Source organism: Eschrichtius robustus, chromosome 5 (assembly GCF_028021215.1).
Source record: "Eschrichtius robustus isolate mEscRob2 chromosome 5, mEscRob2.pri, whole genome shotgun sequence".
Lineage (NCBI taxonomy): Eukaryota > Metazoa > Chordata > Mammalia > Artiodactyla > Eschrichtiidae > Eschrichtius > Eschrichtius robustus.
Window position 1 is genome coordinate 85,306,451 of NC_090828.1, and position 72,089 is coordinate 85,378,539.

Genomic DNA, 72,089 nt, shown 5'->3' on the forward strand with positions numbered 1-72,089 from the left:
TAACTGATTACTTCATGATAAAAAAACAAAGTTCCAAAAGAGTAGCATAGAATTGAACTCGTGGTGGACAACAGAAGGGCTGTGATTGTGAACACAAGTATCCTTAAGCTTATACAACTTTGGAAAAGTTAGTCAGAACAATGATCTTTTGTAATGAACAATACACCCTATTAAATTCTGGATTTGCAAGAAATGCTTTGCAATATTTTTGGTCATTCCATGCTGAATAATTAGTTCATTTTCTATTTCTCGGCACAAAATGTCAGCCTTATTTTGGACTTATTGAGGTGAATTCATACTAAGAACCCTTCAAGTGCCATAATATCATTTAGTAAATTTGTGACTGAAGAGGGGGATTTTTCTCATTTGGGCGTCATTGCAGATAGCGTCTGCCAGAATGTGCAGATGATATTTACTGAACTAAAGGTCTAACTAGTGGGAGATAGCCCTAAATATGTACTTCCTCTACCAATTATCAAATTAAACTTGATTCTTAGCCATTTGAATGAATCGTAGCTGGAAACCAAAATGGTTTAGATGCACTTCGGATTCACGTCGACTTCTTTTAATTTGGTACTTGTGAACTGTTTCTTTAATGGTTTAACTATCAGTGGAAAATGAGAGATGGAGCTGCAGTCTATTAGAATGAGCCCATAAACCATGTACTGTTCTCACTACACCAAATATTTCAAGGCTAGAATAGCTCACCCTCAGAATAGACAACAAATCTCCTCTATGCAACCATCCTAATCAGTAAGAACATCATTCTCTTGAATGGATGGGTCTAAAAGAGTAGTTATCAGTTTTCTGATGATAAAAATCATGAACTAAAAATAAAAGTAAAATTACCCTGGGTAGGAACTGTTGGTTAGCGTATTTTCAATGACAATCTCTCCTCTATTACATCCAAAGAAACTACACACAGTCTCAAGTGACCATATATTTAACTACAACTCAAGGCATACCTTATTAATTCACCTGAAATGGTGATATATTTATTTAAAACTCTGAAACATATATTTTACCGCCTTTCACGAGTTAAGGTCTCTTACCAATTACAGTCTCTGTACTCAAGAGCTTGGGTCTGATTCTCCAGTCTTCACTCAGGCAAACTTCCCATGGCCATCAGTGCTTAGCACAATCAGGTTGTCATAACACTGCTTAGGAAGCTGTCCTTGGTGAAAACGCATACAATGTGCACATTTGCAATAGTCCTTATACCAGTAGGCAAAAACAACTTCATGAAGTGAAAAATTTGATAATTTACCCAAGTTTTTCTTCCAGAGAATAATTAAAATAACCTTAGTTTTCTTCTCGTCAGATTTCTAAACAGACAAATTTGAATTAACAAGAAGATAGCAAGGCATCTTTGGCTGATAATCACATTATACAGTAATAAATGAATCACCAACCTTAGAAAAGTCATCTTACCCAGCTGCTTCATTAGCAAGCATTGCTATTTTCTCTCCAAAAGGGCCTTGGACCAGATACCAGAAAATCTGGATTCAGTTCCCTTCTCCATTACATATTTCTGAATCTTTGACATGTCATTTCACATATATTTATCTTTTAATATGTATTAATAATTGCCTTAAACACAGGATTTAGTGAAAATTAAAAGCAAAAAAGTAGAAGAATTTTATAAACTGAGATCCATATATATATAAACATATCCATATATATTATATATGTAAATAAGTTACATATGTGTGTATTATCACCATCATCACCATGATCATCTCATTGGACTTTCCATCTCAACTTGCTCCCCTTAAATGATGTTGCCATCACAGCAGCCACTCAGTTTCCCAGACCCTAACCTAATCATCTGTGGTCACAGCATGTACACAGTAATCTTACTTATAGGCTTCAGAGCCTCTCACTAAACCCCTGAAGTGCAATTCCTCTCCAACATACCAAATTTTCTCTTACTCCTGTACGGAAACAAGCTATCATATCTGGAAGAGTTTCTTCTCCAACATTCTTACTCAACTCCTTTGGAGGGGAATTTAAAATCTATATCCTTTGAGAAATCTTTCGCAATTAATAGAGATTTGTTATGCCATTTGCATCATCCCGTGCCACCTAATCAAGTCTAAGCCCTGTGTATAAACAACGACAGCAGTGCAGCTTGTGAATCCAATATTATTTTTGTTCCTTCCTACTGAATTTGTTATTTGATGCGCATTATAGTCATGCCTGCATTTTTGTTAACTCTCAAAGACTAAATAAGGAACTAAGACTAGCCATGCTCAGGGAGCATGTCATATTACAGTGGAACTGTGCCTTTCCAGTAGATGCTGGCTTTCCTTTTCCTGATAATCACTCAAACGAAAGCCACATTTACTAGAAATTTTTAGATAATTTGTATTGACCATTTACTTGGGTTAACGTCTGCAAATTTAAAAAAAATTAATGAGTTCTTGACATCAGAAAGCTATAATTTAAGCAATAACTTGTACAGGTGAAAATCTTTATAAAACTATATTCAGTAGGCTTTGAAATTTTATTTTTCAATGAACAATGAAAAGTAACATATTACAAACTGAAGGCTTAAATTTTAGCAACACAAAGTAAAACTCAGGCTATTTCAGGAAGATGAATAAAATAAAATAAGTTTAGTCATACAACACGAGCACTTACTGTACATAATGGAATACATATATTATTGTTTTATACAGAAGTAAAAGAATCATGGCCCTAAACTCGGGAAGAATATAACATTTATAATGAAGCCTGTGTTTGTCATATGGTTTTTATTAAGGATGGTGATCATTATCATCAGTGTCTATCTGAAAGTAATACTGTGCTAAGTACCTACCTTAGTGGCTTGCAACAAAATAGACATTCATATACCTGTCATTCTGTGGCTATTTCTATGCATCCAAGCATCTTACCTGTCTCCTGGACTCCCCTTGCTGTCAAAAAAAAAAAAAAAAGGATATGCACTTACAATCTGAAAAGGAAAGAAAAAATACTTTTTAGCAGTGTTGTTGTTTTGTTTTTAACTGTTTATTCCCAAATAATTGTGTCTTCATGGGTTACCATCTTATGCCTGAACTGGAAGAAGAATCTTTGCTAGATGGGTGTGTATGTATGTGTGTGTGTGTGATAAAAATTCTTTGAAGACAGGAATTGGGCCCTACTCAGTTATAAATCAACAAGGCCAAACAAAGGCAGTGTACGTAGTAGGCACATAAAAGATTTTTATTGAATAAATGAAGTAATTTAATTAATCTTAAATTTTCTTTCTATTCTATATTATGCTGACTCTGTTCCACACTAACAGCATGAGAAATCAATGGCTGATAAAACTTTTTATCAGTTCCATACTAATGGTGCTAAATGCTTCATGGTTCCTCTATATATAGGACATGCTTCCAAGATAAAAATTACAAATGAATGTCTTATGTGTGCCCATTTTTATTTCTTTAAAGAAACTTATGAATCAAAAACTCTTCAGAAAGGATTTAAAGTAAACTAGAAATCCATATACTTTACAAAATAATATGCATACCCACTTATATTTATGGATAAAGGTGTGATGGCTATGTGAAAGCCCTAATTTAATTACACATCTTTTATCATATGTCTCAGCATTATCTTTAACCAAAAAGGGCATGTTTCTCAATGGCATCTCTTTGGTTGATTGGTTTCAATAATAAGCGTGCTGAAAGAATCTTTATATGTTATGCCATCCAAAATCTTCCCAAAGTCTCCCTTGATCAAAATATAATGGTGCTTAATATGTTAGGCAACATGTACTCTACCTATTTGCATTATGTCAAATGAACTGGATCATTCCAATATGGTGTCGCATGTGCATGGAAGCCTGTAGCATTTTATAACAGGTGTTGAGGAAATGTACTTGACAGAGATATTGACAGTAAGGTCATATGTAAGCATAAACACTGAAAATATCAAGAAAAGTATATAGCCATTAGTGGCACAAGAAAGAAAAAAAACAATGTATAGGAGGAATCAGCTGTGGTCTCCCCCAAAACAAATACAACAACAACACACACACACACACACATTTTTTAAAGACGTTTATTTTGCCTCACAATAGTCGTTCTCTCTTTCTCTCTCTCTCTTATTCATTCTCAAATACAGAGAAAGAGAGGGAGGTCTGAGACAGAGGGAGGTCATTACATGGCAAAAAATAAAACCTACAAAGACAAAGGATATATATGAAGCAACACAAAATAACTGTTCTCTTAATGTTGTCAGCATGCATTTAACCTCCATCAGAATATTTAAAACATCTGATTGGTATTTTGGTTATTGATATGTAAGTCTCCCTCACTAGATAATATACGTCCTCTATTTCTGAATTCTTTGTAACACCTAAAATAATGCTATTAAACATAGTATGTGTTCAATAAATATGTTTTCCACCTGAATCTATTAATTTAAGAATTTAATACTTGAATTTTAGTTTAAGTATTAAATCTTAAATACTAAGATTTAATACTAATCTTAGTATTAAAATGTAATACTAAGTTTAGTCAGTCTACTGAGAAAAACCCTGATTGTCTAATGGTTTATTAATGATTTCGTAAGGAAAAGTTCAGAAGAAAGATCTTAAATGTGACATAATTTTTGTTGACAGTTAGCCTAGACTATCAATATGACAATTATATTAGTATAGAACTAGTCATAAATTCTAGCATTTATGTCCTAAAACTTTTGTCTTTACGTAAGGTTTTAAATATATAGTCATAAAATACAAATAAAAAGTTTGGAATTTTAAAAAAGTATCTTAGATCTATTAAGTGCAAATGAATTTTAAAATGTACTTACAAGGTATAACAACACAATGTCCCAAAATCATGATATCTATGTATACATAAAAGTCTTTTCAGTCGTTTTAAATAAACTTCAGGAATGTTTTCCAATTCTCAGCGAGGCAAGCATTCCAATTTTCTGCAGTATTAGCAGGGGTAACTAATGATGCCTAATTTTTGCCTGTAGTATTTCCTTCAATCTGCTTGTGCACTTTCAGTTTCTCTGGCAGCAGAAGCATTTGTAAATTTTCTGGTCACTAAGCACTCAAGTACAATTGTAAGTGATCAGTTTGCAATTGACCAGCAAGGAGAAAATATAGAAAAAAGAATGCTTGCACATATTTATAAATAAACGTCCATAAAAATCTTGAAAGCTCTATGTGCACGAAATGTACTACCTTATTTTATCTAAAAATGCTAGATGTTTATTGGAGAGAATATATTTCTTTAGAAAAATAAAATCACATATTTTGAAGGAGCTTTATTATATTCTATGTTTGAGAAACATCTTACTCTCAATGATTGCCCCATTTCCCATTTATCTTTATTTATTTTTGATAAAAAGTGCTATTTAAATTACAGTAAAATACAAAATGGTATCTTCTCATTACCTACCTTACAAGTCAAATACTTCAAATAATACACATCATAGATTAAAATGATCTTTCCAAACCTTGATATTTTTGTAATATATTTATCAACACAGCAGAGATGATATGAAAGTTCAGTTTTAATGAGAATGCGTCCAACATTTAGAACTTCAAGAAATTAAACGTTTACACAGAGAATATTTAGTAGAAGTAAAACTGTGCCGTATTTTAAACTCAAGAAAAGCTGATACAGATTCATTGTAAACATCATAGTCACACCAAATTAAATCATTGCCCAGAACCTTCACAGTACCTTTTGGTTAGGCTGCACAGGGAAAGGTTCAGTTCCACCGAGACAGCCTTGTCACAGGGCAACTTTAGAGACATCATTCGTAGAAACAAGCTTCCCAGAGAGTGGCTGTCATCATTCCCTGCACTGCAGACCCAGTGCAGAAAAAAAGTAGTAAAACATGCAGACTCAGGAACCTCAAAATGAAGGCTCCCCTAAGATAGTCAAAGAGCTCGTGCTGTGAATGAATGAATGAGTGAATGAGAGTTGTTGTTTCTGGATAATTCACAGATCAGCTTTTATCCAGACTCCTTAATACTTCAAAGATGACATCCCATGTGCATGCTTTGCTCATGTGTGTGTTTGTCACTTGCATTTGAATCTTGTTCAACTGATAAATCGTGAGGGTGCATTATTCAGCCGAGAGGATCTCTAAACACATAGGGCTTTGGTGAAACTGAGGTGCCAAATTAGCTTTAAAAATATCTTACATTATGGCTTAATTTGATGTTTTCGTTGAAGTCCAGTCGTGCTGGCTGCCATTCAGTAGGCTACAGAAATCTGATAGATGATGAATACAGGGATATTACAAATGAATGAAAACTTGCCAACTAAAAGGAAACACGATGGTTATTTTTACCTAAGCAGAGTACAAATGTCCTTTTTAGCTTCCTATTACTAAAAATCACACACCCTGATTCACAAACTCTTCTTTCATATTTTCAGGATATTTTAAATGATAATTTTAATGTGACAGAGACAAAACAGAGCCTCAGAGAGCATAGAATGTCCTTGGTGTTATTTAGAAAGAGGGTCTTCACTGGGCAGCAGAGAGACCCCTCTGGGAGCACAGCTAGGCCAGCAGAAGGTGCCTTTAGAAGGAAATACATGTGCCGCTTTCCTGAGTCAGGGGCTGTCCTGCTCCAAGGTCTGGCAGGTAGAGCATGGTCTAGTATGGATTTCAAACCTCTGCTCCCTCTGCCTGGAGAATTTTCTGCCACACAAAAGCTGCACAGCTGTAAAAGGTGGTCCTAAATAAAAATAATTTACATCTTTGCAACTGCTTGTGAATTTCTGCCTTCTAATAATAATCTTTGTGGTGCCTAATTCTGAGCCCTGAAAGAAAACTGGAAAGGTTAAATTGATTAACATTAGAAAGAACATCAAGGTAAATCCAGGAAAAAAAAAAAGAAAGGGAAAAAATTTATGTTGAAGGAAAGGGCCCAAAGATATAAAAAGAGTGTGAGGGAAGAGAAAGGGGAGTAAGATGGAAAAACCATTGTCTCATCAAGAAGCACGTGACATCATCAAAGTGGGATAATTTGCCAAGGACTATGTGCAGAGGTGTGGTTGGAGTGTAGGGAAACCACAAGGAATCGATACAAGAATGCAGTGCTAACAGCCTCAGGGATGCTGTTTGCCCCTGGACCTGAGGGGAAGAAGAAGAGTTCAGAGTCCAGGACCTCAGGCTGCTTGAAGAAGGGGAGAAACTTCTGTCAATGGATCAGCCTTAGTGCTTATTCAAGGTGACCTTACAGGGAGGGAGCCAGGAAAGACAAAAATAACCTCACTCCCCGCCTGCCCGCTGGTCTCCTGAGGTGCCTTCTCATTGGTCCAACCCAACAAAAGCCAGAGAACAAGGGATTCACACCCGTTAGCCTTGTAAGTTGAGAGCAGGCTGGAGTAAGGCTGAAGTGGACAAATATCTCATGGCGCTAAAGCTTGTTTGTTTGTTTATTTGTTTTTGTAAGAGGGATGAAAGGTGAAGGGAGAATGGGGGCATTGCCATCCTGTGAGACATTGTGAGGAACTAAATGTAGAGACTTTTTAGGATCTATCATTGTCAGGTGTATGATTCTTCCCTTAGTTATCTACTGCTGCCTAACAAATTACCTCAAAACACAGCAGCTTAAAACAGCAGATGTTTAACTTTTTTCTCTTTCGCTCTTTTCTTAATTGAAGTATAGTTGCTGTAAAATATTGTATGAGTTAACAGGTGTACAATATAGTGATGCACAATTTTTAAAGGTTATACTCCATTTATAGGTATTATAAAATACTGACTATATTGCATGTGTTGTACAGTATATCCTTGTAGCTTATTTTATACCTAATATTTTATACCTTTTAATCTGCTACCCCTATACTGCCCCTCCCCACTTCCCTTTCCCCACTGGTACCACAAGTTTGTTCTCAATATCTGTGAGTCGGCTTCTTTTTTGTTATATTCATTAGTTTGTTGTATTTTTTAGATTCCACGTGTAAGTGATATCATACAGTATTTTCCTTTTTCTCTCTAACTTATTTCACTTAGCATAATGCCCTCCAAGTCCATCCATGTTGCTGCAAATGGCAAAGTTTCATTCTTTTTTTATGGCTGAGTAGTATTCTGTTGTATATATATATCACATCTTCTTTATCCATGCATCTGTTGATGGACACTTAGGTTGCTTCCATATCTTGGCTATTGTAAATAATGTAACAGTAGATGCTTATTATCTTACAGTTTGTATGGTCACAAATCCTGCTTGGTTTATCTGGGTGCCTCTGCTCAGTGTGTCTCACAAGGCTTTACTGAAGCATGGGCATGTGCTTCAGTCACCCCAAGACTTGACAAGGTTGGGGGGCATCTGCTGTCTAGCTCACTCAGGTGGCTGTGGGCAGATCCATTTCTAAGGTGACTCACGTAGCCATTCATGGGACTTAGGTTCTTGCTGGCCGTTGGCTGGAGACATCAATTTTTGATGTATGGAAGTTTCTAGAGGGCTACTCACAACACAGCAGCAGCTGGTGTCCCTCAGAGCAAGGGCTAAGAGAAAGAGACAGAGGGAGACAGCAAGAAACAGAGAGATCAGGTCTTTTTGTAAGCTAATTTCATAGGTGACATTCCATTAGCTTTTTATGGATTTTTTTTTTATTGAGATAACTGTAGTCACATGCAGTTGTAAGAAATTATATAGAAAGATCCCATGGCCCCTTTGTCCAGTTTCCCCCAGTGGTAACATCTTGCAAAACTACAGTAAAATATCACATCCTGGATATTGACATTGACATAATCCATAAATCTTACTCAGATTTCTCCAGTTTCACTTGTATTTTGTTGCATATGTAGTTAATTCCAGACAATTTTATCACATGTGTACGTTTGTGTAACCACCACCATAGCAAGATACTGAACAGTTTCATCCACACAATTATTTCTCATTTTGCTCTTTTATAATCATACCCACTTCTTTCTCCCCATTCTACTCTGCCCCTAACCCCTGGCACCCACTAATCTGTTCTCCATTTCTGTAATTGTGTCATTTCAAAATTATTATATAAATGGAACATTCAGCATGCAGCCTTTTGGGACTGACTTTTTTCACTCAATAAAATTCTCTGGAGATTCGTCAAGCAGTATGTATCAATAGTTTGTTCCTGTTTCTTGCTGACTTGTATTCCAGGGAAGGTGTGTAACACTGCTTGTTTAATCATCAACATGTTGAAGGACATATAGGCTAATGTCAGTTTTTTACTATTATGAATAAAGCTGCTACAAACGTTTGTGTACATGTTTTTGTGTCATAATAAGTTCTTATTTCTCTGGGATGAATGCCTAGCGGTGCAATTGCTGGTTAATTGCATGCTTAGTCTTATAAGAAATATCCCAACATTTTTGCAGTATTCTTTTTGTTAGAAGTGAGTTGCTAGGTCTACCCACACTCAGAGGGAATTTATAACAAAAAAATGCATGCACAGCAGGAGGCAAGGATCAGTGGGGGTCATTTTAGAGGTTGCCTAATACCTATCCTTGCTACCCCTTCAAGGTGTTTGAAGTTGTGTCTCTGTTTCTCTCAGATATGAAACCTTTTTATAAAATAGCCTTAAGGTGAAACCAAGCAGACCCAGATCAATTCAGGTTTGTGAAAATGCTTTGGTGAATTCTCCAATATTTCTGAATTTGATACTTCAGCTAACTCTTCTGCTTTTTGCTTAGCAAAAGACTTAAGTTGGGTCTATTTAAATAAGGGATAGGTCTGTGCCTGGCTAAAAAGATCACACACATTAAATTGCTGTGAAAGCTTCAAGATGAGAGCTGGGCTTTGGGCAGAGACAAACTTACTTCCCTTTCTTAATCTGACTCCTCTTCCAACCTACACCAAGTCTTTCTGTCCAGGTTAGCAATTTGAATCACACCATCGCTCTGCAGCTGCCATCTGCCCCAGGCAGCATCTTCTGTCCCACCATGGTCATCCTGGAGAGGACTTGAAACAGCGATTCCACACTTGTCTCCCACACCAATTTCTCTGATGATTTGGAGAACTTAGGTGCGTAAGCACGGAGTGACAGTAAGGGCTTATTTGTGCCTAATTCTGAATAAGGAAGATTAGTAAAAATTGAGTCAAATTGTTGTCACTCATAATGTGTACCACATAAATATTAATCTAAATAATCACAATCAAAAATGTCCAAACAATATTATGCAATTGAGCCCAACATCTTAATAATATTCTTAACTTTTTTAAAGAGATACATTAAGAATACATTTAGAAACAAATATTAACCTTAAATGTGAACATTCTATTCCAAACGAAGATGTGACTGGAAATAGTTATTTCTGTCTGTTAATTTCTCTCTTGCTTAACATCACTATTGGTAAGTTCTCCTCAACCCTCATCATTCCCCACTCTGTTCCTCACAGTGAAGGTCCACTGCTAAATCTTCCACAGAATGTATCCTACAGTACATCCTATTCATTGATCTAATCCATCTTAGTTTTATCACACTCTGCTTTTTTATTTTTATTTTATATTGGAGTATAGTTGATTAACAATGTTGTGCTAGTTTCAGGTATCACACCTTGCTTTTGACTCCTGTTTCTCTGCTGATTAGCCTCAAAGTCACCTTATATTCAGACCATGGCCTCAGACATCAATGTAGTAAAAAATAGTGGAGTGGACATAACTCGAAATAAGGCAGGGCAGGTAATCACAGCAAGTCCTGGGAAGTTAGAAAAAAAGTCAGACAGGTACAATCCCATTTACAGTTCAGACATCATGAGTTTTATTTTCTCTAATCTACCATCCTTTTATGCTGCTAGGTCTTTATATACATGTTTCCTTCTGCTTAAATATTCTTCTGCCCATGTTCACTTTGCTAATTCTTTTCTGGTCACTGTTCAAACATCCTTTTGTGAGAAGCCATTCCTTGATCATCCAGACCAGGTTAGATACCTGGACATACACTTCCATAGCTCTTTGTCATGGCCGTTTGCAACATAAATCATCATTCTGAGCTCATGTCTAATGCCAGCTTCCCCACTAGCTTGTAAATCCCGGGGAGATAGGTAAAATATTGTTTTATTTACTACTGTATCTCTACATTCAGCACAGTTACTGACACATATTGAGTATTCAATAAATAAATTTTAGGTAGTTAATCATGTCTGAGTTATTCAGTGATAAAAGCCAATGAATTTCTCATAAAATAGGCAAAATTCCAAGCAAGAACCCTGTCAGGATGAGTAGATCTAAGAATGAGTAGCAGGAATCCAGTCACAAGCACTAAGATTCAAAAACATGTCTCTAAACACTAAGAAAATTGCACCAGGGAGAGAAAGATCTCTGTCACAGAGGGACCATGGCACTGGGTACCCCTGTGCAATGTACAAGGGTACATTGTGTGTGTCAAGTTCCTAAAAAATGGAATGTAAGACATGAATTAATTTCAAATAGTCTTAAGCCTAGTTACAGGAACTGCATATTCCAAACAAAAAAAAGATTTATTTGATGCTGAGACATCATATTTTTTTCCACCTATGAACCAGATTTATTCCAGAGATCAAGCCAGTTTTGTGACTGAAGTTGAGAGGTTAGTGAGACAACTCTGGGGATTGAAAGATTGTGTGCAAAGGCATCTGAGCTCACCATGATCTTTCCTATTATAATCAATCATTCTTCAAGTCCCTCTTATTGCACAAAGAGATAACTAAGGAATAGCTTCTTGGAGAATCTCAAAACTTACCCTCCCTTGGGCTTCAATGTCTACAATTCACTTTTCACTATATCTCCAAAGTTTTTCAGTTATGTGTGTATCATACATAAACTTTAACGCTTTCTTTTTCATCTGAGAGTATAAATGTTCATCAAAGTTATTTTTTTTTAGCTTGTCACTCTCTCAGATAAGTGTATACAACCACCCATATGTGAGACAGTGGTGCTAGATGTATTATGCAATTGTGTATGAAGGATAGCTTGCTGGAGATGTTAAAGATAAAGTGAAACAAATACTGTTTTCCTATCTTTTGGGAGAAGGGTGCCCATTATAACTGGCACGAAGCATCTAAGCGCTCCATGGAAACCTCACTGACATTCCCCAACTAAACTACTTTAACTTCAAAGTGTTCTTGTTGTTAGAATCAACTACATTACCTTGATAAATTTCATTTCCTTTTCCAAAGCATCTTAAGTTAAAAGAACAAAAAGAGGAAGTGGATTTCTATCTACCCGACTAGACCAATAGAGACTAGATAGAAGTTCAATAAAACCATTATAGTTTTTGTAATAAGATTAAATCAGCTCTTGATTGAAGTACACAAGGCACTTTTTGCCAAATTATATTAGGCCCTTGGCAGTTGCCACCGTTTTAAGGGAAAGGTTATTATTGAAGGCTATTTTCCCATATTACAAACGCTACACTTTGATGAACCCTAAGTGCTGCAAAATATCTCAATGGATGTCTTCGAGAAATGAGTCACTTTTCTGATGGTAGGATAGTTGGTTATCAATTTTCCTGTAAGTTTTATACATGGTTGTTAATTTTCCAAACTGCAACACTGATAAACTAACCCTATTCTAGCTACAATAATTTCCTAAATATCAGGCAGGCCCCTTTCCCTCAGAGTCCTCCATTAGCTGGGCATTACTGTTTTTTTCAAGCATTGTATCTATGTTCTATGGAATCTAGATTTTTCCCCTAAATAAGAAAAACTTAATATTTGTTACTATTTATTTAATAATAAATCTCTTATATATGGAACATATATATTTTATCTACTAGTGTCTGTTCTTATTTCTATAAATAGAATCAATGTCCTTTAAAATTGTGAACCATTACATTCACATCATCTGATATATGATAAGTAAAAAATAAAATCCAGGTTCATTGAAAATTTCATGTATATCAATAGCATTATGACTTTAATGAGTTCGTATTATATATTTTAAAAACCTTACTTTTATTTCTGGGGAAAAATAATACTAAGTTATTATTTGTATTGAATAGTTATTTCACTTTTTATTACCTGTTAATTACAATTTGCATATAGAATCAAATTTTTCAATGACAAAAATGTTGTCTAATTTTAAAAGAAAAGATTTTGAAAAATTGACTATCATAAAAATTTTATTTTTGGTCAAATGTAAATTTTCTCTATGTACCAATAGCTCAAGATATTAATTAATCAATTAATATTAATTATTGGAACTGAAAACATATGTTGGTATGAATGGCTTTTAAAGCAATACTATATTTTTAATGTTTCAGTTATTTTAATTAGTGTTCTCTGTTAGAAATTTAGGGCACCAATTTGTGAGGATAATCTTTTTTTTTTTTTAATCAGTCATCAATTTTATACACATCAGTGTATACATGTCAATCCCAATCGCCCAATTCAGCACACCACCATCCCCACCCCACCGCGGTTTTCCCCCCTTGGTGTCCATACGTTTGTTCTCTACATCTGTGTCTCAACTTCTGCCCTGCAAACTGGTTCATCTGTACCATTTTTCTAGGTTCCACATACATGCGTTAATATACGATATTTGTTTTTCTCTTTGACTTACTTCACTCTGTATGACAGTCTCTAGATCCATCCACGTCTCAACAAATGACTCAATTTCGTTCCTTTTTATGGCTGAGTAATATTCCATTGTATATATGTACCACGTCTTCTTTATCCATTCGTCTGTAGATGGGCATTTAGGTTGCTTCCATGACCTGGCTATTGTAAATAGTGCCGCAATGAACATTCGGGTGCATGTGTCTTTTTGAATTATGGTTTTCTCTGGGTATATGCCCAGTAGTGGGATTGCTGGATCATATGGTAATTCTATTTTTAGTTTTTTAAGGAACCTCCATATTGTTCTCCATAGTGGCTGTATCAATTTACATTCCCACCAACAGTGCAAGAGGGTTCCCTTTTCTCCACACCCTCTCCAGCATTTATTGTTTGTAGATTTTCTGATGATGCCCATTCTAACTGGTGTGAGGTGATACCTCATTGTAGTTTTGATTTGCATTTCTCTAATAATTAGTGATGTTGAGCATCTTTTCACATGCTTCTTGGCCATCTGTATGTCTTCTTTGGAGAAATGTTTATTTAGGTCTTCTGCCCATTTTTGGATTGGGTTGTTTGTTTCTTTAATATTGAGCTGCATGAGCTGTTTATATATTTTGGAGATTAATCCTTTGTCCGTTGATTCATTTGCAAATTTTTTCTCCCATTCTGAGGGTTGTCTTTTCGTCTTGTTTATGGTTTCCTTTGCTGTGCAAAAGCATTGAAGTTTCATTACGTCCCATTTGTTTATTTTTGTTTTTATTTCCATTACTCTAGGAGGTGGATCAAAAAAGATCTTGCTGTGATTTATGTCAAAGTGTGCTCTTCCTATGTTTTCCTCTAAGAGTTTTATAGTGTCCGGTCTTACATTTAGGTCTTGAATCCATTTTGAGTTTATTTTTGTGTATGCTGTTAGGGAGTATTCTAATTTCATTCTTTTACATGTAGCTGTCCAGTTTTCCTAGCACCACTTATTGAAGAGATGGTCTTTTCTCCATTGTATATCTTTGCCTCCTTTGTCATAGATTAGTTGACCATAGGTGCATGGGTTTATCTCTGGGCTTTCTATCTTGTTCCATTGATCTATGTTTCTGTTTTTGTGCCAGTATCATATTGTCTTGATTACTGTAGCTTTGTAGTATAGTCTGAAGTCAGGGAGTCTGATTCCTCCAGTTCCGTTTTTTTCCCTCAAGACTGCTCTGACTATTCAGGGTCTTTTGTGTCTCCATACAAATTTTAAGATGATTTGTTCTAGCTCCGTAAAAAATGCCATTGGTAATTTGATAGGGATTGCATTGAATCTGTAGATTGCTTTGGGTAGTAGAGTCATTTTCACAATATTGATTCTTCCAATCCAAGAATATGGTATATCTCTCCATCTGTTGGTATCATCTTTAATTTCTTTCATCAGTATCTTATAGTTTTCTGCATACAGGTCTTTTGTCTCCCCAGGTAGGTTTATTCCTAGGTATTTTATTCTTTTTGTTGCAATGGTAAATGGGAGTGTTTCCATAATTTCTCTTTCAGATTTTTCATCATTAGTGTATAGGAATGCAAGAGATTTCTGTGCATTAAGTTTGTATCCTGCAACTTTACCAAATTCATTGATTAGCTCTAGTAGTTTTCTGGTGGCATTTTTAGGATTCTCTATGTATAGTATCATGTCATCTGCAAACAGTGACAGTTTTACTTCTTCTTTTCCAATTTGTATTCCATTTATTTCTTTTTCTTCTCTGATTGCCGTGGCTAGGACTTCCAAAACTATGTTGAATAATAGTGGTGAGAGTGGACATCCTTGTCTCGTTCCTGATCTTAGAGGAAATGCTTTCAGTTTTTCACCGTTGAGAATGATGTTTACTGTGGGTTTGTGGTATATGGCCTTTATTATGTTGAGGTAGGTTCCCTCTATGCCCACTTTCTGGAGAGTTTTTATCATAAATGGGTGTTGAATTTTGTCAAAAGCTTTTTCTGCATCTATTGAGGTGATCATATGGTTTTTATTCTTTAATTTGTTAATATGGTGTATCACATTGATTGATTTGTGTATATTGAAGAATCCTTGCATCCCTGGGATAAATCCCACTTGATTGTGGTGTATGATCCTTTTAATGTGTTGTTGGATTCTGTTTGCTAGTATTTTGTTGAGGATTTTTGCATCTATATTCATCAGTGATATTGGTCTGTAATTTTCTTTTTTTGTAGTATCTTTGTCTGGTTTTGGTATCAGGGTGATGGTGGCCTCATAGAATGAGTTTGGAAGTGTTCCTTCCTCTGCAATTTTTTGGAAGAGTTTGAGAAGGATGGGTGTTAGCTCTTCTTTAAATATTTGATAGTATTCACTGGTGAAGCCATCTGGTCCTGGACTTTTGTTTGTTGGAAGATTTTTAATCACAGTTTCAATTTAATTACTTGTGATTGGCCTGTTCATATTTTCTGTTTCTTCCTGGTTCAGTCTTGGAAGGTTATACCTTTCTAAGAATTTGTCCATTTCTTCCAGGTTGTCCATTTTATTGGCATAGAGTTGCTTGTAGTAGTCTCTTAGGATGCTTTGTATTTCTGCGGTGTCTGTTGTAACTTCTCCTTTTTCATTTCTAATTTTATTGATTTGAGTCCTCTTCCTCTTTTTCTTGATGAGTCTGGCTAATGGTTTATCAATTTTGTTTATCTTTTTAAAGAACCAGCTTTTAGTTTTATTGATCTTTGCTATTGTTTTCTTTGTTTCTATTTCATTTATTTCCACTCTGATCTTTATGATTTCTTTCCTTCTGCTAACTTTGGGTTTTGTTTGTTCTTCTTTCTCTAGTTCCTTTAGGTGTAAGGTTAGATTGTTTACTTGAGATTTTTCTTTTTTCTTTAGGTAGGCTTGTATAGCTATAAACTTCCCTCTTAGAACTGCTTTTGCTGCATCCCATAGGTTTTGGGTCGTCGTGTTTTCATTGTCATTTGTCTCTAGGTATTTTTTGATTTCGTCTTTGATTTCTTCAGTGATCTCTTGGTTATTTAGTAACGTATTGTTTAGACTCCATGTGTTTGTGTTTTTTACATTTTTTTCCCTGTAATTCATTTCTAATCTCATAGTGTTGTGGTCAGAAAAGATGCTTGATATGATTTCAATTTTCTTAAATTTACTGAGGCTTGATTTGTGACCCAAGATGTGATCTATCCTGGAGAATGTTCCATGTGCACTTGAGAAGAAAGTGTAATCTGCTGTTTTTGGATGGAATGTCCTGTAAATATCAATTAAATCTATCTGGTCTATTGTGTCATTTAAAGCTTCTGTCTCCTTATTTATTTTCATTTTGGATGATCTGTCCATTGGTGTAAGTGAGGTGTTAAAGTCCCCCACTATTTTTGTGTTACTGTGTGAGGGTAATCTTCATTTGTACGAGAGAACACTGAACGCAGATAATCATGGAGCTGGGAACAGCTATGATTGTTGGCATACTTTGAGAGTCCAGAGCTTTCCAATGAATATTGCACTGCTCTGTAACCTGGTATTTTTTTCTCTGTGTCAAGAATCTCATCTTGGTGGCTGGGCTTATGTAGCTCCGTCTTGAAGTAGGCATCAATGCAATGTTTGGGTATTTTCATTTCAATTTTGGTGGAGGGGACAATGACAAATTTCTTTTGTGTTCAACATAGAGAAACTAAATTGAGGACCAGAGATCCAATTACAAGTAGCAAGCTGCTTCAGGAAAGTCACATTTTTGCCTCTGCAGTGACCAGTAGAGTTGATCTGTAAATGACCCTATCTCTAAGTTTTCTCACATGGTAACAAAAGGGTTTTTTTCAGTGGCTCAACAGCTTTTCAGTCACCTCTTCAGTAGGATAATAACTAGATATATTGCCAAGTTTGAACACTTGAGTGCCACCATTCTTGTTACCAGCAACTGACTTGTGACAGTAGCAAGAACCATCTCCTTTTGCCTCTCAATGTTGGATTTAACTGCCGAACTTTTCCTCTTGCACATGGCTTTCCTTGGATGGGGAATACCTGCAGATTCCACTGACTAAGACAGAATTTCAGCTGTAGTGGTTTTCCCTTTCTTGGGTATTTTTGCCCTGTGGTTATCCTTCTTAACCTTGCCACTGACATCACCCTTCTTTTGCTTTTCCCTCCTTAGTGTCTGGGTTTTCAGCTTTATTTTACCACCATCTTGCATGACAGGAGAGCACAATACAATTTTTGAGAGTCTTTTTCTTCTTACAATTCTAAATAATTAGAATTTTAAATAGTAATGATACAATGGTTTCCATCTAGTTTTATTTTTCTTAGTAAAAAATAGAAGTTAAAAATATTTCATTTGGTGAAATCTTGACTCTTAGATCCATTCACTTTATATTATGTTGCTGCGACACAATCAATCTCACATTTCCCCGTATGGCTATACCTATACATATGATGAAATCCAATGTAAGGAAAGGAAATAGTGAAAAAAAGGGGGGGGGGTGGGAGAGTCTAAAATCTAGAACCAGAGATTTTTCATCACCTTTAGTTAATGCTAATGCATTTCTTACAATTCAAATCATTAAAATTCCTAACAATGTTTTCTGGAACCAACAGTTGTGAGCGTATTGTCAGCACTGTAAGCAAGCATTCAATGTGAGTTTCTATTTTAATAGAAATCTTGATATGCTCTTTATCATATACATGCTACATAAAATAAATGGGATTTTTCTAGAGTTCCTTTTTTCTCTCTATAATAAACAGGAGTACCAATGAATGATGGAGTTGAATACCCTGCTGTTTATTTCTATGTTGCAGAAAACATAGAAAGGGCATCAAAAATAACTAGTGTTTATAGTACTTGGAAAGTTTGTGATGGAATTACACATTGTAAAATTAGCTAATTGACAAAGTTGTTATAACACTGAGTTTGCATTTTATATTTTTTAAGTGCAAACACAAAAATGAAACTACATATATGAGATAGTCATGAGACTGGTATTTGTACCTGCTATTTAATATAACTGAATGCCTTTTTTCTCCATATGTGGTATTTTTAATGCTCTTTACTAGTATATATTCATAAGGTTTCAGGTACAGAACTATATAATTAGTATTTTAGCTAACTGAGAAATATTACACAGGTACTTTATTAATCATTTTAAGCAAACCGAGGATAAGACATTTGTCATTCATTGTTGTATTGATATGTATGCTAAACCTTTGCACACATATGTGAATAAATAACTGCTTTTCAAAGAATTAAAGTAAATATTAAAAAATTCTTAACACCAAAAATATAAAAAATAAAGGTTGGTATTTATCTTGTGATTCAGAAGATTCTACTAAATTTCAACTTTAGGCAAATACATGATATCATGGGAAAGGCATTTCAAAAAATTCTTGTTATCAACTCATTTATTTGGTATTTGCTTCTTCTTGAGACTCTAGGATTCAAAAATTATTCCAGTTTTAATTTAGTTTAAGACTCATGAGGGAAAGGGCAGTCATTTTTATTTTGGATTCCCAGTTCTGTAAACTTTACCTCTAACGCAATCCAAAAAATCCTCAAAGATGTCATCTGGTTCATTTATTGATAAGGCTTGTAAGGTACAGAGGCCTATAACGCATAGATCCTGAAGAAAGACAACATGGCACAATGAGAAGAGCTGGGACCTTTAAGCATAGGTGCAAATCTTTGCCCTGACACTTATTAGGCATGTGAATTTGTGCAGGTTAGTCAACCATAAAGGTGCCAAATCAGCCTCATCCCTAACCCATTTTGTTCCAGATGGTTATACAGAATGATAGAATGTGTGCAAACGTCTCCACTTAGTGCTAAGCTCATTTTTGTCAAGCCCAAGTCTTACTCATTTTTCCATAAGCCATATTTCTTACTCAAGGGATGTGTGGATATTATAGAAAAGATGAAGTGGAATTCACCAATTGTAAAAGAAGATCACTGTAGAAAAATGACAATGAAGAAAGGTCAGTAGATAATACCTAGACTACTTCATGAAGAGCAAACAACTCAGAAGTATGGGCTAGTGGTGCTAGCTTTATAGTCTTCCTGGGCCAAATGAATCACACCCTCGTGAGATAGATTTCTCCTGGGAAACATTTTTAGTGACACATCCTGCTCCACCTTAAATTTATTCTGTTAAAAAAGAAATCTCATATCTAACACATCTAGTTTAAGGTTTGAGCTCTGCAGCATATATTTTAAACAGAGAAAGCCAAAGTCCTTACACAGTTTTCATCATTAAAAAGGCACATCTTCAGTAAAATTACAATAACGGTAGCAGTAGCCTTATCTGTTCTCTGCCAGGTAAACACCAATAATATTCTAAAAGCAATCTCTTAAAGATAGTTCTAATCCTTGCTGACTTACATGGCAAATATTTCTTTGAATGGAATTACAGCCTGGGGAATAGAGGCAGAATGAAGGAAAAAAATCCTTTCTAATATAGTTATACAGACCTGACATCTCAGAAACAGTGGCTGACTGTGGCAAAAGTTTGACTCAAGAGTATTGCTATGTGCTTTCTTTTTTCCAAATGCTGCAAATAAGGCAAACGGCTTTCTTAAATCAGAGCCAAAAATACAGAGTAAAATACAGCAGAGACCAAAAATTTATATTAAGTTCTTCATTCCATTCGTTGGGAAGTTGAAGCAGTAGTCAAATATGATGACTTGTAAAAATACATTCTAGGATTTGTTCATCTTCTTATATGTGAGCTTAGTCCAGAAGTTAAGTCTAATCACAATTAAATTGGCATGGACTTTCTATCTTGAAAATAATCTAGCAAGATGAAAGCAATAAAAATACACACTAGGTTTGCAGTTGGATTCTGCCCATGATAGAGTTATAAGACAGAGTTATATATTTAAGCCATTAATAACATGAACTATCAATAAGAAAGTCACTGTATTGAACTCAAAGCATTATCATATTTGGCAGAAATGTTTTCTTAAATCTTAGGTGCATTATTTTTCAGGTCATTTGGTCCCTTTTAGAAAACTACAATTTATCACCACCATGTTTAACAATCGAGTGAACTGTCACATTTCTAAATAATGTACATATTTTAGGCATCATGCTGTCATTTTGATAAAGTCATTTTACTTGGAAAAAGAGTTACTATTTTTCATTCATCACAGTTTGCTTCCGAGGGTCATTTCAATTTCTTTTAATTGTACTTAAGTGTTTCTGCCCCTTTCCCCTTGGTGTTTGTTAGTTGCTTTTAATGTGATTTCAGAATTGTAAATGGCTCAACATATTGGTAAGTGAATTTTTGAGGGTTTTTTGTTTTTTTTTTTTCCATCTAGATCAGTGAAGTAAACAGGGTGAAAGTAGAGAGTGGCATTTCTTCCTAACAGGTTTTCACTAAAGGAGGTAGTGAGTTAATGCAAATTTTTCCTGAGAGCATAGTTTACAGAATATGCATTTCATCAATACTATTAACTTATTTGTGCTTTAACTAATGTTTTCTTAAGATCCATGTAGGTTTTTCCAGCATGATGCTTTTACAACTATTATTTGCACTGCTATTAGGATCAGGGAAAGCTAGCTAAAGATTTCCATTACCATTTTATGGGTGGTAAACTCAAATGTTAACAGGGGCTAGGCAGGTATGTAAGGGGCAAAAATGGCTCACTGTCAAAGAATAAGAAATAATAGGGACTGAGAGAAGACGTCTCATCCAAAGGGATCAGCTGTTACTCAGTCTTGACCTATAAGAGTCACCCATCAGGTCGACCAGAATATGTCTCTGGGCCAACTTCAGCCTGCAGGCTATCAATCTGTAACCGTTGTTTTAGAGATCAATTTGTTGAGGGTTAAGTAACATAAACCAAACTAGGCTGGTGTTTGTGGGAAGGTTGAAGCTTAGGAAGATGAACTTTAGCATCAATGGCTGGCTTCATGGGTGCACAATCTGGGTCGTTCGAGGAGGCCCCACATTTAGAGGGCCCACGCTTGTTTCAGTGGTCTGCTGTGTGGTCTTGAAATTGTTATTACTTTTGAACAAGGGGCACCCCAGATTCATTTAAAACAGGGTGCAGTAGATTACATGGTTGGTTCTGATCTTGTTCAAGGAAATATTTGAAGCATTTTTCTCCTGAATGAGTGACTATACCTCTCTGCAAACTTCATTAACTACTGGGGAGTGTTAGAAATGGAGGGATTACTATGCTATTGTCAATCTGCTCAGCTTATTTCTTTTGTGGATTTGAATATACTGGTTGCCTTCTCCCCATTACTCTCTGTATTCTGTATTACTTACCTGCAAAAAGAAGGCAAGTCATCTGATTCATCACAGAAAGAGACTAAGGTAGAAAATCAGTAGTTCTAGCTTTAAAATTACTTGATTGGCGAAAAGATTTAAGGATTTCCCAAAGATAGACCAACGGCTTCCTTTCTTTCTTTGAATTAAATACAAAAAATTAAAAAGATTAAAAAAATATTTTAACCCCCAATGATATGGACAAACATGGTTTTCACCCCTCTTAGTTGTTTCTTATTTGTATGTGGAATATATTATCACTTAAATTTGTCATTAGAATTGGCCATTACTAGTGATTTACACCTAATATCTGATTTTAGAGTCAGTCATCTCTCTGAAACAGAGTCAAGTACAGCACAGACTTCTCTGGCGTTCACTAAAAAGCCATCTAACCTTTTTGTAGATCCTTAGACACCTGTAATCCACCAATTTCCAGCTCATAGAAAAAAAAGGGATGAGCATTTAACTTTGAATCTTGGGAGCAGAACTCTTAGCTGGATTAATTTATTTTTCTTACCCATCAATGTTTTAGATTTATATCCACTTTCCTGTTATATTTGATGCCAACCCACATTCCTCTGTTGTGGTGCAGGTATGACTAAGTACTGTCTCGTTCCGCTGAATCGAGCTTCATTTGTCTTGGGTTCTACAGGCTGGCTGCATACATGACAGCACACAGTGACAGTAATTTGCACTGATCTGCCCCCACTGCTAGTCCTGCTGCTACAAATAGCAATTGATTATTATGCTGTAGTGTTATTGACTGTCACTATGAACACAAGATTTATTTCATTTTTAAAGTAACTTGCTGCAGATTTGTTTAGTACAAAAGCAAAACAGGGAAATATTCATTTCTAAGAATTATTTGCAGTCACAAATGTAACTTTAAATCCTGGTCATGAAACATTTACTTTAAATCATAGTAAACAAAAACTTTATTGTGGTATTTATTTTAGTGTAATGTAAATAAATAATTTCCAAAAGCCATAAGAAAATCAGTATAAAACTGAAATATTTTTCCCATCCCCAATTTCAGAAGAGATACACACAGAAAATGACTAGATACCTTTTCATCTTTTATTTTTTTTCCTTATCGGTAAATGCTTTCTCTGTTCAAAAAAAAAGTTGGAATCCTATTTCATACACATTTATTTCTTGACCTATCTGCTATTCTGAAGGTCTCAGTTCTTCCACGACCCTATAGTATCTCACCCTTTTTACTCTTCTTTCCCCACAAATGACCAGAAAATGTTGTTGTGTTTAGAACTACAATTATGCAGATTTGTGGAGTTAATATCTATTGAGTGCATTGGTGACCGATATATCTTAATTTGTAAATGTGTGCCTTCCTAAACTGCACATTAAACTTTCTCTATTCTTTAAAGCACATTATTAGGTAGCAAAACTGATTTATTTTATTATGCTGTGCCATCATGAATCTTACGTCTTGACTACACCCACAAGTATACTATTTCTGTCTGAAACTAAAAATTTGAGTTGTATGTAACACAAAGTTTAGAAAACAAAAATAGAAAGAGAACTACAGAAAACCTCAAAGACTTAACTGTCTAGTGCCTCTCTGCTCTCTGAAGGACACTCTGGGGCAAGTACAGTTCATGATTGAATGGGCCTGTGAGAACTTCAACATTCCTGAGTGGAACAACCAATGGATGGGTTCTTATAGTTTGGGATAATAGAAGAGTTTTAGAGATCCTGTCTTGCCATTTAATTTGAATTCCTTTGGTACTTTATTCCCAAGTATTTTATTTTATTAAAAAATAAATAGAAATCTTTTTATCTGATCAGAGGTAACTGGAAAGAAATACTTAAATTCAATATCTATTTGAAAGGTAATCTATTCCCAGGTCTGAACTATACTGTTACCGGGGTGGCTCAGCTATTTGTGGTTAGAAAGTGATTTCACCTTCTATTTTGAGATTCCCCAGCATCCATAAATCTGCCAAATGCAATTGTAAAAGCATATTTGTGCTAAAATTGCTGTTATCGCTAGATAATTTAACTTTTCTCTGTACTAACAAAGGAAGAAAAATACGTAGAGGAATTACAGAACAGAAACAGGGATAGTCAGTCCTATGCTTTGTTTTAGATTTGGTTTAGATTTTAACATTTGTCCACATTAGACAGTACTCAAAACCTGTTTATGGGACTTCCCTGGTGGTGCAGTGGTTAAGAATCTGCCTGCCAATGCAGGGGACACGGGTTCGAGCCCTGGTCCGGGAAGATCCCACATGCCGCGGAGCAACTAAGCCCGTGCGCCACAACTACTGAGCCTGTGCACTGGAGCCCGCGAGCCACAGCTACTAAAGCCCTTGCGCCTAGAGCCCGTGCTCTGCAACGAGAGGAGCCACGGCAATGAGAAGCCCGCGCACCGCAACGAAGAGTAGCCCCTGCTCGCCTCAACTAGAGAAAGCCTGCGCGCAGCAACGAAGACCCAACGCAGCCAAAAATAAAATAAATAAATAATTAAACAAACAAACAAACAAAAAGAAATATCTTCTAAAAAAAAAAAACCTGTTTAGAAGTACATAGATGTAAACCATAAATGGGTAGTACAAATTGTTGTGTATTTTGGGTAAACTAAGGCTGTCAGATATTAGTAAAGGGAATTTCCACCAATATTTTAATAATTAGAACTCTCATTGGTTGAAGGAAAGTGGACAGCTTTTCCAAGGCAGCCACTGAGGCAACGGAAGTCTAGATTAGTTATCTTTCAAAAGTTATATATATATATATATATATATATATATATGTATATGTGTGTGTGTGTATATATATACATATATATATATTCACGTGTGAAAAGCAAATGACAGTTATTATTCATTTCACAGCCATGACATAATTCAAATTAATGCTAAACAGCTATGTATTTATCAATTAGCATTATTTTCCCATCCCTCTCTGACTCCCTGTATTGTTGTAATTCCATCAAATAGTCATTTGCTTTTTTATGGTAATAATCCCTTCACATTCTTTCCTTTCATCTGTACCCTTGTGTGCTATTTGTTGTTCTGCTAAATCCCTCTTATAGAGGCCTATGTATTCCAAGAGCTTGATGAATAATTGGAAATGTTTTATCCCTGAGCTTCAAAAAAGTGCTAGAAATAATTATAAGCAAACACCTTCTGTAGTGTCCTGTATCAATCCAATCCCTGCTTTATGCTGTTTGTACTTTAGATAGAGAAGGAAACAGCGAGATCTTGGTTACCAGCTCTTGCAGCATAAAGGGGACAGATGTTTCAGTTTCCATCTTTTTTTCTTCTGTCTTCTCTGTTCTTTCTGGCAGCTTGGGCTGTTCACTACAATACGTTCCACAGTTAGTCAAGCCTGTAATTTCACAAGGTACAGTTAATTATTGATCAATCAAAATGAAATTCATAATCCTTTTGGCAACTTGTGCTGTACTTGAACTTCTCTCATGCCCATAAAATAGCTTAATGGTCTACAGTATAATGAATATGAAGGATATGAACTAATGTTCAAAGAAGCAGGCAAATCCTACCTTTCTTGCTTGTGCCAATTCAGGATTATTCTTCACCACGTACTACATACTGCTAAGTTTTCTTCAACAAATCAGCTAAAGATTCAAGCCTTCCCCCGTCCCCATCCTGACCCCGGATGGAGAGCTTTCATATCTTCTCCAAGAATTTGATTCCATTTAAGATATTTACTTAATGTTTGAACGTATATTTTCTATTCTTTAGTTTTTTCTACATAAACCAATTTAGTCAGATAATAAGGTAGCTCTCACGAGCCATACAGTTGTGTTTTCAGTACCACAACGTACTGTTTTCTCTGAACAGGCAGTTTACCTGCATTAAAAATGAGGTACTTCATGTGTCAAAGAATAATGACTCCCCTCTTTCTCTTAGTGAAAACACAGATTAAAGGGGGAAAAAAAATCCCCAAACCCTGGTAGCTTACATGTGCTGTATATGCAGAAGGATATTACAGCTGATTTCTAACCAGCTATTCATTCAAAACTTATTGAGAGCCTCCTATGTGCAAAAGGTCTTGCTCTGAGGGATACACAGAGAGTAAGATGGAGACTGGCCTATGAGAGTCTGGGAACTAAGCATTGTCATAGTACCTAATGACAAAGTCTTCAGTGGAAGGATTTTGGCTCCGGGGAGTAGAAGAGCTGAGGAGAAAAGTATAATTTTTTAGTACATGGGTAACCAAGCTCATACATTTGCTATCAGAATGGTATCTTCCTCTAAGAAACACATTCACGCTACAACCCAGACAACCTTCAGTCCATCTGGGCACTGTGTGCTTAATGCCCCACCAACCACTGTGTTTGCAGTACTGGCTTGCTACCTACCAAGGTGAATGAGTCATGCTTCCTTTCTGCAGGCTTTGTATGATGTGAGGCTGGGTCGGTGAATGAAGATGACTGCTGTACCCACAGCTGATAGGTTCCTTTAACTTCCCAACTTTGTTTCCATCTGGCTAGCTCAGTTCTAAGGCTATCTCTTGTTTCCCATGAGATTTCAGTGTGCAGTTTTGCCTTGTCACAAACACTATTAAGCAAACAGAAACCCAAAAGATTTAAGAGAACCTGAGTAACATTCTAATCCTCATAGACAAGAGAGGCTAGTCCAGATATTCACTAAAGTAACCACACTTCTAGGTGAAAGTGTGTAGAGCCATAGAAAGATGTAAAGACATAATGCTTCAAATAGAAAGACCATTTGTGACTGGGGGAATCAGGGGAGGTTTTCATATTTCATGGCCAGTTGAGCTGGACCTCATAGGACAGGTCGTTTTCATCCAATGCAGATTGACTGGGGATAAGCAGTTGGTAAGCAAGATGGAAGGAACTCTTGAACAAAGGTTTGTGACAGGAAATATAGCCATGTTATTTAGTGTTTATTTGCTTTGATTGTATGTCTACCAGGCAACACCAACCTGTTCTTAAGGTTGTTGATGCACTTGATAAGTACACAAATTAAGTGAGTTTGAGACCGAGCATTTCCAAGTGGAAAAACATTTCACTTTCAGAGTGTTTCTCAGTTATTTTCTACAAGGTGCCATATCCTCTCCACTCAGAACTGGATCCTTCATGTCCTGTTCCTGCCTCTGCTTCCCATGGACCTATGAGGGTGTTGCTGCCCCAGAGACCCCCACTGGGATGTTGAGGGGGAATGCACAGCCTCTCTCTTCACCACACAACCTAAATGAAGAGCAGGCTCTCCCCTGGAATCGTCACAGAACAACAGAAGTTAATTTGCCAGTCGTCCCAACTTTTCTCCTGGTTTGAAGATAACAATAGGGAAGAACAGCAGGATATCACTGCTTCCTTTGTGGTTGCCCTCACAGCTGTACCTTACATTCATCTTTGGGGATCTTTACATGGCATGAGTTTGCCCGGATCCCAGTCTTTCTCAAGGTCACAAAACGGCCCAGCACCTCAACCAGGAGACTTCTAGTGTATCTTAACCTTGGCATCTGGACCAGCTTCCAGAGACCCGATTGCCTCTCCAACAGTCTAGGGCAAAACTTCAGTTTGATCTCAGCCTAGGATACCTGAAATGCTCCTAGAGATACTCTTTATCTGCTGGCAGAGGCATTTGCTCCCAGCGAGAAAATCAGGTTACAATGTCAATGTCCAACCTGAAACAGATTTACTATGAGCTAAGGAAACCTAAGATTTTAAGGCATCTTTCAAGACTTCCTACGTGATTTTATGCTTGTAGTTTTGTATCTTTTTTTCTTAAAGAACCCCCCCCTCACAAATGGTATAAGTTTCAGGTACCACAAAACCTAGATCTGACTCTCCTTCCAATCTAGAGTTTTAGAGTTTTTCATCTGAAGTTACATCACCCGTGAGACCTTCCCAGTCCCAGGCTAGAGCAAGCTCCCAACTCTCACCCAAACCTTCTCCATGTCCCACCTCCATCCTGTGGTGAGACTCTTTTCTCATATCCTTTCTACTGTAGAGTTGGCCCTCCATATCTGTGGATGCAGAACCTGCAGACACGGAGGTCCAACTGTACTACATCTTTTTATATAAAGGACTTGAGCATCCATGGATTTTGGTCCCCATGGAGGATCCTGGAACCAATCCCCTGCAGATACCAGGGACGACTGTACTGTTTTCAGTTTGTCATTACCTACAGGATGTGATCAACAAGAACATAGACACAGACACACAGACACACCATATACACATCTCCAGGATCTCGTTGTTGTATAGCAAACTGTTTAAATGCACAGAGAAAATATTCTTTGGAAATAAATATTTATTGTTTTGGCAAGGTTGGTGAAAAGGGAAGTAACCTGATCAGAACAAAGTTTTAGCATAATTAACCACAGCATACGTCATGTCAGGAGGGCAGATCAAGAACATATGCCCCATTTTTTTTTTTCAGCCCAGATCCCTCTGGGCCCTTAAGAACACGTTTCCATGACTTGGGGTCACTGAAACTCTTTACATGATATAGCAGCAGCACCTTCACTGATGACTTCAGCCCTAGGCTGTAGAAGGATGAGTGCTCTGAATCCGAGTTCGGATTCGGTAAAGTAAAAGCTGAACTTGGGGAACTTCTTCCCTCTCATGAATTGCAGTGGACATCTTTCCCCCAAGAGTCCACACCCTGATGAACTGAAAAGCAGAACACAGACTCTTTTCCTAATGTGTACTACTTAGATTTTCAATGGACTCATCAAAGCTCCTGGGGCTGTTCTGAAAGTGTCTGGGTCTCTCTGTTCCCAAATCCCTAGTGAAACTGGCCTCCAAGAGGTATTTGAAGTCTGCATACCATGGAGATCTGCCTTCAGTTAGAAGTACCCGGTGCTGTGGAAAGACCTTGAGCTCTAGACTTGACACATCTGCCTTTGACTGAGGGTGACTAAACTCTTGGCCTCTGTCTCCTCATCTCCAACCCTCCTCACAGCATTGTCAGGGAGATTAACTGAAACGTTATACCTAAAACACTTGATACTCAGTAAATACTCACTAAATGGTGGCTACTTCTATTAAGTTCTATAACAGTTTGGGAAAGGTCATGCCTGAGAATCTTTTCTTTAGTTCAACTGAGTTATAATTTTCTTGCTTGGGGTTCCCTGATTATAAATGTGAAAAAGTTTAGATGAGTATGTATGTGAAAATTACTGTGTTACAGACTGATTTTTACCTGATAGCATATCATAACATTTCTCTCTAAATGTAGAAAAAGTCTCTACTCTATATAATATATTGACCAGGATCTGGAAAAAGCTCTTCAGGAATAATTAATTTTAAAATCTGTATTAAATATATTTGTGCACATGCTTATAAAAATCACAATTCAAAACATTAAATATGTATATAAATATACACTTTCTCTCTCTTCAGAGGCAACCACACACTTTAACCATTTCATAAGGGTGAGGGAGTCATCACAGAAGATAGCAAAATGTACAGAACTACGTTTTCAGCATCTTAATATTTCCTGATATTGAGAACATGATACAAAAATATAAGTAGAAATGACAGTCCGATACTTGTAACTTTAGAAATGAGATACAGAAAATACAATTATTATCAGAGAACAGGATGGTATTTTGGGGAGGAATTACATTTCCCTCCAACTCGTCCCACATAAAACTTGTCATTTCACAATGAAAACTTGTTGCTCTAATACAGGGGCCTACAGACTTTTTCTGCAAAGGACCAGATAGCAAATGTTTAGGTTTTGCTGGCCAGATGGTCTCTGCTACACAACGAGCTGCCAGATTTGGCTCAGGGTCTTTAGTTTGCCAAGCACTTTTCTAAAGTAACATATGACAAAAGGAAGAACACAAAGCAAGGATAAAAGAACCTGCAGGAGGAGATGATAAAGTTACAGACAGAGAGGTATTGCAAAAAAAGAGGACAGTGGTAGTACAGAATGGAGTTCATGCTCTTTATCCATTCATTCCTATCACTCTATGGCAGAAGACTTCCATCTCAGGGTATAACGCTAGGTATATTGATGCCAGGTAACTTGCTTTATTAGGAATTTACATTTTACGGGATAGAATATATTATTTCCAAACCCCAGGGTTTTGATACTTAAAATAGTCTGAAGTTATTCAAATTGCCTCATCTACTCCTAGGAGTTTCAGTTCAACCCTGACTACCAAGATCCCAGCCACTGACCTCTGAGAAAATTCCATGTTTCAGAGGAGAGATAAATAAGCATTTTATCCCAGCCCCTTTCCCAGTCAGCATAATGACACCACCACAAACTCCATGAACCTAGCATAAAGAGACACATTTGCTGCTTAATGCTACTTAGTTTGTGTTATTTAAATCTGGAGCCTGAGCTTTGTGAATTCGTGATGGAACAACTTTGGCAAATAGAAAAATAAACTTTGCTTCAGTGGAAGATTAGTCTGGAGGCCCAGTGGACATTTCACAGCAGTAAAATCCATGCAAAATGAATTTGGGCAAGAATAGTCTGTCTAAGATATCAATTTGCCCAAATAATATATTTATAGACTATTAGTACATCTAGGGGAAAAAAGCACTAGATTGAAAGTGTAAAATTTCACTGATAAAAATGATCCATTCTCAAATGTCAACCAACATTAACAGGGAGAATTTGACACTTTTAAATAAAAAATGTTGTGTAAATTACACAAGAAATCTATGGAGACACCTTCAGTTCTTATTTTCTCCTCTATCCTGCTCTAAAACATGCAATAAATCTTTTTCAGTTGGAGAGGCTTAATCTGTGTGTATAAGGAGACTTAGAGGCAGTGCCTTTTCTTCCTGGGCGCCTGTGTGCAGGGCTTTTTTCAGATATTGATTTTGAAAGTGATATCACACCAGAAGGTACATTGATATGGTGTCGGGTAAAAGAAAACGGCCAAGAATACTTGCAGTCTAATCAAACCTCTGTCCAAGCCCCACACTCTGATGAAATCCAATCAATAGAGACGATTAAATGACACATACAGAGTCACCAATATTAAATACACTCCATTTCCTGTACAAGAGCTTGATGACACAAAGTGGACAAGATAAAACTTGACTCTGCAGGTTTATTTACAGGGTCGGTGCTATATATAAATGTGAGTCTGAAAATTTGACTCAGTCACTATTTGCCTTACAAATTAAGGTGCCAACTGGGCATCTACAAACCACCTGTGTTGGATAGACTATGAAGGGGAGCAAATCATAGAGGGTATGATTTGACAATAATCATTTGGAGGAGACCAGTATTTATTTTAACATCTGGTATTTGGTTTTATGATGGAAGACACACAGGAGACAAGGAAATAATAAGACTAACAATAAAAATAGGTATGATTTATTGAGAGTTTGCTATGAGCCAGCCAATGTGCTAATTGCTTTACAATTATTATCTCACCTACAAATATCATCTCACTGTATTTTCAGGGTTGAGGAAACTAAGATTAAGATGCGTTCAGTGGTATAGAAGTGGGAGAGATGAAAATTGAACTCAGCATTGCCTGACTCCAAAAGGCAGGCTCTCCAACAGCATGACCCAAATCCATTGCTAACTGTGACTATGATCTTGGAAAAACCTATCTATGTCCATTTCACTGTAGTCTTCTTCTTCTGTAAAGTGAGAGGCTTAAACTAACTAACCTAAAGTGTCTCTCTTGATCTAAATGTCTAAGAATTGGTGGTTGCACCATGCCTGACTGCTAGGTATTTATAAATTGTGAATAATATCACCTCATCAAAATTACTCATTTATTGTTAAGAAAGGGTATGTTTTCAAGGGTCACAAATTTTTTGCTCCTTATTTTAACAGGGATGACACACTAAGAAAATAAGAAAAAATATTTGGAGACAAGGCTTAGTTCACTGGATTCAGTAGTATTTTTGAACTTTCTGCCAGGGGAACCCTTTAGTGGCTTGGTATGGTGCAGATTATGGGAGAAGCTGGCTAGTTCCAACTACCAAGTACTTCTCCTTAGACTCAGGCAGTGGGCCTTAGCATTTTTTCTCATCAGATTATCTCACTTTTGAAAAACAAAATCATTGTGCTCTCAATTTAATCAAGCTCTGCAAAGTAAATTAAATATACACACTTCATCATTTTAAAATATTTTACAAAACACATATATGGCTTACCATGTGCCAGATACTATTTGAAATGCTTTATAAATATTAATGTATTTCTCACTCATAACAACCCATGGGATAGATACTGTTACATTATCCTCATTTTTTTTTTTTTGGCCGCATCACGGGGCTCGTAAGATCTTAGTTCCCCCACCAGGGATTAAACCCCACCAGACACTGAACCCGGGCCCTCAGCAGTGAAAGCTCAGAGTCCTAACTACTGGACCGCCAGGGAATTCCCGATGTTATCCCCATTTTGTAGATGCAGAAACTAAGACAGGGAGAAGTCAGTAGCCCATCTAAAGGCATCCAGGTGAATGGACGTACAGAACCAGGATTTGAACTGAGGCATCTGGCTCTAGAGAACTTGCCCATAGCCATTAGGCTCAGCTGTTCCTGCTGTGCTTAGGAAGAAGTTTTATGAAGAAGGTAAACATTTTTAAAGATGTTTACAAGAAGTAAAATAAAAAGCCTTTTATGCTATTGAAAGGTATGGTAGGAAGGCAGTAAACCTATAGAAAGTATTTCCCTTGAAGAAGGTCAGACTAAATTCACCCTGGAGAAAGGACAGGAACAGATATGACCACAAATTCAATTCATGCAAATCCCCAGACAGCTGGCAGGCAATTATGAGTTTTGACTACTTTTACCACTACTGACATTTTTGACACATAAGCGAGTATCAGGAAGTATTTCACCAGAATTCAAAATATCAGGCAAAACTTCTGGACAGTGGCTTCTTTAAGAAAAATGTTATTCGCTGATCATTCTCAGAGTAATATATTTTTTATTTTTTTAAGAGCAAGAGTAAGAATGAAAAATATCTGCTTGCTTAACATAGTAACCTGATTCTATCAATAGTTAATTCCTGCCCTTTGCCTAAGAGGTATCATGGCCACCAGCCTCACCTATGTCATAGTTACTTCTTTGTCTGCCCTTTTTTTGGTCTCTTTTCCCCCTGGAAGGTAATCTCACTGATTTCCTTTGTCTAGTTATGCAAAATAGCAAATGTCAAAGCTTGGAAACTGGTAATTTGGCAATTTTAGACAATCACCTTATAAGCACGTTTTAGTACACCTTTGAAGCAGGAGAAGTTCAAAGGCTTTGAAAAGACAACTCTTGCTTTGCCTGTTACTATGAGTCATTTGAAGTAATTGGTCTTGTCTGATGTATGTTTTGAACTGAGGAAGTAGAGCTTTATTACCACAATCAGATACAGGTTTTTAGCTGAGGAAGTGGAGTTTTCCTCACAGATGTAGATGCATGCTTGATAAGGCAGAAAACAGACAGATGTGCCTCTATGCACAAGGGAAGAGGTGTGGAGAAGGAACCAAATGAAACAGTTGAGAAAATTCCATGAAGCTACGGTAAAGTGCTTTTGGAAGCCGTCCCAGTTAGGAAATTTCTCACAAGCAAGCAACTCATAATTTAGACGCAGACTTTAGACTTTAATTTTGATACCTACCCAAATCTACCTATTATCCTCATTATGTTAAAAGTGGGTCAGTGATTTGCACATAAGTAAACTGGGTAAAGGAAAATCATCTTCTTAAAAGAATATTAACTAATCTTTTTACTTCTCTTTTACAAATATGGCTCCTAAAGTCAGCTTTGCTTCATTAGGTTTTTTTACAGTGAAGACTGATGTTTCAGAAGCTATCTCATGAAAAATAAATGGCAAAAATGTTCAACTCCAGAGAATATACCCATCTATGTTAACTTCTTTTGGCACCTTCCTTCAATAACATTTGTTAATGGTTTTCCATGTGTGTATATGTGTGTAAATGAAGGAAGAAGACCAAAAATAAAACAAAACAAAACAAAAAAAAACTGAAGCAAATATACATACACACAAACATTTCAAACAGAAAGAAAAGAAAGTTTAGTTATCTTTTTAAATATTTCTCATAAAACATTAGGTCAACAAATATTTATTGAATGCTTACAGTGGGTCAGACACTGGGCCAGAAAATAGAATACATAGATTATCACAATCCCTTTCTCAAGGAGTTTACAATCTAGCAGGCAAAAGGACAAAATGGCATGTATAATAATAAGCAAAAGTCATCAAAGGGAAGTCTTTGATAGCAGACTATGGCTTCCTGAGAAAAGTTAGTTAACTACTTAGATCTTGATGAAGTCAGTGCCGCGGCGTGGACTTTCCAGGAAAAGGAAATAGTCTATGCTAAGGTACAGAAACATGAAAGGGTATAAACTATTTCCAAACCACCCACACTAGTGTAGCTGGAATTTGGGAGAGAATCAATGAGAGGATGGGGACTTCCCTGGTGGCGCAGTGGTTAAGAATCTGCCTGCCAATGCAGGGGACACGGGTTCGAGCCCTGGTCTGGGAAGATCCCACATGCCGCGGAGCCCGTGCGCAACAACTTCTGAGCCTGCGCTCTAGAGCCCGTGAGCCACAACTACTGAGCCCGCGTGCCACAACTACTGCAGCCCACGCGCCTAGAGCCCAAGCTCTTCAGCAAGAGAAGCCACCGCAATGAGAAGCCCGTGCACCACAAGGAAGAGTAGCTTCCACTCGCCGCAACTAGAGAAAGCCTGCACAGCAACGAAGACCCAATGCAACCAAAAATAAAGAAATAAATTTATTAAAGAAAAAAAAAAAGAGAGGATGAAGAGTGAAAGGGGAGGGAAAATTGGTAAGAAGGGAGATGGACACAACTGGAATCACAGAGGCGAATAAGGTGACATCTTAGGACAAGTGAGAGACAGCAGAATTTGAGCGAGATGAATAGGAATGGTCACAGAATTGAGGAGACACACTAGAGTGATTTTTCAAACATTCCGTGATAGAATAGAAAGTAAAATGTATGGAAGAGAAGAAGAAGAGGAAAGAGTCCTAGAAGACGCCCCCCCCCCTTCAGAAACATTTGTCATTTTGTTTATGTACATTCATTAAGTCCTTATTTGGTTAAGATCTGCCCACTTCTCCCCAGATTGACAGCTCTTCAATTTATCACCTGGTTCATCAAACTCTCTGACAACTCAGTATTAGTTGAGCAACTGATTAAAAATGTAAAAGATAAAATTCTAAATTTATTGAGATAGTGCAAATTATATTGAGCTACTTCTTTGACACTGAGTTCTAGCATTTCACTTATTAAAAATAAATATTTGGCAGAAAGTCAACAGTTTAACATGCTATTTGTCACTCACACCTTAATAGGAATAAGGAGTATCAGAATTGGTCTTAAGATGGAGAAAGAGGAGAGTTGAAGAGAGCTATCAAAAAAGAAGAGCAGAGATTGCCTTATAAAGGAGGTGGATACAAAAGAGATAAGGGAAATTTTTGTGAAGGGCCAGTTGGAGCTGAAGGGAGGACAGTAAGGAACTATGAAAGGGCACAGTATTCAGGGAGTCACAAAAAAGTCAATGCTACTGACACAGGTGCTTCCTCTTCCTGTTAATGGTCTTCTTATTTATTAACCAACTTTGGTAACATTTGTTTTAAATTAAGGCAACATTTGTATACAATGAAATGTGCACATTTAAGTGTAAAATTCAATGATTTTTAACTAATATATACAACCCTGTACCCAATGCAGGGAACATTTCCATCATACCAAAAATTTCCTTCATGCTGCCCTACAATCATTCTCAGGACTCATAGGCAGCTACTGCTCTGATTTCAATCAATATATACAACTTTTACCTTGTATTTGAAATGTTTACAAATTGTATCATATGGCATGTACTCTATTGTGTCTGGATTCTTTTATTTAACCAAATGTTTTGCTGTTTTTGTTGTTGCTTAATTCTTCAGTGTTATTCATTATACAGTGCCATATGCTATTATAAATGCTGAGTAGAATTCCATCATATGAATATATCAGAATTTATCCTTTTTTCTCTTAAGGATATTTGGGTTTTAGCAGTTTGGGGCTACTATGAATTGCTATAAACATTTTGGCACACTGCTGTTTGTGAACATATGCTTCATTTCTCTTGTAAATACTTAAGAGTGGAATTTCTGGGCAGTGGGTTGATGGAGTATGTTTAACTTTGTAAGAAACAGCCAAACAGTTTTCCAAAGGGGTGTACTGCTTTGTACCTCCACCAGTAACATATGAAAGTTCTAGTTCCTCCAAATCATCACATTTAGTATTATCAGTCTTTAATTTAGTTCTTCAAATGAGCATGAAGTGGTTTTTTATTTATCTATTTATCTATTTATTTATTTATTTATTTATTTATTTATTTATTTATTTATTTATTTATTTATTTATGGCTGTGTTGGGTCTTCGTTTCTGTGCGAGGGCTTTCTCTAGTTGCGGTGAGTGGGGGCCACTCTTCATCGCGGTGCGTGGGCCTCTCACTATCGCGGCCTCTCTTGTTGCTGAGCACAGGCTCCAGACGTGCAGGGTCAGTAGTTGTGGCCCACGGGCCTAGTTGCTCCATGGCATGTGGGATCTTCCCAGACCAGGGCTCGAACCCATGTCCCCTGCATTGGCAGGCAGATTCTCAACCACTGCGCCACCAGGGAAGCCTGAGCATGAAGTGATTTTTATTTAACCCAAGTGGAGAATGGTTCAGTGGGCTTTTGGCTTGCCATATCTTTTGATAAGTGGCTGTTCAATTATCTAGCCTGTTTATATTGGCTAGTTAACATTTTATTAATGATTTGTAGAAATTATTTATGTATTCTGGATGCAAATCCTCTGTCAGATATATGTATTATGAATATTTTCTCTAGCCTGTGACTTGCATTTTTATTTTCATAATGGTATCTTTTGATGGACACTTTAAAAAAAAATCACTTTGGTGAAATTCATTTTAAAATTTAATCTTCTTTATGTCTATTGCTTTTTGTTTCCTTGCCAAGAAATATTCACATAACCCAAGGTCATAAAGGTATTCTCACATTTTTTTTTAAGATTATTGCTTTAGATTTTACTTTCAGGTATATGATCCATTTCTAATGTTTGTGCATATTGCGAAGTAGACATGGTAAATTTCATTCCATGTGTTTATACAGTTGCTATAGACCATTTGTTGAAAAAGTATTTCCTTTATGAAATCAGATTAGTGATTGCCTGATGGTGGGAGTAGGAGCAGGGATTGACAGCAGACTTTTGGGGATGATAGAAATATGCTAAAATGATGGTGGTGATGGTTGCCCAACCACACACACACAAAAAAGAATATTCTCTCTCCATTGAATTGCCTTCACACCTTTGTCTAAAATCAATTGACATTTATGTGTAGATTTATTTCTAGACTGTCTAGTCTGTTCAGCTGAGTTGTGACTCTATTCTTATGTAAATTCCACCCAATCTTGATTAGGTTGGCTTTAAAATAATTCTTAAAATCAGATAATATGAAATTTGCAATTTTGTTCTTCAAGATTGTTTCTTCACAATTTTCAAGATTGTTTCAACTAATCCAGATACATCATTTGTATTTCCATACAAGATTTAGAATCGTCTTATTAATTTCTACAAAATAGCCCACTGTGATTTTAATTTGGATTGAAGTGAATCTACAAATTTTTGGAGGAAAAGTGACATCTTAACAACAATGTGTTTTCCAATCCAGTAACACAATATATCTCTCAATATTTTATATCCTTTTAAATTTATCTCAGCAACATTTTGGAGATTTTGATGTACAGGTTTTACTTGTCTTTGGTTAATTTTATTCCAAAGTTTTAAATAATTATTAATACAAATTTTATTTTATTTTTTAATTAATAAAATCGGTTTTAGTGAATTGTATTCTTGAACTTACTAAAAATCACTTATTATTTTCAGTAAAATTTTGTAGACTCCTTAGGACTTACTACAATACAATCACATAATCTGCAAAGAAACAGTTTTATTCTTCCCTTCCAGTCATCACACTTTCTATTATTTTCTTGCCTTACTACACTTGTTCTGATCTCTAATAAAACATTGATAGAAGTAGTTAAAGTAAGATTGTTTTATTGTTCCTAATCTTAGTAGAAAATATTCAATATTTTACCAATAAAAACGCTGTTGATTTTTATGTGCATGCTCTTTATCAGATTGAAGATATTTCTTTCTATTCCTAGTTTCCTATGTTTTTATTTTTCCTTCATGAATGAGTATTGAATTAGATCAAAGGCTTTTTCTGCATCTGTTGAAAGGGCCATATGTTTTTATTTTTGTTTTTGCTGTTAATATGGTGAAATGATTTGATTGATTTTAGGCTATTAAACCAACCTTGCATTTCTGTGATAAAGTCCACTTGCTCCTGATGGATATATAGATATAGATATAGATCTACAGCAGTATTATTCACAATAACCAAAAGGTGGGAACAACCTGTATGTTCTTGGATGGATGTGATACATAAAAAAATATGTCACATACATACAATGGAATATTATTCAGCCTCAGAAAGGAATGAAATTTGGATACATGGTACAACATGGGTGAACCTTGAAAATATTATACTAAGTTAAATAAACCAGACACAAAAGGAAAAATATTGTATGACTCCACTTATATGAGGTACCTAGAATAGTCAAATTGATAAAGACAGAGAGCAGAAGAGTGGTTACCAGGGGTTGGGAGAAGAGGGTAATGCAGAGTTATTCTTTAATGGTACAGAGTTTTAGTTTGTATGATAAAAAAATTTCTGGAGATGCATAGTAGTTATTGTTACACAACAGTGTAAATGTACGAAATGCTACATTTGTAGCATATTTGTACTACACAAATAAGTTGTACGCTTGAAAATGGTTAAATTTTATATTGCGTTTATTTTTCTACAAGGAAAAAAATAAATACTAAAAATAATAAAATATTTGAAAATGATATAATAATAAAACATTTTTAAAGATGGTAGCATTCCTGATGGAATGACTTAATGAATGACTGTGATAACAGATCCCTTACTAAATCTCTACCTCCTTCTGACCTGCAGAGTCTGTGTAGGGTGGTAACTACAGCATCCGCCAGCTGGTAAAACCTGCTGGAGAAAATCTCACGAGGAGGCACACTGATTCTTTGACAAGTGTATTCATATTAGCTAGTCCCTAAGTCCTTCTTGATCATCTTTTTATTTCATCTTTCTTTGCCATTTTCCAGAACCTATGCTCAAATTTTACCACTTTCTCTAAGTTTCAGACCCCATGCCTGCCTTCCTCATTGTCAGAAGAGAACTTTTCTTCTCATTTATTGAGGAAGTAGAGGGTTTCTGTTAAGAAATTTTTCTAATTCCCTCCCTTATCTTTCACAATTCAGTTACTCCTTTGCCTGACTTACTCTTCAATCTCAAAGAAAATGTTATCTCCCTTCCTTTACAAAAATAGCTGTTACTTCTATTGCACTTACTATATGCTTGGGATGCATACGGGCACAACACATGACCCCAGCCACCTGTGGTAAGTCCTAATATTACCCCAATTTTACAGATGTGGAAACTGAGGCAAAGAGGGCTTCAGCAATATGCCCATGGCTACAACTAGGAAATGCTGGAGATAAGATACAAACTCAGTCAGGATGCTCTTAATTGCCTCTTTTATAATGAGTCTATTACATCTCCCTTTAGGACACTCATTCAATTCAATATGTCTTTAAATTTATATGTATACATTCTCTTTTCCATTACATTATATTCACACATTACAAACAAGTTTTCATTCCCCCATATATTTTGGGTGTACACACACACACACAAACACACAGACACACACACACACACACACAATTCCAGCCTCCTTTCAAAGCTATCACTTCCCCTCTCTTCTTCCTTTTTCCTGTTAGAAGAGTTGTTTATAATTCACTTCATAAATAGGTTTTAACCACTGGCTACAAACCAACTTCTTGTTCCAAGTCTACCCCAAGACCAACTGAACAAAGGTCAATATTGTCCTAATGGTACAATCAATGGGGATCTGTTTTCACTATTCATTCTGCTGATCTCTTTACCACTATTACATACTTTCACCTATTCTTCTACCTTTTTAGAACATTCCTTCTTTTTTTAAATTAGAGTATAATTGCTTTACAACTTTGTGTTAGTATCTGCTGTACAATGAAGTGAATCAGCTACATGTATACCTATATCCCTTCCCTCTAGGACCTCCTTCCCACCCCCCCATCCCACCCATCTAGGTCTTCACAGAGCACCAAGCTGAGATACCTGTGTTTTATAGCATGTTCCCACTAGCTATCAATTTTACTCATGATAGTGTATATATGTCAATCCTAATCTCCCAATTCGTCCCACCCTCTCCTTCCCCTGCTGTGTCCACATGTCCATTCTCTACATCTACATCTTTATGTCTGCCCTGCAAATATGTTCATCTGTGCCATTTCTCTAGATTCCCCATATATGCGTTAATATACGACATTTGTTTTTCTCTTTCTGACTTACTTCACTCTGTATGACAAATTCTAGGTCCATCCACATCTCTACAAACGACACTTTTTATGGCTGAGTAATATTCCATTATATATATGTACCACAACTTCTTTATCCATTAATCTGTCATTGGACATTTAGGTTGCTTTCATGTCCTGGCTATTGTAACTAGTGCTGCAATGAACACTGGGATACATGTGTCCTTTTGAATTATGGTTTTCTCAGGGTATATGTCCAGTAGTGGGATTGCTGGGCCATATGGTAGTTCTATTTTTAGTTTTCTAAGGAACCTCCATACTGTTCTTCATAGTGGCTGTATCAATTTATATTCCCACCAGCAGAAGCAGGAAAAACTACAATTCTGCAGCCTGTAGAATGAAAACCACATTCACAGAAAGATAGACAAAATGAAAAGACAGAGGACTATGTACCAGATGAAAGAAAAAGATAAAACCCCAGAAAAACAACTAAATGAAGTGGAGATAGGCAACCTTCCAGAAAAAGAATTCAGAATAATGATAGTGAAGATGATCCAGGACCTCAGAAAAAGAATGGAGGCAAAGATCGAGAAGATTCAAGAAATGTTTAACAAAGACCTAGAAGAATTAAAGAACAAACACCTAGACGAATTAAAGAACAAACAAACAGAGATGAACAATACAAAAACTGAAATGAAAAATACACTAGAAGGAATCAATACTGAAGCAGAAGAACGGATAAGTGACCCAGAAGACAGAATGGTGGAATTCACTGCCGCAGAACAGAATAAAGAGAAAAGAATGAAAAGAAGTGAAGACAGCCTAAGAGACCACTGGGACAACATTAAATGCACCAACATTCACATTATAGGGGTCCCAGAAGGAGAGGAGAGACAGAAAGGACCCGAGAAAATATTTGAAGTGATTATAGTTGAAAGCTTCCGAACATGGGAAAGGAAATAGCCACCCAAGTCCAGGAAGCGCAGAGAGTCCCAGGCAGGATAAACCCAAGGAGAAACATGCCGAGACACACAGTAATGAAATTGGCAAAAATTAAAGACAAAGGAAAATTATTAAAAGCAACAAGGGAAAAATGTCAAATAACATATAAGGGAACTCCCATAAGGTTAACAGCTGATTTCTTAGCAGAAACTCTACAAGCCAGAAGAGAGTGGCATCATATATATAAAGTGTTGAAACGGAGCACCTACAACCAAGATTACTCTACCTGGCAAGGGTCTCATTCAGATTTGATGGAGAAATCAAAAGCTTTACAGACAAGCAAAAGCTAAGAGCATTCAGCACCACCAAACCAGCTCTACAACAAATGCTAAAGGAACTTCTCTAAGTGGGAAACACAAGAGAAGAAAAGGACCTACAAAAACAAGCCCAAAACAATTAAGAAAATGGTAATAGGAACATACATATTGATAATCACCTTAAATGTGAATGGATTAAATACTCCAACCAAAAGACATGGGCTCACTGAATGGATACAAAAACAATACCTATATATATATGCTGTCTACAAGAGACCCACTTCAGATCTAGGGACACATACAGACTGAAAGTGAGGGGATGAAAAAAGATATCCCATGAAAATGGGAATCAAAAGAAAGCTGGAGTAGCAATACTCGTATCAGATAAAATAGACTTTAAAATAAAGAATGTTACAAGAGACAAGGAAGGTCACTATATAATGATCAAGGGATCAATCTAAGAAGAAGATATAACAATTATAAATATATATGCACCCAACATAGGAGCACCTCAATACATAAGGCAAATGCTAACAGCTATAAAAGAGGAAATCGACAGTAATGCAATAATGGTGGGGGACCTTAACACCTCACTTATACCAATGGAAAGATCATCCAGACACGAAATTAATAAGGAAACACATATTTTAAATGACATAACAGACCAGATAGATTTAATTGATATTTATAGGACATTCCATCCAAAAACAGCAGATTACACTTTCTTCTCAAGTGCACACGGAACATTCTCCAGGATAGATCACATCTTGGGTCACAAATCAAGCCTCAGTAAATTTAAGAAAATTGAAATCATATCAAGCATCTTTTCTGACTGCAATGCTATGAAATTAGAAATCAGTTACAGGGAAAAAAACGTAAAAACCATAAACACATGGAGGCTAAACAATATGTTACTAAATAACCAAGAGATAACTGAAGAAATCAAAGAGGAAATCAAAAAATACCAAGAGACAAATGACAGTGAAAACATGATGATCTGAAACCTATGGGATGAAGCAAAAGCAGTTCTAAGAAGGAAGATTATAACAATACAATCCTACCTCAAGAAAAAAGAAAAATCTCAAATAAACAATCTAACCTTACACCTAAAGGAACTAGAGAAAGAAGAACAAACAAAACCCAAAGTTAGTAGAAGGAAAGAAATCATAAAGAGCAGAGCAGAAATAAATGAAATAGAAGCAAAGAAAACAACAGCAAGGATCAATAAAACTAAAACTTCTTCTTTGAGAAGATAAACAAAATTGATAAACCTTTAGCCAGACTCATCAAGAAAAAGAGGGAGAAGACTCAAATCAATAAAATTAGAAATGAAAAGGAGAAGTTACAACAGACACTGCAGAAATACAAATCATCATAAGAGACTACTACAAGCAACTCTGTGCCAATAAAATGGACAACCTGGAAGAAATGGACAAATTCTTAGAAATGCACAACCTTCTGAGACTGAACCAGGAAGAAATACAAAATATAAACAGACCAATCACAAGCACTGAAATTGAAACTGTGATTTTAAATCTTCCAACAAACAAAAGTCCAGGACCAGATGGCTACACAGGTGAATTCTATCAAACATTTAGAGTAGAGCTAAAACCCATCCCTCTCAAACTCTTCCAAAAAATTGCAGAGGAAGGAACACTCCCAAATTCATTCTACGAGGCCACCATCACCCTGATACCAAAACCGGACAGAGATACTACAAAAAAACAAAATTACAGACCAATATCACTGAAGAATATAGATGCAAAAATCCTCAACAAAATATGAGCAAAAAGAATCCAACAGTGCATTAAAAGGATCATACACCATGATCAAATGAGATTTATCCCAGGGATGCAAGGATTCTTCAATATACTCAAATCAATCAATGTGATACACCATACTAACAAACTGAAGAATAAAAACCATATGATCATCTCAATAGATGCAGAAAAATCTTTTGACAAAATTCAGCACCCATTTATGATAAAAACTCTCCAGAAAACGGGCATAGAGGGAAACTACCTCAACATAATAAAGGTCATAAAGGACAAACCCACAGCAAACATCATTCTCAATGGTGAAAAACTGAAAGCATTTCCTCTAAGATCAGGAAAAAGACAAGGATGTCCACTTTTGCTACTACTCTTCAACATAGTTTTGGAAGTCCTAGCCACGGCATAAAAGGAATACACATTGGAAAAGAAGAAGTAAAACTGTCACTCTTTGCAGATGACATGATACTATACATAGATAATCCTAAAGATGCCACCAGAAAACTACTAGAGCTAACCAATGAATTTGGTAAAGTTGCAGGATACAAAATTAATGCACAGAAATTTCTTGCATTCCTATACACTAACAATGAAAGATCAGAAAGAGAAATTAAGGAAACAATCTCATTCACCATTGCAACAAAAAGAATAAAATACCTAGGTATAAATCTACCTAAGGAGGTAACAGACCTATACTCAGAAAACTATAAGACACTGATGAAAGAAATCAAAGATGACACAGACAGATGGAGAGATATACTATTTTCTTTGATTGGAAGAATGAATATTGTGAAAATGGCTATACTGCCCCAAGCAATCTACAGATTCAGTGCAATCCCTATCAAATTACCAATGGCATTTTTTACAGAACTAGAACAAAAAAATCTTAAAATTTGTATGGAGACACAAAAGACCCCGAATAGTCAAAGCAATCTTGAGGGAAAAAAATGGAGCTGGAGGAATCAGACGCCCTGACTTCAGACTATACTACAAAGGTACAGTCATCAAAACAATATGGTACTGGCACAAAAACAGAAATATAGATCAGTGGACAGGATAGAAAGCCCAGAGATAAACCCACGCACCTATGGTCAACTAATCTATGACAAAGGAGGCAAAAATATACAATGGAGAAAAGACACTCTCTTCAATAAGTGTTGCTGGGAAAACTGGACAGCTACATGTACAAGAATCAAATTCGAACATCCCTAACACCATACACAAACATAAACTCAAAATGGATTAAAGACCTAAACGTAAGACCAGACACTATAAAACTCTTAGAGGAAAACATAGGAAGAACGCTCTTTGACATAAATCACAGCAAGATCTGTTTTGACCCACCTCCTGGAGTAATGGAAATAAAAACAAAAATAAACAAATGGGACCTAATGAAACTTCAAAGCTTTTGCACAGCAAAGGAAACTATAAGCAAGACGAAAAGACAACCCTCAGAATGGTAAAAAATATTTGCAAATGAATCAATGGACAAAGGATTAATCTCCAAAATATATAAACAGCTCATGCAGCTCAATATGAAAAAAACCAACAACCCAATCAAAAAAAGGGCAGAAGACCTAAATAGACATCTCTCCAAAGAAAACATACAGATGGCCAAGATGCACATGAAAAGCTGCTCAACATTACTAATTATTAGAGAAATACAAATCAAAACTATAATGAGGTATCACCTCACACCAGTTAGAATGGGCATCATCAGAAAATCTACAAACAACAAATGCTGGAGAGGGTGTGGAGAAAAGGGAACCCTCTTGCACTGTTGGTGGGAATGTAAATTGATACAACCACTATGGAGAACAGTATGGAGGTTCCTTAAAAAACTAAAAATAGAATTACCACATGACCCAGCAATCCCACTACTGGGCATATACCCAGAGAAAACCATAATTCAAAAAGACACATGCACCCCAGTGTTCATCGCAGCACTGTTTACAATAGCTAGGTCATGGAAGTAACCTAAATGCCCATTAACAGATGAATGGAGGAAGAAAATGTGGTACATATATACAATGGAATATTACTCAGCCATAAAAAGGAACAAAATTGGGTCATTTGTAGACGTGGACCTAGAGACTGTCATACAGAGTGAAGTAAGTCAGAAAGAGAAAAACAAATATCATATATTAACACGTATATGTGGAATCTAGAAAAATGGTACAGATAAACCAGTCTGCAAGGCAGAAATAGACACAGATGTAGAGAACAAACGGGGACACCAAGGGGGGATAGCAGGGGCGTGGTGGTGGGATGAATTGGGAGTTTGGGATTGAACTATGTACACTAATATGTATAAAATAGGTAACTAATAAGAACCTGCTGTATAAAAATAAATAAATAAAATATAAATCTAAAAAAAAAATTATGTACATGCCCACCAACAGTGCAAGAGGGTTCCCTTTTCTCCACACCCTCTCCAGCACTTTTTGTCTGTAGATTTTTTGATAGCATTCCTTCTGAAGGCCTAGTTTTATTGCCCCTCTTTCTTTTCTTAAATATTGATGGTCTCAAGAATCCTGTTTTTTTATTCTCTTTCTTTCAAGTAGCTCTCCCAATATCTGCAACTTCATTAACCTACGAACACTTCATTAATACACACATATTAGAAAAGTGGTGTTTACCTTCTTGCCCACTTGCAAAGGGATGGATGAAACAAATTTTGGTAGACTACCTCTAAGACTAAACTTAATCCCTGCTCTAATCCGACAATTTTAGATACAGTTAGCCCTTATTTGTTCATTAGTATGTTCCAGGCACTGTTCTAAGGGCTAAGTAGGTTTTAATTCATTTCCTTCTCACAATTATCACATGAGGTAGATACTATTATTATCCCTACGTGAGAGGTGAGAAATCTGAGACACAGAGAAGTTAAGTGAGTCACCCAAGGATTCCCACCTGGTAAATAGTAGAGCCAGGGTTCAAAATAAAACAGTGGAGTTCCAGAACCATTCTCTTACCAACCATGCCTCATAATGTTTTAACCACTGAATAATGTTATTGGCAGGACCATGGCACTAAACAACTCCTGGGCCTCTTTCCCATGGATCCTGCAGAGTCCCTGACCAACAGAAAGGTGATCTCTCTGTTTATCCACTCTCACACAGATAAGAGAGAGACAATGGCATTCTGAACTAAATCTTGTAATCTCAAATGTCATAAAACTATTGCTTATCCACTGTCATATAGATAAGAGGAAAGCAATGGCATTCTAATTAAGCAATGGATTTGGAATAAGGAAAGAAAGTAAAACTCATAATCTGCCCCCGTCCTCTCAGACATCATAATATGAAGCTGTAAGATACATTTTCACTTCCTAGAGTACAGACTGGATGGAGAGATGCATTCAACAACCAGATAGATTCTGTTTTAATGCAAATCATATCATATCACTCCTCTGTATCTTACCCTTCAATGGCTTTCCACTACATTTTGAATAAATATTAAGTGTATTAATGTACACATACATTTCAGCATCACCAGACTCCCACCAATTTCTCCAATCTCTGTGTTCACCTCTCTCCCTAGTTTACTATGTTCCTTTCGCCCTAGTCTCTGTTCTCTCTGCCTGGGACACTCATCTTCCCATTCTTGGCAAAGCCAGCTCCTTTTTATCCTTCAGGTCTCAGCTTAAATGTTATTTCCTTAAAGAAGCCTTCCTTGGTCACTGAATATAATTAGGTTGCCCTCCGCTCCCAATTACTGTCTAGCATCTCACTTTGTTTACTTCCTATCAGGATCCAAAATTGATCAATTAATTGCTAATAATTAAATTTTAAATGATTAATTCTTTGCCTACCCTACTAGTATGTAAGCTCCTAATTTCAACACTACATTAATGATGTTTAGCACAAAGCACAGAATATAAGCAGAAGCTAAGATATTTATTATAGTAAGAAATACAAAGTGACATATTTCATGGAATTTCCACCCCCCCCCAAATTCCTTATCTTCCCATGTATATTTACTTGAAAGAGCATGCACTTCAGAGTTGGACAGAAGTGGATTCATATCTACCTCTGTTACTTACAAACTGCATGATCTTGGGCACCACTGTAATTTTGAAATTTTCCCTCATTCGATAAGGAAAAAAATAATATTTACCTCATGGAGTTGGTGTGATTATTCAGTGTAATAGTAAAATGACTAGCTCTATTCCTGGCACTTAGCCAACAGGTAATAAATGTTTGTTTTCTCTCTTCACTCCCTTCCTACACACAGTGACACTCCCTTCCAAGCCCATGGATCACCCCAAACATATGAGAAAATAAAAGTCAACAAAAGCAATCTTCTTCAAGTTTCAAATATCTAAACCACATTCAGCCTTGTCTTTAAAATACCAGAAAATTTAATGAGGAGGAGAACGATTATACAGAGGCAGAAGAGAAGCAGGAAGCACAGGAGGAAAAGGTGAAGAAAAAAATTAAGGAAGAAAAAATTAAAGGATTTCCCTCTTGAGAGGGTACTGACAGAGCATTCCAGTCTTGGCCTCATATCCACTGAAGACACACACAGAACATGGAGGCAGCTCTGAAAATAGGAAAGCTTTTTTTTTTTTTTTTTAACATCTTTATTGGAGTATAATTGCTTTACAATGGTGTGTTAGTTTCTGCTTTATAACAAAGTGAATCAGCTATACATATACATATATCCCCATAATTCCTTCCTCTTGCGTCTCCCTCCCACCCTCCCTATCCCACCCCTCTAGGTGGTCACAGAGCACAGAGCTGATCTTAGCTTTTCAAGGAGGTTTCTCGTTGACTCCATTGACACAATACCTCCTGCCAGGCCCTCTGTGCCTCAACATTCTTCAGAAATGAGCAGCTCTGTTCCAACAGTTTTGGCTAATGTGACCATTTCACAGATGCTATATGTTGAGGGAACATTTAGTCCCTTACTTTTTTCTTCCTTTGAGTTGATAGTAATCATGGATAGTTAAAGGCAAAACAACTCAATACTTAGAATTTTACAACTTGGTTACGTTCCAGCATTTGTTTACTTATTAAAACAATTTATTGGCAGTTTGGGAGGTAGATTTTTTCCTATAGAAAAAGACTCTGAGGTATTTCTGGAGGCATATTTCAGATTCTTAAGGAGGACTTAGTAGGAAATAGTTTTTGCTACAATGTTTGACATGAGTCCAGACTATTCCTGGAACTCTCTTTATATAGAGACAACATACACAGATATCTTCAGAGGTTACCAGTAGGTTTAAAATGAATCTTAAATGTTCCCACTTCAGAAGGGCAGGGCTGCTAGTCTTAGGTGGGGACATCAGCCATTTTATCAATATTTCTCCTCAATGTCTCTAGTCTGTCCACATTGGTATGTTTATAACAGAAGTAGCCTTGTGTGTCCTAAAAGATGAGACCCTTGGGTAATAATTGCCAGGTCATGGGGTGGATCCAGGATAGACGGCATTGCAGGTAAAAATAAGGATTCAGGATGCAAAATGAGATCACATAATATCTTGCTTTTAAATGACCTTTAGCTCACCTACATACATAATGGTTTGCAAAATAAGTAAAAACTGTTACCAAGTTGCTCAGCAATGCTATCTTAAAATATCTCTAAGAGGGATAGTTTTAAACTGGAAGAGTTTTTAACAATCATCCTATGAGTTCAAATCAGATTTGATGAGGAGCAATGCAGAAAAGTCCTGAATCTTCAGAAATGTGCATCTGTTCTTAAGTTTAGGAATCATCGATCTGAAGTGCAGCTGAATGGGATAGATTCAGCAGCAATTTGAAGAATTTGAGTTTGTCAGTCAAAGTCAGATTTCACACATGGGGACTCACCTTATCCAGCAGGGCTTTTAGCACTGGTTCTTCCTGTAGTTCGTCTGTCAGGCACCCTGTATGACCTCCTAAGACAGTCTCCTTGTGGCGGCTTTGCTTCATCTATACCTGTGAGGAACCCTGCAATGTCATCTTGCTTCTCCTCAACCTCACTTTGACTTTAAGAAGACTGGCTGTAGTACATTTTCAGAACTGGTCCCAAAGCCCAAATCATGGAAAGATGGGATGATTTTCTCCATCTTATTAAAAACTTAGACAATACATCATTTTTCTTTTCTACTGTGGGAAAATGTGTAACAAAACTCTTCATGCGCTAGTGCTTTAATAGGAATCCCAATGGATGCCTTTTACTATTAAGTGTGGGTCTGGCATGTTCATAGGTTTGTGATAATTCTCTTAACCGAGGGCTCTAGAATCCTGTGGCTTGGCTATCATGATGCTGAAGAACAAAGAAAGCCCTAGTAGAAATACCAGAATCCTATTTGCACAGGAATTTGGTGGGGAACTCATGGCCTATTTCATTTCTACCTAGCCATGGCCCTCATGAATCCTGCTACTGCTGAGCAAATCAGGTGTGTTTATAAGGCCTTCACTTTTAACTTGAACCCCTACTGGTTTTCTTGCTTTCTTTCTTTCTTTCTTTCTGTGGAGCGGAGCCTTATTTTTTTTTTTTTTCCCCACACATTTAGTTGGACTCAAGCTTGAGTCCAAACAAGCCTACTCTGAGCAGATTCCACTGCTCTGTTACTCAGCTGGACGGGTCCCCTTGTGATGGCATTCCCAAGGACCCACTGGCTGGGATCCATAGCATTCCACCATTAGAACTGCTGACAAAGGTTTTTGTGGGTTTCTTTTAAATGCATTTTAATCTAATGCTTAAGGAAGGGAGGGATGTTTACTTGTATGAACCTTAGTTTATGGCAGGCTTACGTAAGATTCCCAGGACATTCGGAAAGCATGGGATTTAATGCTCTACATTCTCTGAAGGTAAAACAAAACAAAACAATAGACTTATTTCCCTTTTGTATCTTCCCTTCTAACCCCCCCCCCCCACCCTTTGGGAAAACATCACTCTTTCCAAATGGAAGCCTCTCTTCAGAAAAGGAGAAATCAAGTGACTAACATTCTTTCTTTTACAAGAGAAATAAAAATAACACACAAAGAAAGAACATTAAGTGATTTCCTTTCCAGTGATCTTTGACATGTTTTTATGAACCTACCTCCAGACCTCCCTCCTCCCAAGACACAGCTTCTCACATCAGAGTTGCATTAAGAATAATAAAATTAATTAATTAGTGAATAAAAATGAGTCAGAAATTATACATTGTTAAGTTTTCTTTAAAATATAGAACATTTTACATCCTTCTTAAAAAGAATGGCTTTCTGTTTTATCTAGAACAGATGCTATTTACAATAGGACAGAGTGAGATAACACAGATAAAATGGGACTTAACCAATTGGTGGACCCATTAAGAAGAATATTAATATCATTTTCTTACCATTATCACCAAAAACTATAACAAGTGACATTTAGTGAGCCTGTTCCATATGCCTGACATCCTACCAAATTCTTTACACAAATAAAAAATTTAATAATTGAATCTTTAAAATAATTCTTTGATATAATTTAAGGGTTGGAAACTTATCTATAAAGGGCCAGATATTGAATATTTTAGGCTTTGCAGTCACATAGGGTCTCTTAGATAGTCTTCATTGCTTTTGTTGTTGTTTTGTTTTGTTTTTACAACTTATCACAAATATAAACACCATCTTTACCTCCTTGTCTACTCCAAAATAGGCCGCGTATCAGATTTGACCTGTGGGCTATAGTTTCCTGACCCCTGATTTTATCAAAATAAAACTTGTATCAGTTCCATTTACAAAGAAGGAAATTTAGACTTGGAGAAATTAAGTAAATCTGCCAAAGTTATATACTTAATAAGTGGCAGAGGAGTTCAGTTAACCCTGTAGACACTGGTAAGAGTAAACTAACTATAGTTAAATCTGAGAACCCATGTAAACAGGAGATAAATACAGAGCATTTCTAATAAACCCTAAATAGTTAACTATAATTAGAAATGTCACCAGTGTCAGCTAGCTTAGAAATACCTTATTGGATATACCCATAGATATATGCTATTTCCACGTATAATACTGGCACACATAATATCAAATGGAGACTATTTCATGGTCACAAGCTAATAGAAAATTTTTACTTTATTTTCCTTTTAGGACACTATGATATATCTTCCAGCCTTAACTAACATAATTCTGATTTTAATTTTTCCTATTCCTCACCATCTCCCTTCCTTACTTCAGAGACAACTGAAGTAAATAGATATTCGAAGTTTTAAAAGTACAACTTAGCTTTGCTGAAAATGAAAAAACAAAGTGGACCTAAAAGTATTTCTTTATTATATTCCTGAATCCAAAACTTGAATGTCAATCATTCTAAATTTCTACTGATTATCCAAATTGTAAAAAAAAGAAAAATATAATGAAACATCTACTAAATGTAAGTTTTTTCAATAAAATTTGATAAATCAATTTTGTGATTTGAATATTAATCATTTTGAATTAAAGCAATAGAAATCAGTGTATTTGAGGTTAAAAATTACTAATAGTGTATATGTATACGTGGTGCTTACTGGCACTAAGGCAGCTTTCCCTCTCAGAATTAAAATTACATTGACTATTAAAGAATTGACCCAAAATCTCTACTGTAACTTTTAAACACTCATTGTTCATTACTGGGTATTTTATTGCAAATTTTTTTCTAGATAATAATGTTAACTCCAAACATAATAGCAGGGATCCACTGCGAAATCTGAGGAATTTAAATGATAGACATATCTAAAATTAGGGGAAAAAGAATACGTCCAACAATTAAAGATGCTTTTTTTAAAAATATTTTTTAAATGTGTTTTTAAAACAGACTCAATTGACCAGTAAAACTGATGGAGTAACATATTTTTTAAAATTCCCTAATTATATAATTTTCCCACTAGACTGAAACAACTCCTTTTATTCTCTTGGGTATATAATATATGCTTTTAAAAACTTCCTGCCTGTATATTTATCTAATATCCAGGGTGCTATCAATAAATAATACACATTATTTACTTAAAAACATTTTTTAAAATTTTCCTTTGGAATAAAACTAAGCAAAAGGAAACTTGCAAGCGTGTATACACAAACTGGCTGCAACCAACAAAACACAGGAAACTGGACACACCAAAGAAAGAGAAAGAATTCCAGATTTCCACCACAGTTCATTTATCTACGTGTAACACTGCAGTGTATTGTCAAGCACAGGAGGGCCCGGGGTGCTTAGAAGAACAGATGGCAGCTGGGTTAGGCCAGACAGGAGAGAAAAGAAGGTGGGGCCGCCCAGGAAGTGCTGGTAAATTATGCAGCTTGCTCTTCTCGCCTTCAGATGAAAAAAAAAAAAAAAAAATAACTGAGGAAGGTTTGTGCCAATGGCCAGCACTTCAGACAGTTCTCCCCATGTACATGATGCAAAGTACAGAAAGCCAGGAGAACAATCGAGGTGTGTCTCATGGGACATGAGGAGATGGTAATGCGGCAGTACAGCAACCACCCTGGGACAAGCAGTGTCCTTGAAATCAAAACAAAACCCAGTTAAGTCTGCAGATGCAGTTTTTCCTTCAAGAACCTGGTGCTATTTGAAGGATGGGTGAGATACAGGATTCTTCAGCGGTAGGAACAGACACACAGCCGTGGAGAGCAGTTGTTCTTGCTTCTTACCATGGAGTGATCAAGAAAAAATAAACAGACTTCCAGAGAAGCAAGAGGAACAGAGCTGAGACTCAAGAATGCAAGACCTGTGAAACTCTGGGAAATGGTAACGAGGGAGATTATGGAATAACCTACAGGATTATCTTTGAAAGCCACAAATCATTATATAAGCATTATCAAAACCTGGCTATTTTATTTGTGGAAGAAAATGAATGTGAGGAAATGTCAGATCAAAGACTAATAATATGCCAAAGTAATTACCTTCACTCCTTGCACCGAACAGCAAAATAATTTCTATTTCCTGTATACCCTGCTTGTGTCATTTCTGTTTTGTGTATGAGCACACTCTGCTTGTATCAGTTCAATTTTCTTAAGCATATTGCCCAACTTTTGAACAGCATTTAAAAAATACTCTTACGATGCCGAAGTCAGTGTTCTGCACACAGTAAAGAGGCATCCACACACAAGAAAGGGAAGGTCATGAAGTTTGAGTTCATAGTTCCTGCACCCACAGATGTGACACCTGTTATATAGCTCTACCCATCCATCCCCACTTGCTATTGAGCGGTAAAGTAGTGTGGAGGGAAAAGGTGGAAGCAGAAACAGTTGCAGGCACAAGGAGTAACATAGGAAAAAGCTCAAAGGTTGGGAGGGGGAAGGAGAGGGAGAGAGGACAACGGGAAGAGTTTCAGGAAGTGAAAATAATTCGCCAGTGGCTGAAGGGCACGGGGAGTGGGGAGGGCCAGAGGAGGCAGAAAAAGGTGAGGCTGCTGAGCTCACCCTGGAGGCTCTTCTAATCCAGGTGAGGCATTGGGTTTGCGCTTTCTCCGAGGCAATGGAGAGCCATCGAAGGGTTGTTTTGTTTTGTTTTGTTTTAATTTTTTTTTTTTTTTTTTTTTTTTTTTTGGCTGTGTTGGGTCTTCGTTTCTGTGCGAGGGCTTTCTCTAGTTGCGGCAAGCGGGGGCCACTCTTCATCGCGGTGCGCGGGCCTTTCACTATCGCGGCCCCTCCCGTTGCGGAGCACAGGCTCCAGACGCGCAGGCTCAGTAATTGTGGCTCACGGGCCTAGTTGCTCCGCGGCATGTGGGATCTTCCCAGACCAGGGCTCGAACCCGTGTCCCCTGCATTGGCAGGCAGATTCTCAACCACTGCGCCACCAGGGAAGCCCCCGTCGAAGGGTTTTAAGCAGGGAAATCCTAGATCAGAGATGAATTCAGAAATGCTCTTTTTGGGTGCAGTGGGAACAGAGGTTGGAGAGAAGTTAGTCTTGAGGCCCACAGGTCAGTTTGGAGGCTTTTGCAGAATCTAGAAAAGAGATGATGGTAAGTGGCAACAAGATAGAAGAATGGAGTAAAATGAACTGGGACTAGGAGATTGGAGTGGATGTGGGGAAAAGAGAGAAAAAAAGAGAAAGGGCGATGGCCACATTTGTGGTTTCAAATAGAGACTACAGAAATTCATGTAGGTTTGGGGAAAAGAAAAATTGTGTATCTTCTGAACTGTAGTTTCTGCTTTGGATCTGTCTGAAGTTATGGCTACCAGGATCCTCCATCTCCCCTCAACCCTTCCGTTAATAATTAGAGGATTCTGCATAGAGATTGGTTATTTGTATTAAAATTGAAGTGTGCAAAGTACAAAATACCCTAAATTATCACAATCAGTAACTGTAATTGGTATCAATTACGACCCCGAATTCTTCCTTCCTTAAAATTAATCTTTGTCTTTCAGAAAATATTTCTGAAGCAATATGCAAACCATTACCATCTTGTAAGCTTGTAAAATATTGAAGTGTTTACTAAAGCATTTTCTTTTTAAATCATGCCTTCTACTAAGTGATTCCTTTCTTTATCTGATATTTTGTGTTAATCAAATAATATATACGTTTACACGTACAACATGCACATACAGATATAGGTAAAATTCATAGCTTTCCAAAATTGCAAATTCAATATTTTTGTACCACTTCCAAACTTTTTATTCACTTTAGAATAAAAAGTGTGTCTTTCCTGCAAGACACAAAATCCATTGTGCAATATTTTTTTTTTACCAGACTGCAGGAGTGCAAAAGTATACACTGTTTCCTTCAAAAATGGAATCATCATTCACAGATGTAGATGTGTACTTGTGATGCCAAGATGAGACAGATGTGGTTCTATTCACTCAGGGACAGGTGCTGCGGAAAAAGAGATAAAACATTTGTAGAAAGTGTAAGCAACTGCATTGCTGTTGCTAAATAAATAAACTCTCTGCCAAAAAACTTTATTTGCTTATTTCTCCTTACTTCTTCTGAATGTTTATTTTAAGATCTGGTAGAGCTAAGCTCTATTCAGTTTCTACTTTCCTGTATTGGTCAAAAATGTATAGCATGTAATATGTGTTTCAATATGTTCCGTAAGAATGAATTGCGCAGACAGCCCCACATGCTGTTTTATGCGAATATTAATTAATATCAAGCAAGCCTACCCCCGACATGCACACCCCCAATCTGACACACTTAACCTCTGACAAGATCATGTTCTGGGTCCTTATAAAAGAAATCAGGTTAAAATGAGGGCCACGAAAGCACTAGAAGTTTTGGAAGGAAAAAACATCTTCATATTATTTTTCTGAGAAACATCTTGGTGAGCTGCAGACGGAGCACAGTACGGGGAGTAGAGATCTGCAGCTGCTGGTCTAGGGCAAGGATTTTAAATATTCGTATTAATTCTGACTCCAAAAGAAGGATCGGTTGGGAATCAGCAGCTGGGAGAGGAAAAGCGAGTGGAAAAGATGATTTTGATTTTAAATGTATTTAATCATAATGCAAAGTGGAGAACGAAGGAGAGAGATCTGCAGCTGGGCCAAGGAAGGCGGAGGGCTAAGTTGGAATATTGTCTTCCTTTTAAACACGTAGCTTTGGGTTTACTGGGACCCAGGGGGACCAGGAAACTTGTGAATACCCAGAAAGATTCCACAGCTTGAAGGGGTTGTAAATAGAAAACTCTGCCTGCCCATGTTGACATTTTTTCAAAATGACAACAAGGATAGTTAGTAACTATAATGAGATTCCTCCCAAGATTGAAAAAGCAGCAGAAAACACAGGAAAGTGTTGGCTGGCCGTAGGGTGCTCCAATAAAAACAAACATTCTGATTATCAGATAGTTATCTCACATATAAAAGATTTGTATTATCATTCTTTAAGAATAGGAAACCAAAAATACACTGACCATTGAAATTAGAGTGAATATAATGCACTTTTTTGGTTGGTGATTTTGGAGACAACTTAGGCGCTCTCAGAACCTCAGAGAATTATGTCAGGAGTATAGTTAGGGCTTGGTCAATGTTTGTGGAATGAAAATAAAAATTAATTAATAAACAATCATTAACCCATATTTGAGATATGGAAGGGCTAAAACTGAGCCTGTTGTAATCTCTGAAAGTTATTTTGTTTATTGGCTTCATATTTTGTTATTTGTCTTACAAAACACAGTGTCAAGGAAACACAATTGAACTTATTTTTTTTTGTATTCTGAGAAATGTGAGCTCAAAGTGTGAATCTGCCACGGCACATTGATGGTATTTAAGATACTATTTAAGAAGCCCAAAATATATATGTAAGTGTATGGTGATAATGCCCATAATGGGAGAAAATGTTCAAGGGAGTAACCTCAGCTAAGGAATCATTTTATTTTAATATTAAAATGTAAGTATAAAATAAATTTCTTACTTTTTGCCAAACTGAGGGAATCTTCGTTTTGCTTAGGGCTTTTCACTATTTTGAGATTTTTTTTTTTAAACGAGAAGAGATTTATTTTTAGTCTCAGTCCTATTTCCATAATGAAAAGCCCCTGGATACAATACATAGCTTGTCAATAACTGGTCATGTCTTATTTCTTGCCAAATGAAAACTTTAATTCAGGACAGTGTTAAAAAACTGTTTAGACATACACAGAATTATCATCATTTAGAAATAGGTGGTGGCAGTGGTGGTGACTAAGTTGCAGAGTGGGAGGAGCTTTGCACAAGAATCTCTCTTTAATTTTTTTTAAGTCAATTCCACTCATCAGGTGGGGGCTTTATCCATGCTTTTCAAAGCTTGACCAATGAATCCAGCTTAATATAAATATTTCCCTTTGTAGGAAAAATAGTCAAAGTCTTAACTGGTCAAAATCCAAGTAAGAGATTTTACTCTGTCTGAATGCCAGACAGCATACAAAAAACAATTATCATGGGCGTAAAATTCGTCTTTATATCCATCACACGAGGCACTGAGTAGCAATGGGTATCAATTGTTCAATGTCATTCTGTGTATTCTTAGCAGCTCTCTAATTCTAAATATGCTATTTTATTTTATTTTATTTTTGACAATTTCTGTCAATATAAGCCCTGAAAGTAGGTTGTATTTTTCCCTTTTAATGAAGCTAGAAGAAACAAGTATATAAAAAATACTGTTACTTCCTTACATTTATATTTTGTACAACCCAGCATTGATTTGCTCCTTATTTAAGCAACATTTTCTTGATAAATTAAAAAAGCAGCAATAGCCATTACTGCAGGCTATATACAGCCTCTAATATCACTTAAGCATATTACAGAATATAATATCTGGTACTTAACGACTAACTTGCATATGAAAGCTCACATAATGTCTCATAAAATCCTTAAAATGGCTTCAGTTTAAGAGTCTCTTTAAAAAAAAAACACCTTCAGGGAATATTGTAAATGAAGTAGCACTCCAGCCTTGGAAAAAAAATTCACACACTTGCAGAAATTTTTAATATAAATTGAACACATTAAAAATTAATTTTGCATGACCATTTCGCATTGCGGTGCCAATGCATACTTAAGATAAGGCCTTAACTCTTCTTTGTTTAAAGTAACATGGAAGCTCTTTGCTTTCTCTCTTTGCTTTCATCTGTACATAATTATTATTTTCATTAATCAGAAAATGGACCCCCATTTTCCTATTCTGACAGCCTCAGCTGGAGTTGATGGAAACCCTACCTGAGTCACCAGGGTAACTTAACCATAAACTTCTAGGAAACTCATTAAAGAAAGGTGTGAGCTGACAATTAACCAAGGCAGTTTCCATCATCCTTCCCTTTTTTAAACTGAGGGGCTTTGGAGAAAAAGCTTACTCATCAGAAAAGTAGCTTTGCCCTGAGAAGTAAACCTGAACTGGCTTTGTCTATCACTCTTCTCTTCCCAGACCCGTGATTTGCTTTTTCTCACTCGGTTTCAACTGAATCAGTTGTCTCCTTGAAGATGTGTGTGCTTTTTAGCACTAGCTTTAAAGAAGTAACACAATGTACATTTTCTGTTAAGATATTTATTCTCTGATGGAAGTAAAAAAGGGGAAAAGTAACAACCAATTGCCCCTTTTTGTATATGTGCAGATTTTTTTTATTAGTCTCATGACCACAATTTTACAACAAAAAATTCCCAAGGAGGGCATCAGTTGCAATAAGACATTGACGAATGTCTTTCTCCGCGGAGAGCTGACGTTGCGTAGACCTGACATGCTGTAGTTTTCTGTGGGTCTGACATGAGCGGCCAGTGCGCGATGCCAGTGGGAGCTTGGAGGAAGTCATGGGGGGTGATTCATAGATTACATCTCAAGTGATCAATTTTTAAAAGGTGGGGAAGGACCTGACCTAAGAAAGTGACCTAGACCTTGGGTCAAAGGTGCTATATAAATCTAGCAAACGAACAAAGAAATAAACCCAGAGCACATTTTCCTTAAAGAAGCTTGCATCCTATTCTTTCATTGTTCAAATCAGATATTTTACTATGCAAATCTGAAAAGCTGAAAATAAAATGAGAAACCTCAGGCTTAGCTCAGAACCTATGGCTTAATTTACTGAGAAGGGGATAGAAAGTTTTGGGTCAGAGGGACAAGTTTTACAAGAGTATTTTCTCAGCTTTCTAAGGCTTCCAGAAGACCTTGTGAAATACTACAAAATCTATTCCCTAGTTCTCTCCTAATTCTTGCACTCCATGTTAATACAACTTACATAAGCTACAACAATAAGACAGACTCCGACATGCACTGCTGACAGCCAAAACAAGTATGACTGTGGTGTTGTCCTATCTTAAAAAAATCATTCAAACTGTAAAAATTCATTCAAACTGTAGTGAAGCCAATCTGTCTGGAAGAATTGGAAAGAGCTGTCCAACTGCTTGCCGACACATACACACCTTCTAACGTCCTCACCTAACACAGTCATTATGTTACCCACCAAGCATCAGGTACTGTGGATTTGCTTTCAGAAACCTTACTTTGCATTGAAATGTTTCCAGTTAGACAGATTTCAACCATCAGTTTACAGCAAAGCAAGAAGCAACCCCCTATACTGTAACTACATTCATGTGAGTACAGTATGCTTTCTTTTTTCTTTTTTCCTTTTTATGGGAAGGGTATGACCAGGGTAAAGACTGTTTATAGTCCTGGGTAGACCCAGAGTAATGCAAGATCCCCAAATGTACCAAACTTAGATATGTGCAAAGGCAAGCAAAAGAATCTATAGGGAAGCAACCTCCTCTGTGGTTTTAGCAATTCTCAAGAACAGCCATGTGAAATTACTTTTTCTCTCATTCTCTCTCCATCTCTCTCTCTCTACCTCATACACACACACACACACACACACACACACACACACACACACACATACAGAGTCAATAGCAATCCATGAAGTCCAAGCTGGATCCAGGTGGTATTATTACACAAAGGGTAAAACGTGTTATCAAAATTCAAGTATACTATGGCCTAATCATATATTGTTAATTATTTTAAATTTTCATAAAGTATAATAATAACCAATCGACATTTAGAATACTGAATGATGTTGAATCTTGGAAAGATTCTCAGTTCTAGGATAATATGAGGCAGGTAGGATTTTTGCATTTATGTGTTCTCTGGAAGGAAGAATGTTGATCACACCAGACAGGGTAGTAAGCTCTGATTTCCCTTCCAAGTCTTACCTGCCTTTGATTTCTCTATAAAGACAAATTAATTTATATGTGACACACTCCCATGCACACACATACTTAGGTATCCATCTATATGGATATGGGCAATACGTCAGAACAGTCTGGCACCTGCTAAGAACACAGGGATGATTTTGAGGACCAGTCTGGAGTGCTTTCCCCACCCCAAGGGGCCTGCTAAGGGAGAAGAAAATTGAGTTATCTCCCTTCTTACTCCAGTAAACCACGGTAAAAGACTATGTATAGTTATTAACAGGATCAACATTCTGTTTCCCTTCTCGCCTTCCTCCTTTAAGGTCATTATAGATAAAGGAAAGCAAAATAAATCAACCCTTCTCTTTAATTATTTAATGGGATATAAGAAGCTCCTTGAAGAGAAGTATTAGAATAAGTGGGTTGAGGTGGGATAGGATTCATGACTTAGGTAACTGTTTCTACTCATTTGAGTTGTGTCACGCTCCATACTTTACAAGACCATGCAGGAAATTTAATCATAGAGATAAACCAGGAAGCAGCTATAGTACCTCCACACAACATAAAACATTCATATATTATAAATAAATGATATATGATATAAATATGATTGCTTAGTAACTAATGGCTTACACTCGGGCTTAGTCTATGACCTGTGTAAAAGATTTCTGGCATTTAATGCAAAACACAAACAAGAGTATTCCCTTGCTTTTTTTTTTTTTTTTTTTTAAACTTTGGGTTTATTTATTTATTTATTTATTTATGGTTGTGTTGGGTCTTCATTTCTGTGCGAGGGCTTTCTCTAGTTGTGGCAAGCGGGGGCCACTCTTCATCGCGGTGCGCGGGCCTCTCACTATCGCGGCCTCTCTTGTTGCGGAGCACAGGCTCCAGACGCGCAGGCTCAGTAGTTGTGGCTCACGGGCCTAGTTGCTCCGCGGCATGTGGGACCTTCCCAGACCAGGGCTCGAACCCGTGTCCCCTGCATTGGCAGGCAGATTCTCAACCACTGCGCCACCAGGGAAGCCCCTCCCTTGCTTTAAAGCTTAAAAAAGTATATGCTCATTAAGCAGAAACATCAAAATGAAGTTCAGACAAAAGTCAAAAGAATGTCATTCTACCTCAGATTTTACTTGGTTTAAAATAGTGCAGCTGTACCTATAAAGATAGACATTCAAGTTCTCCAAAACAGAGGAAGACAGGGAGAAAAGAATGCTTACAGGAAAGACAAAAATACCTTGCATAAATACATATATAGTTAATTCATACACCCCACCCCCCATACACACACACACACACACACACACACACACACACACTCACACACACTTTAGTGGTTCTCTAACTTTGAACCTCTGTTAGCTAACTGCCAGGGACAAACCAGTGGCAAATTTGTTCCAAAAAAGGGAAGAAAGAATTACACTAGTTTGATAACAGATTGATGGAATATTGCTTAACTTTAATTTTAAATATATTATTCACTTTGGAAATAGTGTCACCAACATTACTACACCATAAATATTAAAACTTTGCCATTCTATCACTTACATCTACTTATGAATTTATTTTTTCAGCTCTTCAGAATTACAGAAGATAAACCTTTATGAAAACAACTTTTCACATTTTTATTTCATGGTAGCATTTGAACCACCAACTTAATTCAATGATCTTAACAACCTTAAATAGAATATCTATTTTTTTTCTTATTCAAAGCCTTTAAGAGTCCCTATGTGCCAAAAAACGGAATCACGAACATCTAAACTGAAGGAAAGCATTAATGCATTCATCCTACATGAGACCAGTCCAAATGAGGACTCATCAAGGACCCACCTCACCTGAAGACCTGTCCTCAGTGGTTGTTTATACATAGTTAAAATAGAAATGTCTTCCATAAGTGAATTATGAACCCTCCCAAAATATGCCATCCACTTGAGTTTCAAAACTTGCAATCTGAAAGAACAATGATTACTTGATTAATCTCTCACCTTGAGTGTCTTTCTTCTTCTTTGTCTTTAAGTGAATTTGACAAGTTCCATTCAAACGGGAATCCCAAAATTTTAGATATTTTCCCAAAAATGTGTTTTTGACATCACTGAAAATCAGGATTGCCCACACTTTGAACAATTGCCCACACACTGTAATTTGTAGGGTAAAAGGAATGGTAAACTATGCCACTTCTGATCAAAAGAACAGAGACTGTGCTTTATTTTAGACTGGGAGGCTATGGAGAATGCATCTTCATTTCTTCTCACTGCAAGCACTCACTGAAAGAAACATTTCTGGTTGAATTGCTTGGTGGAAGATAGCATCAAAAGTAATATCTGCCTTCCTCTCTGTCCTTATGAGATTTGGCGGTTGGGAGAGGGGTAAAACAATAGTAGCAAAAGTAGATTCAAAGTACTTATAATTCATAAGAAAACCTCCGTAAGAGTGTCTTGTTATTTCCAACAACTATTTTATTCCCTTCCCTCCTTCCTTTTGCTAAGTGCAATATATTCATCAGCTTCAATTAGTGGCTCTCAACCTTGGCTACATATTACAATTACCTGGAGAATTAAGAAAAAATAAAATAGGGCTAAGTAGGGTGGGGCTTAGGTCTGGGTAGCTTTAAAAGGGCCTCAGGTTGTTCAAATGTTCAGCCAGGGAGTAGAACAGCTGTATTAAACCAATGGTTTCCGGACTTTGCTGATAACCAGAAATACCTGGGAACTTTGTAAAACTATGGTTCCCTGTGCTACTCTACCCCACCCTTGTTCTTATCTATGAAATTGAATTGGAATTTTCAAAGTATCTCAGTTTGTGTTTATTAGCAGCTCCTCTATTATTTTGATGAATCACCACCTTTGGGAATTATTGACTACACCTTATAATTCAACCAAAAAAAAAAAAAAGTAGTTGTGATCAAATCTCTCTGTTTATATTGCTTCAGAATGACATATCATTTGATCTACATTTCATGGTGAAATTGTCTATGTTTTTACAAATGCATTCAATAAGCATGGTGTTTCAGCCATGTGCTGAACCCCTACACAGGCTTCACGAGTCCTCTTTTGAGGACCTTTCTGTACCCTCTCCACACTGAGTTGGTTGCTCTCTTCTCTCTGTCCCATTTGCTAACTCTGTTATAGAATACATCGCCATGGATTATTTACAAGTCCAATCTGTATAAATTCCTGAAAAGAAGTCCTCTGCCCTATGCATAATAACAGCTTACTATGGAACAGGCCCTAAAATGACAGCTTTACATGCATTATCTCAGTGATTTTTTTCAGAGCCTTAATTTCCACATACATAAAATGGGCAGAGGGATATCTCTTTATGCCAATATAAACAAGTGAGTTCCAAACTTTTCTGCCAACACTAAAGTGTTATCAATAAACTGAGGCCCTGGAATCTCTAAGGTTGGGGGATGTGAAAATAAGAAAACAATAGGTTAAATCACCCAAGGGTCTCTTGTCCTCTGCAACCTTGGCAAAAATCTAACCACTGCACATCAGATAAAAAGAGTAAGGGAAGAATTTTACCGACTTAAAGCAGAAGGGTTCCCACTTTTTCTCAAACTCAACTAGAATTCATACTATGGTTACATGTCTTAGAATTTGGGACCTACCCTGAGTTGTTCATAAGTGAACTATTCAAGGTAGCCAAGGAGCCAGTTCATTCAAGAGAAAGAGAGAGTTCACTTAGAGAATTTGTTTTCTCATGGATATATCTAATTTACTCATAATTTATTATTCATGCACACTTATCACCTTTTCTATAAAATGTCCATTTAGAAGTACTGCTTTGATCACAGGCTCACAAGTCATGGAACAATAGTATTCAGATTCCTTGTATGATTCTTTGATTGTAGTATCTTCTTCACAACTAGAACCAGTTTTCAGAAAAACTTAGTTTTCCAGAGCACCTGTCTCCACTTCCAACTCAGTTGCTTAAGATGCAGCACCTTTGAATCTGTGTATAATACTGTTGCTGGATGTGTTACACTAAACCACAAGGACCCCATGGAAAACCATTTAGCCATTTGGGCACTTTACTTTCCTGGGTATTAAGTCTTATAAGAATATAAAAACCCAGGCCTTATTCTCTGAAATTCTGATTAGGCCTATGCTTTTCAGTTGAGGATGGGATATGTGTTGGCTGGAGAAAGGATAGGAGAGTGGAGTTTGGCCATTAGGAAAATACTCAGTCACTGGGGAAAAGGTCACAAGCCAGAGTTCTCGAAAAGTAAGATTTCCAGTCCCCTAAAACTTTAAGAAAAAGTGAGGAAATTTATCTATATGAGCCCAGTTTTATCAAAAAGATTCTAAGAAAACACTGCTCATAGAGGCTTACAATTAATTCCTTAATTGTATGGAACTATCTGGGCACTTGCATTTCTGACTCACCTAATTCTAAAAGAATCCCCGAATCTTTTTTACCACAACAGGGCAACGTCGAAGCTAGTGATTCTCAAAGTGGGGTGCCTGGAGCGACAGCTTCAGCAACACCTGGGAATTTTTTAGAAATGAAAATTCCCAAGCCCGCTCCAGACCTACTGAATCAGAATCTCTGCGGGGGGAGGCCCAGCCACTTGTTTTTTAACAAGCCCTCCTGCTGTTTCCCATTCCTGAATTTCGAGAAACTGGTGTAAGCTACTCTGGGCAGATAGCGTCTTTCCCAGCTTAATAGAAATGTAGCAGAAGAGAAAGGCATTCCTTCCTTCCCATGGTGAATGCATTTTTAGCACCCAACTCAGAGCTTTTCTGCTTCCTTCATCGGAAAGGATCAGAGAGGAACATGAGGTAAGAAACCACCACTAGGCTATTGCAGCAAGCCCAGCAGGACTCCAGCCCACAACTACCTGAGGGTCGGCTCTCGAGACAGGTGCGTTCAATATGCATGGAAGCCTCAGACTCCTTATGACTAATCTCAATCCTCTTTCTGCAAATCAAGCTTTTCTCTTTGTTTAATTTGCAGTGGAAAAGAACAGCTGGTGGGTAAAATTAGTATGAAAAAATTTTATGTACTCAATGTGCATGATTTAAGTCAATCCTGAGTTTTTTCCTCAAACTAAAAAACACTTTCTCCTCTTATTTTCAGTCTCTCTCTTGAATTGTTATCCTACTACTTAAGTTAGGAAAATCTAAATTAATTATTTTTAAAATCCAGAACTCACGTTGAAAGAGTAAAACCATTAAGTCTTGCCCTACATTAAAAAATTGCTGCATACTCAGGAGATAAACACAGACAGAAACTCTCCAAGGGAACCAAGATGACTTCCAAAATATGCCTACTTTTCACCAATTCCCACTGTATCATTAACATTATATCAAGGTTATAGTTTAATACACTCACCCTTTTATTTTTCTAAAATTTGCTCATGTTTAGGAAAAAAGGAAAAATGCATATTCTTGGAATATCCTGCTGGCATCCACTTTGTTGGAAAAGCACCCCAATTTCTGTGCTATTAACACTTCACAATTTTCATTCTTGTGCTGTCAGTGGTGTTGACCGCAGCCCTATTCCAGGTGTGGACTGTAATTCAGACTGGCCAATCAGATTGCTGCCTCCTCCTACCCACGCTGTTTGGATCAGGGATAAGCACTTGATTTAATTGAGGCCAAACGGACAGAAGGAGACAGTAAGATTAGATTCTCAGATTCTGTAAAACTTTTGAGGAAAGGGCACATTTTTTCAGCTGGAATTGCTGAGAGAATGGACCATGAGTCTAGAGCTGTCAGGAACCATCTGGCCACCCTAACTGGAGAACCTACCAGAAGTGGAAACAACACAGAAGCAGAACTAAGAGACGGAAAGACTCCTGAGAATGTAAGCCATAGAGTCAGTTGGGACTGAACTTTTCAGGAAAATGAGCCAATGTTTTTTCTTTCTTAATCATTTTTCTTAAGCAAGTTTATATTGCATTTTCATTCACTTAAACCTAATGTGCAGGACATTGTGACTAATTGGTTTATGAAAAAGAAAAGAGAAGGAGAAATCAACAATGAGTCTAGGTTTTTGAAACAGGCAGCTGGGTAGACGGTGTTTTTCTCTGAGATTTTGACGAAACTAAGCAGAACCGGTTTGGTGAATGTTGTATAGGGCTGGATGGTAAGGAAAAAGTATGTTTGGTTTTGAACATTTTTATTTAACTATGTCTATGAAACATTTAAAAGAAAATATCTCATAGGTCATTGATTATGCAGGTCTGTATCTCTTGCAAGAAGTCTAGGCTTGAAGTGAGTGTTGAGGAGCCATTGGGATATAGATGGAATCTGGCGTAAGAAAACACCAAAGAGTGTAAAGGGTGCCCAACATTTATTAAGCCATTATTTTACCTCCATAACATCAAATGGCTCAGATAAAGTAAGATGATAACAGAAAACCTTGACTTGAAAAGTAGGTTTTCAAGGCACCGACAAAACAAAGCAGCTGTGTGTAGTGAAGTGAAACAGATAAAGAAGCAAAGATGAACATAGATTATTCTTTCAAGGATCTTGGTTGTAATGGAAAGAATTAGCACGCTTTACCTAAATGTGTTTGAATAACGATGAAACAGGATCACTATTTTATTCATAACTCTTTGTATGAATTCAAGGTTGCAATTACCATTTTTACTTTTGCTGCTGAAATTGTCTGTTGCCATTTTAATTTTACATTACTTATTAGAACGTGGGAGCAGTGTCCAAGCAGATGGTTGTCAGTAAACTGATGACTGCAGTTATGGATTAGTGTCCAAATACAATTCTCAAAACTTGGTACACTACATAGTTTCCTGAATGTGACTGCCAAAATAAATCTGGCCTGGAAAATAATTTTGAGGACTTTTCCCTCTCACTTAAGTTTTCTTCAGTACTTTAAACTAAAGATAGCCTTTAAAAGCTGAGGCTTTGCCCATATAGACAAACCACAATATACATTTAATGCCTTTGGAAACTTTCTTGATAAGCTTATTTAGGAGAAAATACTCCAATACAAGGTCCATATGAACTCCATCTATTCTATCCAACATGTTTTTCTCTTCCAGAAAAAAAAAACAAAAACAAAAACTGAAACCACTGTAGCTGAAAGTACTTCCTCACTGTATGTATTGGTCAAGTCTTAAAATGAATTCACACTTGTATTAATTTTACTTTATTTGACAGTGTTTGTACTCAATGACTAAAATAGGCACTAGAGTATTTCCAGTCTATCCCTTCTTCCCTAATCATAGCTACTCCTTTGGTTCACCTCTTAGCAGAAGACAAGCTGTCTTTTATTTGGGAAAAACTATCACTGGGTCCTCAGTTGCTACCTTATTCCTGCTCCCTGGAAAACCAAGCGGGATCACAATAAATTGGCTGTGCCCTGAGTATTTTCAAGCAAGTACAGTCTCTAATATGCTGCTGTCTTAAATCTATCAAAAGCTTGATATTTATGAAGGCTTACCTGAAAGATAAGCAGTCCCTCTAAATCCTCTAAATTTTACTCAGGATTCAGTTAAACCAGCAGAGAGTTATTTCCTTAAATAATAGTCCTCCCCCCATGCCTTTACCTAGTGGTATTTTCCTGGCATGATGTCACTGGACAGTATTGAGGGGCACTACAGGAAACAGCCCGATGTAGCTGAGCGCTGTGTCAGAGATAAAGGTGTCAGGATGATTTTCATCCTGTTACACAGTGTTCTTTTTATAAGGACTCTAGGGAGAAGATTTTTTTTTTTTCTGGCTTTAACACTAGCAAAAGTCATTCTCCTAAGCATTTGGCTTGTTCTTATCTTACAGACCGTCCCATTTTGGCTTTAAGCAAAACTAATATGTTGTTTAAGATACCTGGCGGCAAAGAGGTCAGAAGGAGGTCAGGCTGTCTTCTCTGTAGTGAATTAGCGACATTCATTCATTATCTCCCAAGTCCTCATTAAAACAGCTTTAATGTGGTGACCATTTGATGGTACACATATGCTTTAATCTTGTGAATATCAAACCCACCTGGGTTACATTTCCTGTTACAGACAGTTAGCAGAAGCAGGTTAACATGATATGTTAACTCCTTAATCTGCAGCTTGTGGAGGAACCAGGCTCACTAGTAGCCTGAATTTGAGCTCAAATGGTCTATATAGAGTAGTGCTAATTTATCAGGTTCTGTCTTCAAATCTCAGATTGCTTAAGACACTTTTAATCATCTGTTTAATTTTGCACCTTACCATTCTTTGCTCTGACATATTATTTTTCATGTTATTCTTTGGGCCTGGATATGCCCTATTTTTCTTCCTCATCTGACCTACATTCAAATTTACACACTGTGAAATAGCTAAAAAAATTCCCATTAAGGTTCTAAAAGGGGAAGTTTCAACCAGTGTATAAGTCATCAAATTCTCATGTAAAACTGAATGATCCTTGATATTAATAGCTTGGCAAATGTATGCTACAGGTTAGGATTTTTATGAAAAAAGATCTCAAGTCATTTGGCTGAGGGCAGCCCACCTACTCTAGAATAACTTGAGCATTTCTAAACTTTCCACGTCACCTAGGGCAAATCTCCCTCTCCCAATTAATCTTAAAGTGTAATACTTTCCCTGAAAGCCTGCCCATAGTTCTAACTTTACCTGTATTTACTGTGCAGTGTTTCCTTTTTGTGCCTTTTGTCTTTGAGGTTGGACATTAAAAGGGCAAGTTTCTGTTCGTGTTTGGGCTGGTGGAGTCTTGGGAAAGTGGGACAAGGAGCCCCATTGGGAGCTTTTTTTTTTCCCTTTCCACAAGCAATAGAGAGTATTACAATGATTTACAGAGACACGTTGAAAGTAAATTATGTTGTAAACGCCTGTCCCTTGGGCCAGCTAAGAATCACAGGAAAAAAATGCAAAAAGTTTGAAATTCCCAACAGCAAAGGTTGACAGGAAAATATGGTTTTGTTTTTCTATGAGTAAAAGTAACTTTTATGTTGTGTTTTCCCATGAGAAATTATAAACTTTCAAAAGAATTTTAGCCTCTTGCATGCACATATAAGAGCAATTTATCTGGTACTGCCCCAGCGAAAACACTCTTAAGACTTTAAAGCTGTTAGAAGTGGGGCTGAATTTCTTTAAGACCGCTACTTCTTATTTGTCCTTGCTGTCTCCTCTTGTCAAAACATTTACTCAGATTTCGAAGAGTTGCAAGTTGGCAACACCTTAATAATATGAAAATGCATTTGTGCAGCCCATGTGGCTGCAATTTTTGAGTATATTCATCACTTATTTAATGAGTAATGGATCCTTTACGGTAGCTATGGCCACACAGAAGTATATGTAGCAAATTCAGTGAGAACTTGTCAATATAAGATACTATGAGTGTGGCGAGGTAGCTTTGTCTCCCTCTTCTGGAGTCTCCCTGAGGCTCAAGTAGGATCCTCAGACCCCGACCTTCTTCCTCCCTCAAAGAATGAGCAACAGCTACAGAAACTCTACAGCTGGGTGGGTAGCTTAAATCACTCGGGTCCATTTTGTAGGTGTGAACATCTTTTATTCCTGAGAGACTTAAAGTAAAAGATATACATTTTCTTTCTCTGTCTCAACTTAATTAGAAATGATTCAGAATGCTCTTTATTAGCAACTCCATTTCTTTTTTTTAATGGCATGATAAGAAAAATAAGTAAAAGATGCCCCCAAACTGCTACTCAGCCTTCTCTGTAACTAAAACTCACATCATTAGATTTTTCAGCAGTGTTGTTCAGTATTGGCTTCTTTTGCTCCAGACATTCTTCGTCTGACTCTTGTCCCTGCCCCCTCTCATAAGCTCTTCTTTGTCGAAGGTCCAAGTTTTCTCTAGTGTTTATAAACTTTTCCTTGTCAAAATACCAGATAGTCTGTTTCTCCCCTGGCAGGGAGATTTATCCAAGGGATGTCATTTCAGGAACTATGAACAGACACAATAATTCTCCTCTCTCTACCTGTCATTTCAGCATTTGCATTGAAACTCGGATGTATTCCATCCAACAGTGCACTCCAGTTTTCAGGGATTTCATTCCCTTTAGACTTCAGAATTGTTCTAAAGTTTCTATAAATGATGCCACAAAATCTAAGGTAAACTATAAACCTTCAAAAGTTCACGTGCATTATATTGAGTGAAAGAAACTACAACACCCAATTATCTCCACAACGTCAGTGATGAATAGAATGAAAACTAAACCAGTATCCTCATTTTCTCATGCTCTGCCAGGCACACACAGAAACCCTGCTGCTATGCATTGTTTCTTTCCCCACCCCTTCATTTTCTCTGCCTGTGATAGACATTTCCTTATTTTTCTGGATTAACAAGTACGAAGATCATGTCACTTCCTGACATAAATGATAATATACCTTTGCTCCCAGAGATGTATTTAGACAAAAAATAAAACCCCATGAAAGCCTCAGATAGAGTTGTTGGCTAAACAGAGCTACTTAATTAAAATATCACACTGAGGGACTTCCCTGGTGGTGTAGTGGTTAAGAATCCGCTGTCAATGCAGGGGAGGCGGGTTCAAGCCCTGGTCTGGGAAGATCCCACATGCCGCGGAGCAACTAAGCCCGTGCACCACAACTACCGAGCCTGTGCTCTAGAGCCCGCGAGCCACAACTGCTGAGCCCACATGCCACACCTACTGAAGCCCGCATGCCTAGAGCCTGTGCTCCTCAACAAAGACAAACCACCACAACGAGAAGCCCGCACACCACAACAAAGAATAGCCCCCGCTCACTACAACTAGAGAAAGCCTGCGTGCAGCAACAAAGACCCAACGCAGCCAAAAATAAGTAAATTTATAAAAAAGTAAAACATATAAAAAAAAATCAGTGAAATGCTTTTTAGTGAAGAGAAAACTTAAAGCCAGTGCTTCATTTGCAAAAGAGAAGGGAAAGAAATTGCAAACAACTTCCAGTCCTGCAACTTAGATTCACTCCAGTGTGACCAATTATTTCTTAACTTAGCATAACTGAAGCCAAAAACTCAGCCTCTGTGCACCAATGCCGAGTCGAATCTCAGAGACAGAATTTTGAGTCAAGTAGTAAAGAATAGCTTTATTGCTTTGCCAGGCGAAGGGGTCACAACAGGCTCCTGCCTCAAAAACTGTGTGTCCCAACCTGGGAGGATTTGATGATGAGTTTTATAGCAGAGGTTCAAGGAGGGTGGGGTTGCTGATAAGGGTTAGGGTGTGCGCAGGGCCTGCACTCCTTTATTCTGGTCTCAGGTAGTCTCCTCCTAATGAGCTTCTCTGCTTCCTTTAATCTCAGGTGGCCTCAGGTGGTCTTCTCTGAAATGAAGAATGCTAATATCTTCCATTTGTTGGGGGTCTTAGTTCTTTATAATAAAACTGTAATCATAGGTGTAGTGCTTTCAGTGAGTCCTGAGTTCTAGGAAATTATCAAACTTGAGGGGATTGTAGGAACCCCAGATTTATAGCTGGTGAGCCAGAAGTACAGGTGGCCCCAGAGACTTGTAGCTGTCATCTGAACCGAAGGTAGTCTTGTGGAGAACTGTGTCTTTAACTTGTGGAATCAGGTACAAGTAGTTAGTGTCAGAACTGAATTAAATTGAAGAACACCTGATTGGTGTCAGAGAATTGGTGTCGGAGCAGTGATTGATAGAACTCTTTCTCTAGTATTAGTTTCTTGTTTTTATTTACCTAATGGTTCAAGCTTTAAAATTAAAATAATCAAAAATTGGGGGAAAAAATAGCAAAACAAAGTAATAGCTAAGAAGGTATTCAGTTATTTCAAGTAATAAAATAGAAAAAACACTTAACGTGCTGAAATATAGGTTTCTCTAAAAATTTTATGACAGATAAATCTGGTTGAGAGCCAATTAAATTTATAGTTATCTTTATTACGTTATTTATAATATATTACATAGTGTATATTTATATTAATATCATTATTCATATTTATGCTAAGGTAAATAAACTTCAACTTCAGTTGAATTTTGAGACCCAAGAAGTATAGGGATTAATAAAAGAACATCAGCAAACAACTCTAGGACCTTATGTGATGTTAGGATTTCTCTAGCATAATTGTTTACTTATACCAGTGCACCCTTAACTTCTTCATGGCAAATAAACTGCTTTCTAGCTTATTACTCTGAGTATTGGAGTGATCACTTTTTACTTTCCTCATCTCTTGAAATGGAAATAATTCTACTTCCTAGTGTTTAAGGTCATTCTGAGTATAAAAGAAAGTGCTAGTTTTCAGATGCTTAGAACTCTGTTTAGAACTCTGCACTGTGCTGGGCAATGTCCTTAGTTGCCTCACCCAAGAGACGAATGCATTTCCTGACCCCATCTCTCTACCCCATCACCTCCTCTGAACTTCTGCTTGCCAATATCCCTTTTAAATGTCCTATCAATTACTGAACTCAAAGCTTCCGCTGTGTTTTTGAAACTGAGAGAAGCCCTGTGGGGCTCCCGGGCACGGAGGCCTTTTTTGTCCCATATTTCTTGTAGGCAAG

The 72,089-nt window shown here is 36.9% G+C and overlaps 1 pseudogene; it reads right to left on the minus strand.

The window, feature by feature from the left end:
- Nucleotides 1-16,830: 16,830 nt before the first annotated feature.
- LOC137764640 (large ribosomal subunit protein eL6-like) lies at nt 16,831-49,080 on the minus strand (annotated as a pseudogene).
- Nucleotides 49,081-72,089: the final 23,009 nt, after the last annotated feature.